Source organism: Balearica regulorum, chromosome 1 (genome assembly GCF_011004875.1).
Source record: "Balearica regulorum gibbericeps isolate bBalReg1 chromosome 1, bBalReg1.pri, whole genome shotgun sequence".
NCBI lineage: Eukaryota > Metazoa > Chordata > Aves > Gruiformes > Gruidae > Balearica > Balearica regulorum.
In genome coordinates this window covers 135,803,365-135,875,453 of record NC_046184.1, presented here as the reverse complement: position 1 = coordinate 135,875,453, position 72,089 = coordinate 135,803,365, and the positions used below count along the sequence as shown (strand labels likewise).

The 72,089-nt window shown below is 40.0% G+C and overlaps 1 protein-coding gene across 1 annotated transcript; it reads left to right on the top strand.

Moving 5' to 3' along the window:
- Nucleotides 1–22,353: 22,353 nt before the first annotated feature.
- EGFL6 (EGF like domain multiple 6) lies at nucleotides 22,354–64,846 on the top strand. The gene is made up of 12 exons (XM_075775779.1): nucleotides 22,354–22,549; nucleotides 28,683–28,792; nucleotides 30,751–30,843; nucleotides 33,714–33,833; nucleotides 36,556–36,675; nucleotides 39,358–39,492; nucleotides 41,107–41,229; nucleotides 48,837–49,166; nucleotides 59,295–59,375; nucleotides 61,248–61,334; nucleotides 62,726–62,991; nucleotides 64,193–64,846. The coding sequence occupies exons 1-12, from the start codon at nucleotides 22,482–22,484 to the stop codon at nucleotides 64,286–64,288; spliced, it is 1,629 nt and encodes a 542-aa protein (XP_075631894.1). The 5' UTR covers nucleotides 22,354–22,481; the 3' UTR covers nucleotides 64,289–64,846.
- The last annotated feature ends 7,243 nt before the right edge of the window (nucleotides 64,847–72,089 follow it).

Genomic DNA, 72,089 nt, shown 5'->3' with positions numbered 1-72,089 from the left:
ATATATCTAAAGCCAACACTTTTAAGGAAGAAAGAATAGTCTGTTAGGATCCTTTTAACAGCCTTTTGAGTATGCAAGTCCCATTAACATTTCTGGGATACCGAAACAAGGCCTGGCAACACATAGAAGGCAAATATTCAGGAACTTTGAAGAAATACTATGTTTCAGAACAATACAGAAGAAATCTAACCACTAAGGAGACAAAAAAAACCAATAGAGACAAAAGAGACAGAGAAGTGTCTCAAACCCCTTTTTACTAAGTTGGAGAGCAGATGATTGCACAGATGAGAATAGTGGTAAGAAACATGTTTTAGTTTGTTTTTTTTCCAGGAAGTGTAGTTCCACAACAGGCACAACATAGTTTATGTTTTTGTCTCAGGAGGCTGGTCATACAGCCAGGTCTGAAAAACATTGCTGCAAGGCCAAGTTCCTCCCTGAGACGCACATAGTTAGTTCCCATTGAGAAGACAAACCATAATACATCCCAGACTACGATCTGATCCTTTTCTGTTCTCTGGTCTCCTGGTAGCTATTAATGGGTGGATTAGAACCAGAACACCCTCTACTAATTGTCAAAGTTTCCTACTTACATGCCAGACTTGTGTGGAATTAATACATTTCAATGATAATGTTTCATTTCTCTTACTTTAAAATTTTGTTACAAATTAACCCCTAATTTGGTGAAGCAAGTGCCCAAAAATACAAATGTACAGACACCCTTAACCAGCATAATAATATAATATCATAAGAAATGGGCATTGCACAAAAGCATGAATGTATTTGAACTAATCTCCATTAGTTTCTATATCCCCAAGTCGACAATAGTATGAACACGCTCCTTCCTGTTCTGGTGCTTAAGAGAGAGTAAATGGTACCTTGAGACCTGTATTTTACTACAGAGACACAGAAACAGACATTTGCAATATTAAACATGTGCTCATGTGTTCATAATTACTATGAAACATGGTTTTCCTGTAGCTGAGGAAAGCAGCATCCCCCTCTGTTTAAAGACTACATTCATGAGACCCATTAAGAGCTCTGGCAAATCCTGACTGTGACACTTAGTGTGGTCCAACAGAGCAGGGAGAAGCAAGAATTAACACAGCCATATATCCACTTTAATGTATACCACCGCACACATTTTCACAGTAGCATTCTCCTCAGAAAGCTCAGCATGCGTAAAGCAATTCTGTCTACAGCTAACTGTCAGGACTTGGGACAAATTCAGCCTGAAAAGTGTCACTCAACAGTGATAACTGTGATAACACGCAGGCACTGTGGCCAAATATCCACCGGCCAGCCAAGCAGAGAGCAGGATACAGCATCCTCATTTAGCTCATCATCTGCAGTACATTTCTACTTGCTGTGGACACGCTGCCACCATGTATCCTGAAGGAAAGGTAGTAAGGGTTTCTGCTTGACTGGGGATGAAGATGACTAACAGCTTTGTAGACTTTAGAACAAACATACTCAAACACATAATTTTATTGACAAATATTTTTAAAAGATCTAGATCTACTCTCCTTGTTCAGACAGGAAAAGGAATCTAAAGCATTGTTATAATCCCAGTTTTTGAAATTTTCAGGCATGATTCACCATTTACTAACTTTAGTGTATTCTTACTATAAAATACTTTGGATGCTAAGAATGACAATGATTCTAGTAATGGAATTCTTTTTTCTTTTCTTTTTTTTTTTTTTTTTTAATTACAACTAGAGTCCCCAAGCCTGTTTTTTGTTGGAAGCCATCCTCTGAAGGCTTTTCTGGAGACACTATAAGAGCAGATATTAGAAGACACAAGTTGGTTTGAATTCAAAAAAGGCAGAGATGAGATTATTTTAGCACTGTGAAAGGAATAAAACAATGTAAACATCAGTTCATGCAGAGTTTAGACATAATGAAATAGCATTTATGCAACCATGCCATTAACAATCAGAGAATGAGCTTTTGTGACCACATAATTTTCTCATGTGGTTTACCCAGCATCATACCAAAAACAAATGGTAGAATCAGGTTCTAAACCAACAAAATTTCCAATTTTTAGTCCAAGAGCTTTAGGAAAATACTCTGCCTCTTTTTACTAAACTAGATATGGGCCTGAACATCCCTTCACTCTGAATTCAGACCAGATTCAAGGTCCATTTTTACAAGCTGCCTAGTCAGAATTTTGGAATTTTATTTCTCTTCGTAACATGATAGCATAGGCTTAGCTCTGCTGTGGCAGGCAATTGTAATATGAAGAAAAGGCTATTTTTAAGGTCTCCCCACAAGCCTGGGAGATAGCCTGCTGAGCTATAAAATTTGTTTCTACCCTTTGTTTCCTTCTTCCAGCCCTGTAGCTCTTTCTAGAAATAATCCGCACAGAGGTAAGCAACACTGTAGGAGCAGGTTTACACAAATACTGTCAAAACGTGGAGCATATATTCTATATGTAATGGCCTGATTTAATAGACAATTTGACAATTTTAATGTTATAACTTTGATGTCATGAAATGCCTCCAATTCTACAGAGGCAACATTTGCTATACAAACTCATTTTGCAAGTGATTGCTTTGTAGTTGTAATAATCCTCTTGACAGATTTAATGGTAATTTTCAAAGCTGAGGAAACAACACTGTTTATTTATTTTACCATCAATTTAAACAGAGGATTAAAAAAGAAAAAAGGTATGTGTATAGCTTAGTATCTCTCAAATTTCAAGTGTATTTCATTACAGCTGGCATCTCTAAGAAAACCCTAAAAATGCATTTTTGAGATTGATGTGGAAGAAATTAGATAATAATAATTCCCCCTTTAGCAACAAAGGGCAAGTAGTTTTCCAGCTCTTCTCAGTCTCTGTTACATCTTAGCTACTCCCCATGTCTCTCCAAAGTAAAGTTAATGAGAAAGGTGTATCTATTTAAAGTCTATCAAAACCACAAAAGTGAAGCTAGTATATTTACAAAAATAGGTCTGCATTTTGCTCACTAAGCAGGCCACAGGAAAAAAAAAAAAAAAAAAAAAAAAAAGGAAGCAGTAGTGATAATTAATGAAGGCTTTATATTTTTCTATACCATGAGATTTTTTTTCTCCCATGTTGATACTATGGAAGCAATGCAAGTGTAAAAGTGCATAGTTTTCCTTACAGTTCCGGCAGTTTTTCTTATATCATTTGGTAATGAAGCAGAGGGAGTCCCACTTCAAAATAAACAAAGCAAAACCTTGCATATAAATATCTTTGACCAAACAACTTGTTAATCTTTCTGTAACTGAGACCTGACTCTCTCTTCATATCAATATCTTATGGGAAAAAAACAGTCAGATACTTGCAAAACAACTATCACAGCACAATAGGGTGGCCCTGAAGACAAGAAGGAGCAGAAGGAGATGGAAAATGTTCAGCCCAAAACCGCTGACAGAAAAATGCATATGAAATTACTCTCCAAAAGTGCCCCAAAAGTTAGAAGCCTCCTATAAGTCTGAAGTGGTTATGGCCACGGTTTGGGCTGTTCTGACGTCCTACAGCATGAATGCAAGCAAATTGGAAAGAAAAAATGACTTGCCTCCAGTGTTTCCCTGATTTAGTGAACTAAAATCTAATTTCAAAATTCTGCTCCTTTTTGGAAGCCTTAGCTTTCTCCATCATTTAAGAAAAGCATTTGACTGACAGAATTTGGAGAGGAAGAAGTTTTGCCAGGTTTGAATACCCTAGATTTTCTTATGTTCTATGAATGAACTGTGCCTAGGTGCTCTCTTTCTCTAAAGACTACTGATATAGCACATCAAATACAAGCATGTCTGTGCTTACGTATATCTATCAATCTATTTATATCCATATATAAATATATGTAAAGAAGTGGCTCGTGTGCATGGAGGTTTGTCTTGGGACAGGTCACAAAACAGCAGAGAGAAATCACACTGAACCAACCTGATGATTGTTTTATGTGAAAATGTGACTAATCTTGACGGCTATCAAAGCACAGCCTTTACTACAGTCCCCTTATCACGAAAGTAGTGGTACCCTAGTGGTAGGGTAGAAAATTGGACGGATTGGTATCTCAAGGAGTTGTGATGAGTAGTGCAAAGTCCAGCTGGTAGCCAGTAACCAGTGGCATCCCCCCCATACTGGGGTCCATACTGCTTAACATCAATGGCAGGACAGAGTGCATTCTCAGAAAGCTTACAGATGACTCTTAACTGGGATGAATGGTCAATATGCTAGAGGGCAGGACTGGTATTCAAAGGGTCCTGAACAGGCTGGAGAAATGAGTTGAGAAGGACCTCATGAAGCTCAGTAAAAGTAAATGGAAGTTCTTGCATATGGGAATGAATACCACCATACAGCAATACAGGTAGGAGAAAACTTGGAAACAGCTTTGCAGGAGGATCTGGGTGCCTAATGGGCAACAAGCTGGCAAGAGCCAGTAATGTGCCCTGGCCACCTGCATCCTTGACTGCATTAGCCAAGAGTGTGGCCAGTAGGACAAAGGAGGTGATCATTTCTATCTGTTCAGCACTTGTGAGACCACATCTGGAGTGGTGTGTCCACTTCTACATTTCCCAGTACAAAAAAGACACTGACATACTGGAACAAATTCAGTCGAGGGCTGCCAAGATGGTCAGGAGGCTGGAGTACATGACGTACGTGAAAGGGCTGAGTGAATTGAGTTTATTCAGCCTTAACAGAAGAAGGTTAAAGGGAGACCTTATTCATCACTTACAACTACCTGACTGGAGGATATAGAGAAGATGGAGCCAGGCTTCTTCTCAGAGGTACACTGCAATAAGAGGCAATGAACACAACTCAGAACATGGGAAATTCCAATTAGATATAAGGAATACTTTTTTTTTCTTTTCAATGAGGGTGGTCAAATATTGGAACAGGTGTCCAGAGAGGCTGTGGGCTATCCATCCTTGGAGGTGTTCAAGACTTGACAAGGTACAGCTCTCAGTAATCTGATATAATCAGAGGTGCTTTGAGCAGGGGAGTGGAACAGATGACCTCCAGAGGTCCCTTCCAGCATAACTTATTTTATGGTTCAATAGGTCGATTGATCTAAATATTAATACACACACACACACACACACACACACCCTATATCCAAAGTCTGAGGATGGATGGAATGAGAAGAGGTTTCTTCCAGAATGCAAACTGGGATTATTATTAGTACTAGTAATAACAGTTATCTCTGAAGATATGCAAAAGTGATATTTAGTTGTTCCCATTTTAATTTGCCTTTTCCTTCTTTCCCTCAAAAAATGTACTGTAATTTAAAGGAATCATTTATGATTTACACAAGTCATTAGTAAGGTGTTGTTGGAGGACAGATTAGTTTTATTGCTGTGCCTCTCATAAAAGATGTTTGATACAGCTTTCTGGAAACAAGCAGTTTTCCTTTTCCATCTCTTATCAGAATGCAACATACAATCAACGGACAAAGAATCAACTCCTACTTTGGGGACTTTTTCCAGAAAAATGGTGATTATATGACTTAAAAAGTAAAATGCAGCAAGAAAAGGTAGACAGACTTGGCCTTGAAAAAGACAAGTATCTTTCAAAACGATAGACTTGGGGCAATAACCAGTTCTCCATCTGTGCTTTCCTGTAGCACAGCTTCTTACTGTAGATGACCAAGCATCATTACAAAAGCATCAAAAGCTAGCTCTAAAGACCTCGAAATGAATGAAGCCTTTGACAAGATCTCTTGCAGTTCTGCTTAGGAAAAGTAAATAAATAGATGTTTATAAAGAAGACTAAAGTACTTCTCCCGTAGTGATCCAGTTTTGGCAATTAATGTACACCACTAAGCTGCTAACAGGAGGGAGAGAATTAAGGGAGCCACTGAACAAGACACTAATGGGATTGAAGGTATAATCTATGAAATGGGGATCAGGCCTTCGTGCAGCAGTTCCCAACTGGAGACTGGGGTCGCACTGGTGAGGTGCTAATGAAGCACACTATAGATGGCACATGACAAGACGGCCAAACTAACAGATTTGCTCTCCTGTGTAGGTTCCTTAGTGCATCACAAGGTCCACAACACTCACTCCTTTCAGGTGAGGTTAAGGTGCAGAAAAGTTGGGAACCACTGTCATAAAGGACTGAATTACCTAGAAATGTCATATAAATTTCCCCTTCGCATACTCACAGACCTTTAGTAGGAAAGGAGAATTGATACTGTAAGAAGTACAGAGGAAGCTGAAGTCAATAAACATTTCCAGTCCTCAGTTTCATCTTGAAATCTTCTGAAATCTGTGCACTTCCTCTGCTTAGAAACTTTGCATTATCGGCATGAAGAAGGTGGCATTAGAAAACACTTGCTACAATGAGACTGATCCTACACTACTATTTTACCCACATGGATCTAAGATGTTTGCATACATCTGTTCGCTAAGGAACATCCCAGTGTCCAGTCCCACATAGCAGCCACTTCCAGGAGAACTGTGATTACACAGTACAGGGCAATATGACAGCCAAATGCAATTACAGAGCAGTGACAAAGAGTCTGTAAATTCCCTCCAACCAAAATTGGATTTTTCTTTTGCAGGGCAGGATTAACCGTCACTCATTCTTATAAACCATCTGAAGTTACTATGCATGGTCAAGAATGATGATACAAAAAACACATGGTGCCCAGTAACATCACACAGGGACAATTGTTGTAACTGCTGATATGAGGGCTATGAGTCTGGTTTTGTTACTAGCACTGCTGAGCTCTGTGGATTACATCATACAGATTGTTTCTATATCTGGCATCCATTCAGGCTGCATGTATACTTATCCACCTCCACCTGTCTGCTTAGACAAATCAGCAATGGAACAAAAAAAAAAAAACCAAACCCCAAGACAGCATGTAAATCCATCTGCACTGAATTACAGAAGAGTTAATATTAATTGCTGGGCAATGCAGAAGTACTTTAGGTTTCAAATTGGAACAACTCCCATCTAGAGAAGTAGGGAATCCAGTCCACGGTAGGAACAGAAAAAATGAACACTCTTACATGTTTAAGCACAGCAGATACCAGTGGGATACAACATTACAAAACAAAACCAGCAAGTTTACAGCTGTCTACTCAATCCTATCATCAGTCAGTATTGCCTCCCACTGTTAGTCTACAATGTGTATTTTCTTCAAGTCATTGTTATGAGGTCCTTCTTTCCTCAAACACAATGGCATCGAAATCCCACAGTTTATTTCAAGGGGATATAAATGAGGCCACCGAGGAAGCATCTACTCAGTTGAACAAATAAATTTTTTTCACAGAATAAGAATTCTGAAACAAGCTAGTGCTGGAAATGTTAAAAAAAAAAAAAAAAAAAAAAATCATAGAAAGATTTGGCTTGGAAGGAACATTAAAGACCATCTAGTTCCAACCCCCCTGCTGCGGGCAAGGACATCCTCCACTAGACCAGATTGCCCAAAGCCCCATCCAACCTGGCCTTGAACACTTCCAGGGAGGGGGCCTCCACAACCTCTCTGAGCAACCTGTTCCAGTGCCTCACCACCCTCACAATGAAGAATTTCTTTCTAACATCTAATCTAAATCGACCCTCCTTCAGCTTGAACCCATTACCCCTTGTCCTGTCGCTACATTCCCTGATAAACAGTCCCTCACCATCTCTCCTGTAGGCCCCTTCAGGTACTGGCAGGCCGCTCCCCAGAGCCTTCTCTTCTCCAGGCTGAACAACCCCAACTCTCTCAGCCTGTCCTCACAGCAGAGGTGCTCCAGCCCTCTGATCAGCTTCATGGCCCTCCTCTGGACTCACTCCAACAGCTCCATGTCTGTCTTTTACTGGGGCCCCCAGAGCTGGACTCAGTACTCCAGGTGGGGTTTCACCAGAGCAGAGTAGAGGGGCAGGATCACCTCTCTCAACCTGCTGGTCACACTGCTTTTGATGCAGCCCAGGACACGGTTGGCTTTCTGGGCTGCAAGCGCACATTGCCAGGTCATGATTCATTATACTCAAGGGATAATGATATAATTCTTTTCCTCCTCAAAAGAAAGATAGTCCTCAAGCTGGAGGCTAAAGGCTTTCTCAGTGGTAGCATTATCACACATGACCTGGTAGTATTTGAATGGGACAGAGAGATGACCTCTCCTTGTCAAATATTGCATTCACATCGGTACATTTTTTTTCATATGTGGCCATAAGTAGCAGTAGGTGTGGGTTTCGTTGTATTCTGCTTTCCTACAAGATTTAAAGTTATGCAGCTTTCTGAGTTGTGGCGTTTGCCATAATACGTTCTCATAATGAACCACATACAACTCTTGTCTTTTTGTGTTATGGGGAGAGCACCAGTTATTCACAATGCCTAGGTCCTGCACAGCTGTAATTCCAAGTTTTTCCTAGAACTGTAACCAGAATATAACAGAAGTATTGAGGCTGGTAAGAATTAAATATGAATGGAAGTGTGTGTGAGAGAAAGCACCAGAAGAAACAGCAGAACAAGGGTTAAAAAAATAACCTAATGAAGAAAGCAGTTCCCAGTCAATCACACTGAGGAATGTGTCAAACCCAGACAACATGCAGTGTGATAAGACCACGGCAGAAATGACTCTGAGAACAGGAGAATGGATGGCAACAAGGCTGCAGAATATCATATAAGCCATTCTCTTCTGTTATCACAACAGGAGGATAATGGCAAAACATTAGTCCTAAATGGACACGAAAGATTTGTCCAAAAACTAGTTCATCACTGTCAATCATGAAGAACACCAGAGCTGTGACAAGGACTTAGCAGACAGTGTCCCTGGTCCTTTCTATCACAGTGCCAGACTACAGTGCCAACTGGTGCTTGTGAGTTAGTGGCAGTAAGAGTGTAAATGAAGACAATCAGTAAGAGAGTGAGTGTGAGTAAAATCAATTTACTCAGAGCTTTTGCAAATAACTTTCACTTTCTCCTTCCTTTGATCTGATCTGTTTTGCTGCATCACTTACCAACAAGTTTTGCTGTATAAGCATCTACGCTAACACTGTACAGCCAGGCCACAAAGGTGACCTGTCCTATAAGGATTTTAAAGGGTTCAAAAGCCTTTAAATCAGATAATAAAGTCATCTAGAAATTAATATTCATCAATATAATGTTATTAACTTCCTTTTCCATTAAGGACTTTTTCCTATAACACACACTCCTCAACACTTGTTGGACAATGGGAAAGAGCAGAGTTTTTCCATCTTCCTGAACCCAGCCCACAAGTAACTGTAGATGAAATGAAAGAACACCTACCGAGCAGGCTGAAACACTTTTCAAGCTTTGATCGACTGGCTGGGTTAATTTAGAACCATGCTACGCATTCATGGCAATGAACTGCTTGTTAGTGGTGTGAACAAGGAGGTTCTGAAATATTGCGTAAAAGTTTTAAAAGAACAGTTATTATTTTAACAGCAATCATTTTCCAGTTACTGTGGTAAGCACATCACCCAATGTGACTGAAGTGTAAGAATGGGATATTTCAGGAGGTTGAGCTTCCAGGCAAGCAACCAAGCATCACGGAAGACCTGCTGAAAGCCTTCTTGAGAGTTTATGGTGAGAAAATAACAAAGCTCTTCAAGAAAAAAGCTGGGAGGTCCTCTTTCTCTGAAAGTTGCCATGCAAAGGTTAAATATGGAAAGTTCTTAATGAGCACTATGATTGTTTTCTGTTTGACAGAGTAATAGAAAGCAGATGTTTCTGAATAGCCACCTTTAAGGAAAGGAAAGCAGGGATGGATGAGGGAGAAAGGCAGTTGGACATAAACACTATGGTTTCAGAGTACAAATTTATTTACAGTATATACACAGCTGAGAAGCCAAAAAAAAAAAAGGGAAGCAAAAACATTTTCCAAGAGGGACCTAAGGCATACACTTAGCTTTACATTGTGCATATTAGCAACGGATAGATGTTAAACAGATGTTTGTTGCAAAAATATCCATAATAATACATCTCCACGTATAGGCTTAAGAAATAAGTGGCTCACATACGAAATTTAAAGGAGAGGAATACATATCAGAGGAAAAAGTTTCAAGTCAAAGTGGTTAAGGCCAAAGAGATGGATGTCTACTCGGCAATGCAAATGCAGCAATAACATTAAGTGCCACGCTGGAAGACAAAGTGACATTGTACAAAAGTGCTGAGTGGTGAAAGATGTCTATATTACCTAAGGAAATTAATAGTTTTGAACTCCAAAAGCCTGCAAAGATTTCTATCCCTAGGAGCAAGGCAGCAGATCAACTTCAAGAGGACAATACTGATTCTACATGAAATATGACTCAGAGATCTTATATGTAGACCTCAGACTGAGACCAAAGCCAATGTTGACAGTTTCAAAAGCACTGACACAACAAAGAATGAAATGTGTGCACTTGTAAATATGAAACTATATGAACTGAATGTTTATGTGAACAATCATTACTGAAAAACAAAGTGTTATAAAATATTGCATATTTAGACATTTTTTTATTTGACTTAATTCTGCATTGCTTCTATTTTTGTTGGATTTCTTTGGATTCTATTAAGATTTGTATAAGGACGGGAGCAGTTTTTCTCATAACATTTCTGAGAAAAGGAAGTAAAGGACACTGATCAAATGTTGAGGAAATCCAGAAAGTTCAGCTAAAAAAACCCCACAAACCCCCCCCAAAAAACAAACCAACAAAAAACCCCAAACCACAGAGGTGGAACATATCCTCCAAAACTCTCATATGACATTTCAGTATCTTACTTGACTGGACTCCAGACTCCTGAATGATTCCTGTATGGATGCTAGACAGTGGCTAGAGCATTAAAGCAATAAAATCTCTGTGAGGCTCTTCCTTTCCAAGAACGATTTTAATCAGAAAATGTTTGCATGCTTTTTGTCTTTTTCTATCTCATAATTTATAGATGGTGCATGAATATTTGGTTAGTTTATAGCCAGCTTTATAAGCATCAGAAGATGCCATGAGGAGGATTAAAAAGTATGTTGTACTAGAAAGTCACTGCATATTCAGGGGCTGAGAGACATTTTTGCAGGAGTTCCTAGGAGCCCAGAAACCTAGGAGATATCATTTATTTTGCCTCACTTTCCCCCTCTCCTTTTTCTTTTTTTTAATATTTCTTAGCCAAATCAGAAGGAGAAAACATGCCAAATATTAATCATTGGTTTCTGTTCTTCCCACAATAAATATGAATTGAGCACCCATCAGAGCAATGCATTAAACTCGTCTCACAAACAGACATTTCTTGTTCTGGCCTGATGTTTGGGATGAGACCAGTAATATCAGCAAAGAACCAGCAACAAATTACAAGAATCTGACTGCAGACGTGAAAGATTAATATCACAAGTGTAGTTTCTAGAGGTGTATCAGTGGGTTTAAAGAACAGAGGGTCAGTGGGTGAAACAGTGGTGTCAGTGGGTGACTTCAAAGCAAAGGGCTACAAACTGGGTATCCCAGGAAAAAAAAAAATAGAAAGAATGAAACATCCCGTTCTAGAGGACATTAAAGACATATAAAATTATCAGAAACATAAAAGATACACAGTTTCATTCCAAGTAGGATACACTACTGGAAATGCCAGTTTCCACTGAAAAACAGATTGATGACTAATAATAAAAGCCATTGAGATTATGTCAGCTGACAGGAGAAGCAACCAAAGCAAACAGTCATTTGTCACCCAGAGGAAGGGTGTACTCTCTCTTTTGTCGCAAAGAGTGAAAACAGACCAAAATATTCACCTAGAGGATATCTGGAAGTGAAAAACACTTTCTATAGATGTATGTGACAAGATGGTTCTTATAGGAGCAGAGATCAGGAAGGGGACTGTTTTCAGAAAAATGATATAGTGCATTTTTAAGCATTGAAAATTAAGGTCTAGGGAAGACCAAAGTGCTTATGAAAGAAGTCACATAAAGACAAGGGTAGATGCCCAGATAAAAAACCCGAGGGTTTGAAGGAGTTCCTTAGGAAAGATTTTTTTTCCAAAAAGCAAGTATTTATTTATTATAATACCAGTACTGTCCATAATGCAGCACAGATGGTGTGTCCACATCTGCATTTTAGTTCCAATTGGAATTGCACTTTTTAAGTAAATCTTGTAATTGACTCTGTTTAGCATGCTTAGGTTCACACAGACCTCATGAAATGGACTTCATGGATTTTAGCTGAAACCTTAAGATGCACTCCAAAAGCATATCTGATGCAACTGAACCAGTAATGAACGTCCATGCCAGAAAACTAGACTATAGCAAAGAAAACCTTGACAAGACATTTCCATGCGTATTTTTATCCATGATCCCCTCAGATTTTTCATTAGTGCCATATTGTCTTCCTTCCATTTAACAACCTTCGTCTTAGATGACGAAATAAACTTTGTCGGCTTTCAATGAGTTCTTCTTCACGTTCTCCTGAACAAGTCATCAAATATGTATGTATATCCTGCAGTTCAGTCACTACTGCCAAATAACTTTATAACCTCATTCGGAAATCCAGACTGTGGAATAGAAACCTAACATGTGAAACCTCTTACTTATATGTTTAGAAAAGTGAACTACTACCTGATGGTATAATTTTAACAGGCTCTTGTTAATGTTGTGTTAGGCCACCCACCATCTTCAACACATGATTTTTAATTATTTAAATATAATAAAATACAAAGCATTTCCTAAACACTAGGCTTTTGTGCTTGCCATTATTTTGGCCAGAAATAAAGATTCTCTCATAGACACCAGAATTTGGTTAGACGTACTGACCACTTCTTAGGGGTCTCTGGGACCCACAGTGATTGTGTCAATGGATTATACCCTCTGCTGCACAGAAGACAGCAAGCATTGCCCCATGAACTACAGGGTTGAGTTTAACCATGGTAGCAATCTGAAAAATGTTATCAAATATCAAAGGGATGCAAACAGCCCACCTGGTGGGGTATTTTATAATTTCAGCTAGAAAAGAAGGTTGAGGTTCCAACTAAATTTTCCTAGTGCCAGAGATTTGTTAATACTGGTGCTCTACCTTTAGCAGTCTAGTTTGCCAACTTTTCCTCATGCACATAGTCTCGGTGAAGCAGTATTGCCAGGCCTTATAAATCTCTGGATATTTGGTAGTTTTCCTAAAGCCTCAGATCATAGTTAAATAACTGCAAGAATTTCAACTTTCAACTTAATTTTGTTTCTCAAGATAGCCTGAAGAAATACTAAATGAATGACTTCTGAGACTCATCCAGCCAAAAAAAAAAAAAAAAAAAAAAAAAAAAGCAAGCACAATTCATTTTATAATCATGATCCTAACCCAATTCAGAAGTTCCACTCATGACTTTTTAGTGTTTCGAAATGGTCTGTCAAAGCTGATAGAATGATTCATGGGAACAAGAAATGAATGGTTTGCTTTTATTCCTCTGTTCTGCTGCACAAAAACTCTATAAAATGACCTGATCTGAAACTACTTGGCAATACAAATGGAAACTTCAGTTAAAAAAAAGGGACATGGTCAGGATTGCTATTATAGCAATATTTCAGCCCTCAATGCCTCAATGCTCTGAGCTATTTTTCACTCCGTCCAAAGCTTAATGTAAATGTCTTAGCTAAAGTATTTCTATTTCAACTTCATCGGTCCTTCGTGACTTCTAATTAGAGATTAGATGATTGATCTTTCCAGCATAAGAAAAATTAGATACTTAATCCAACACGTACTCCCAATAATAAGACACAGAGAGAACCTGCAACTCGCATGACAACAGAAGTGTAGTCTTTGCAGTAAGCATTGTAACTATAACAGCCTGTCAGCTGAGAGTGCAGGACCAAATGCCTTTGTGATGTGAAACCATGAACATCCTCAAAAACAACAATACACCTTTGTATGGGGAAATCAGTCTCTGGCCACTTCAAACTGGACTTTTACCCTGCTATAGAGAGAGATTTCTCTCCAGAGCTATTTAGATGGCCATACACATAGCAGATGGTCTTTATACATAACTTAATTATCTCAATGGACTAAAGAGATTTCACTGTTTTGACAGATGTAAACTTTCATTCAGTCTACAAGTAACTTCAGCTGCAACATGAGAAAATACCTGCTCTAGGAACTGAGTACTTTAATAGGCAGAGGGGGCTTGATGAATTCTGCAAAGCAGCTCTACATCCTGGCTCCCAAAAATATAACTGCTGTCAAGCTAGATACAGTGATTTAGAAAAATACAGGCAGAGAGGAGTCTTTAGACCATTGGATTCCTCCTGTAAATGCAGAGCCCAACTGCCGCATTCTTCTCACTCCTGTCATCCTGGGTGCCTCATGACCACTGATAGTTTCCCGAAAATGTCAGGTGACTATGAAGAGATGTAGCTGTAACTTTTAAATTAATTTTCCATACCTCTTATCTGAAGAGAAGGTTTCATTCTAAAAGCCCTAAGAGAAGAGAAGAATAAAAAAAAAAAAAAAAAAAAAAGATTCATTACTGATTTTTAAGTCTGTCTTGTAATTTAAATTTTTTAATTGGTATGATTAGGGTAAAGAGTACTTCCTGTGATAGAATCTGTAAAACACCTTATGGATGGCTGTGGTTTTTAAGCAGTACTGAAACTGAAATGTTAAATGATAACAACCTTTATAGTAAAAGTAAGAACAATCCTAACAGGGTTATATCACTACAGATTTCCAAGAAAATTCCTAGAATTGTTTAATTTAATTAAAATGTTTGGAGTTTTTAAAAATTAGATAAAATGTCAGACCTATGAATTTCAGATTGCTACAGTCTCCTTCCTCTATCAGTTCTATAAAGTCACAACTGTTACATGGAGCTTCCCCACAAGACTAAGATTTTTGCATTGTTACTGAGCATGCCAGTACTGAGATGCTTAAGGGGAACAAATGAGGATACATCCTGAGGATCCAAGTCAACAGAAATCCACTGCCATTCTTCATACAGTAATCTCAACAGGCAGCAGCAAATTAGCAAAAGCTGAAAAGCAGCAGCTATGGACCCATGATAAGTTCAGTCTGGCCCTATCTGGTTTAATCTGTACTTTTTCTCATTCTTTTGCCACATGCTGAACTGCTACATTTTGATGATTCAAATAAAAAGGACAAAGTGTTAAATTTTAAAACTCCAAATCAGTCAATTACAGGGCAGTTCAATTACCATTTAAGACATTAATATAACAAAAGAAAGGTATACATTACATGAGCTTTTCATTTCTTTAAATATAGTATTACTGAACTAACTTTAAAATCACTGATTCTTCTGTCACAAAAAAAAAAATAAACTCGTAAGAGAGAGGTACCATGTTACTGGGCTACCATATGGCAAGTGTTATATGGAAAAGGATCAACAGTGATTTAATTATTTTTGTTACAGGCTAATGTAGTCAAGCAGTGAAAGACTTGTGCTTTAGTATATAAGGAAATAATATGAGAAAAAAATGTCTAAATCTTTTTGGCAGGAGACCTGAAACTAAAGAAAATCATGTCAAAAGACAGGAATTTATGGTTATAAAGTTCCTCAGTAAAAACCACGCAGTGATCTCTTATTACATTCATTCATAAAGCTGTTGGAAATGGCAATCCCTGATACATACATTGATTTCATAGGTATCAATTAAAATAGGCCAGGTAGGAAACAAGGGGTCACATGAGGGGCATGGTATATTAGATACTTGGAGTTGGGTTCTTCACATGGGACTTGCAGCACTTTTCTGAGTGCAAGGCTTAATTTGAAAATATAACCTCTTCCTTTTTTTCTGAAGGGATACTTGAAGGGTGGGAAAGAAAGGAGCAAACCTAGCTCAGCTCTTCCATAGCCTCAGAGGAAGGAGTGCAGTAAAGCTGGACTTCCCACCCCACCCTTCCGTCCTGTTGAGTACAAGTGCTACTGCCTCAGAGGAAGAAGTGCAGTAAAGCTGGGTTCAGCCAGAGCCTCGTGGGTGCCTGTACTTCATGTCCCTCAGCACGCTGTGGAGACTTAATCTCTTCCCCTGCATGGGAACTCTGGGGTCCGTGAGTCTAAAGAGTGGTTCCTTAGTAACTTTCAGAGGGGAAGTAGCAAGTAGGAAAAGTGGGAAAAACTTAAGCAAACATAAATTTGGTGGATTTCCTAGCACTTTGCAAAATACGCCATGAGGAGATGGAAATGCATGAGGAGACTCAAGGTCTTAAGTGTCTGGATGTATCAAGCTGAAGTAGTAACTTTTCCACCCAGAATCTGGATTCAGAGATTATAGCGAAGGAAGCAGTCACGTGAGAGACACAAGCATTCCCATAATTACCAAAACTACCTTACAATATAGCTAGCTTTTAAATCCTGCTGAAAAGATATCAGAAATACTGACAGTCATAAAAGGTCCTCAGAAATAATTTCACTTGTTAAAAATGATCAGCTTTGGTTTTAATTTTGGTTTCCCTTTTTGTGTTTTCTTTCTGTTTGCTGTTACTACCTTTCACCTGGAGCCATGAAACACATTTAGCATGAAAGCAAAAAGGGCAACATCTGCAAAAAATTTGGTTCTTTGTCCACCAGGAACCTGAGCAGTTTCTGGCAAGAGTCATCAGCAAGGGCCTTTGCAAACCTCTGCCAAAGCAATTGAGTTGCCACTGTAAGTAGGAAACAGATACGATCTTCCCACCAGCGTTTAATAAGAGGAAAGCACGTGTGTTTCACTTGTGCCCTTAAAAATCACTTCACAAGCATTTTCAAAAAATATGGTTAAAATTTGAATGCCGGAGATATCTTTCTGTAGAGATTCTGAAAATGCTTCTCTATACCAGCTCAGTCCCAGTTTAGTAGGGGTTGTCACTGATAATGATGATGAAGATGACAGCTAATGATGATGATAAGTTATAAAAGAACACTGACTTTCTTTAGTAGCTAATCTGATCTATACATCAGGGCTCAAACACACTTAACCTTACTCGTAGGAACTGTGTGAATGACCTAAAATGGAAGCTCTCGTGTGATTACTGAAAGCAACATCTGATTCTTAAATTCATACCATAAAGGTTGTGACAATTTTACTGGAAGGCTATTTCTAATTAAAATAAAGTGGCATATGTATACTAAATGTATACTAAAATTACCTTAAAACATTTTTTAAAATTTTGAAGGCAAAATATATATAATTTAGTTTAGCATTTTTGTTGTAAATAATTGCAATCTTTATGACCTATAAACCAAATTAAAGTAAGTTTTTCCATTATGTTGTTACTGACCAGGCAATTTTAGTGGCAGTATTTTGTGTGTGACTGACAGATGCCTATTAAACATAGTGATGGTAATCATTTCATGTGACTGACAAGGGAAATATGGGGGGGATTATTTTGTGTTAGTAAGAAACCTTAGTTTCTTACTAAGATTTAACCTTAGTTTCTTACTAAGATTTGAGATTAACCTTAGTTAATCTCAAAGCCCTGTCTCCTTATGGGTCAAATCCATCTTGCAGTATTTTTTTATTATTATTTTATACATGCAATACTTGCTTTAAACACAAAAGCAATTTCATATCTGTGATAAAAACAGGATTTCATTTTATCAGGATAGAGGTAACTGAGTTGCAGGAGGTATAATTTAAGTTTTGTGTGTTCTTACCTCTTCTTGCAAAGCTTAAGCATTTAATGAAATCAACCGCAAAGTGCTGCAATGTCATAATGAAAGCAAAAACGTGCTTGCAGAATGTGTCACATTTTCAGGCTTTTCACTTCCTTAGCATAAACTCATTTTCATGCATATCCCAATGGAGGACACGATCGGACAGCTGTAGAGATACAATACTTAAGTCAAGCAGTCACAAACTTGATCAGAGGATTTAATTTGAAATGCCAACAGCTCCGCGCCAGTGGTTTGCTTACACATGCACAGTTCAGCATAAAGACCGCAGGAAGGGGCACAGGATTTAGTTTGCTGTGCGAGCTCAGGCACCAAGTTCTCCCCTGCCAGGAGAAAGAGACCTTGTTCCCCTGCTGCTCCCTCTCACCTCCAGCACGGCTGCTGGCCCTGGTGCTCACCGGAGCTGTTACTAAACCAGTTTAACTGACTAAAACTGCAGAAGATCACCTTTTTTTTTTTCCTTAGATACATTTTAGTGAGTTCCAGCATCACTTTAGCGGTCTGACACACAGCTGTGCGGCCAGTGATGTCAGTGTGTGGCTGGGAGTCGGGCAAAGGAGGAAATGAGGGGGATAAGCAGAACCCCCATACACAAATTCAGACTAGGGGCAGTGTTTCATGAAACAATAACAAGAACTGTGTTCAGTCTAGCAACAGGATTAACAATTGCCATCCCATTAATTTCCCATTTTGCATTCTAGATCTCAAGAAAATATGTTCACAACAGGGGCCATGAGCTCTGCTTTGGGATCAGGATTATATGGACTAAAAAAAGGGTTTTCCTAAAAGCTGAGGGAGATAAGACATGTTACATATGACTCCAGAAGCTGTGGGCCGCTCTTAAATCAGCCTGGTATGACACAGACCCTGTGAGAGCTCAGGGCAAGATTAGGAGGATGGTCCAAAAACTGCCCATTAGCTTTCACTAAGGAGACAGCCATGACTACAGCCTCAATAAATAGCTCCCTCATAAACCACATGGACTGGGGGAGACCCAGGGCCAGTCCCACTCCAGCAGGCACTGCTGTGAAATGCTATTTAGCAGGGACCACCGGGTCTGACAGACAATGGAGACCTCTGGGACCAGCCCAAAAAAAGCAGTGTATTCCCCTGAGCCCAGCTGCAGGATTTTGTCTCTCATTTTTACATGTGTGAATGAAGGGTTATTCCACTGAAATTTGCTACTATAAAATCAATGCAGAATGACTGGTAGAAAACTGTAGTATTGACAAAAATAAAAACATATTCTACAGATGGCTGAGGAAAGTGAATGAAGAGGAGAGGGCATCAGGTGTGAGACTGAAATTCCTCTAGTGCCCCAACAAATCTGCATCTCCTACTGGCAAATCAGCATGCTTAAACTCTAATGGAGATCACGGTTTCCACACTGTGGCTGAGGCTGTTTTCCCACAGTTTTCATTCCTATTATAACCAGGTGAGGTTATAGTTGGAGCCTTGACCTCTTCTGAGGCATGTCACTTTTTGCATTGTTAAAGCAAAACCAAATTAAAATGCTAAGTGCAAATATCTGTGTCCTGTTCCACTCTGTCCTATCTTTTCAGGGATGGAACATGACCTGAGACTTGAGAATTTCTCACCTTGGGAATCCTACAGCAAAACACTGTGTGACAGAGGATCTTGAGAAAGCTCGGTATTTTGCAGGCTAGAAGGGCTAAAGAATGCAGATAATAATATCCTACCAAATACAAATGTGCTCAATGAAATCCAATGTTCTTGTTTCTCTAATTCTTGTTCTAAATCAAGGACAGAATTTCAGGTAATCCTTTTATTACCCATCCACAAGTCACTCTTTATAAAAAAAGAAATATTTTTGTTCCAGAAAGCCAACCGTGTCCTGGGCTGCATCAAAAGAGGGGTGACCAGCAGGTCAAGGGAGGTGATCCTGCCCCTCTGCTCTGCTCTCATGAGACCCCACCTGGAGTACTGCGTCCAGCTCTGGGGGCCCCAGTATAAGAGAGACATGGAGCTGTTGGAGCGAGTCCAGAGGAGGGCCACGAAGCTGATGAGAGGGCTGGAGCACCTCTGCTGTGAGGACAGGCTGAGAGAGTTGGGGTTGTTCAGCCTGGAGAAGAGAAGGCTCCAGGGAGATCTAATTGCGGCCTGCCAGTACCTGAAGGGGCCTACAGGAAAGCTGGGGAGGGACTGTTTATCAGGGAGTGTAGTGACAGGACAAGGAGTAAGGGGTTTAAGCTGAAGGAGGGTCAATTTAGATTAGATGTTAGAAAGAAATTCTTTACTGTTAGAGTGGTGAGGCACTGGAACAGGTTGCCCAGAGAGGTTGTGGAGGCCCCATCCCTGGAAGCAATCAAGGCCAGGTTGGACCCAAACCATTCTATGATTCTATGATTCTATAGCTCAAAACAGACTACATGCACTGCAATTCAGAATTGAACTAACCAAAAAAATTTGTCTCAAATACCGATCAATATTTTAATGGCAAGCCCAGCATCAAATGATACATTCGTATCTATTTGTTGGAATAACTGAAAACTGTGCATCTTTGAATACAGACTTAAGTAATTGGAATGCTTTCTGCACAGCTCTGCTTTAACTAAAATCGAAAGAGTACTCCTTCCATACAGGAAGACAAGTCTAATGAAGAGAGTTGGAGAGTCTCAAGGTACTACTGCATTTCAGAAAGACAGCAGAACAGCTGCAAGCCAGCAATGGCTTTTGTGTCCAGCAGCCAGGGAAAAATAGGGAAAAAAAGTGTCTTTAGCACCGTGTGTAGCACATAATCAGCATTGCACATGTTTGTTTGTTTGTTTGTTTTAAATTAGATGTCATTTGAATCCTGGGACTAAATTTGCCATCTTTTGATAGCTCTAACTTTGTACTTCTCCACTCTCCAAGGTGACTTAAACCTATTTTGGGGGGATATCTGTAGTTTCAGGAGTGAAGAAAGCAGCAGCGGATGACAGCCTGGCACAGGCTCAAAACCAAGAGTATATGGGCAACAGAGGAGAACATCTGATTGTTTTAGGACCATTGGAAAAGTTATCTTACTCAAAATGTTTTGAAACAAGCATTGTGGAAACTCCTTGAAAACTTTTTTGCAGAGATTTTAGACAAACGCTCTCCCGCAGCATTCCTGGCTATCCCTGGGGATTTGTTGACACTCGCTGAACTGAGTGGGGTGACCCACGGCAAGTGACCTTGTGAGAAGATCTGTTTTCTTTTCCTGCCTTTACCAGAGACTTCCTGGGTGATCCCAGATAAGTCACTTATTCCTCAGCTTTCCCTTCTGTCAAAAAAAAGAAAACTAGTTCCTTTAAACTGCCAGCGATGTTCCAGGACTGACCACAAAGGCTCACAAAGGTCTATGAGATGACCGAGTGGGTAGTGTGATTCAAATGCAGTCAAGAGCAATAAAAGCTTTCCCTATTTCATTTTGTGTTAGATACCTTATCACTGCAATCACAGCTATTGTAGGCATTTCATAAAAAATTTACCCAGGAAACAATAATGTTTGGTAGTAGTGGTGTGTGCTTTTTCTCCAGAATTATCATTGTAGGTCAGAATTCTCTCAACTTAAACATTCAAATTTGCTTCAACTACTTTTATAAATATTTCTGCTTTCTGAATCAACTCATTGATTGTGAATATTACACTGCATATGTATTGTCAGCACTTGTGATTTTTAAGCCTAATTCTGGATGTGCCCAACTACAAATGGGCTCAGAATCCAGTAGCCAGATACTTTTGATAAGAACACTAAATCTGACTGAATAGCCCCTGCTTTGTAGAGGTGTCATGCCACCTCTGCCGACCCTGGCTGCCCTCTCGGTATGCTGATACAGCAGAGTTGCTTTCAACAGGATCAACTCTCCAGAGCTGGGGATTGGGAAAGTTGTTCATAGTAGGATCTGGAAATTTGGAACAGAATGAATGCTTTTTGACACAATATCCTTTATTGCCACAAAGTGTTTAGCAAGTAGGCTAGTGTGAGCATTGGCATAAAAAAAAATTAAAAAAAAAAAAAGACATATCCTTCTCCTGCTGGATGCTTTTATAGTATGAGGAAGGCGTCAAGAGATACAACACAGGCAGAATGTGGCTTACCAGGATTGCACTGAAAAACGTTTAATTTGCTGGCAAACATAAGTCACATCTAAACCAAGTTTCTCCATCACTGCAAAAAGATAGAGTTCTTAATTAATCTTGAAAAAACCCCAAACCCTAATACCAAACCCGAAATGCAAGCACTGTCCTAGGAGGATATACAAGGGGGTGCAGCAGTTCACATACCGTATCAGCAGCACCAAAGCCGAAGGACTAGCTAGCAAGAAATAACGTAACCAATTAGCATAGCATTTAAATGAAAACTTAGCCCAGGGACAGTTGCCTTAGCGGCTTAAACAAAGTTTGGCCACGGAAAGTCCTGCAACTGAAAGGCAAAACCTGCAAATCTTTCAGTGCAAATGTTGTTTCCCTGTGGTGGAAAACCATCGCAGAGGTGTCACGGCGGACGGTGGGTGCCCGCGGAGGCAGACCCCGCGGGACAAGCCGGTTATTGCACGGAATAAGCCTGCGGGGCTGGCGGGAGCGTACCGCCCGCCGGGCTGACATGGCGGGGGGGACACCGCCGTGGCTCCATGCCCGTACCCGCGGGGCAGCGTCTCCCGAGCTGCAGCCTGCTCTCCTCCCGCTGAGGCGACCCGACGGCACGGGGCCCCCTTTCCCGCCCGCCAGCCCGTCCCGTTCGCCCGACGGAGCCGCTTTGCCCCGCCGGGGGTGGCTGCCCGCCCCGTCCCGGGGCGTGTGGGACGCGTGAGGCGAGCGCGGCCGGAGGCGGGCCCGCCCCGCCCCGCCAGGTTAAACAGCCCTGTCCCGCCGGCCGCCCGTTCTCCGATCCTCCCGCCTCGTCGCCGAGGGCCAGCCAGCCGCCGCCTCACCGCCGCGGGGCCGGGGCCGCCTCCCCGCCGCCGGGCGATGGTGCCGGCGCCCGGGGGAGCCCTGCTCGCCGCCCTCCTCGCCGCCGGGCTGGCCGCCGCGGGCAGGTGAGCGGGGACGGCGGGGAAGGGAGGTGGCGGTGGTCAGGAGGCAGCCCCGAGCTCAATGCCCCGCTACTGCGTGGGAGCGCCCCGTGGGGTCCGGGCGGGCCGGGGCTGGGTCCGGGTCCCCGGCAAGCGGCTCCGGGGGTGGCCGGGCCGGGCGGCGGCGTGCGCTCCCTGCCGTGCCGGGGGCTGCTCTGTTTGCCCGTGGTGCGGGTGTAAGCGAGTCCCTCCTCCACCCGTGTCCGTGGGGCTCGCCCCGGCGGCGGCAGGTCCCTGTGGGGGGGCGCGGCACAGCCCGGGCCGCTCCCTGCAGGGCCGTGTAAGAGCGGTGCTGAGCCGAACGCCGCTGGCAAAGTGGTTACGGCTTTTTGAATGAGGTGTGTGCCGCTTCCCTTGGAGTAACCACAGCAAAGCTGCGGGGCTTCTTTGCTCTGGGTGAAACGGTAGCTTCAGCGCACTCTTGGAGGTACAGCCGGTGAGAACAGCTACACCAAGTATGGAAAGGAGTGAGCTGCTCTAGTCTTTGGTTTGCCTGTATAAACAGACGCTTCAAAATCAGCCCACCCGGACAGTTGTTCCATCCTACAGAGACAGGTACGTTCCAGAAACAGAGTGACATTGTGAGAGAGGATGAATAAAACTGTTTAATCCGGATTAAGCCATTCCGGTGTTCCCCCCTCTCAGTTCTCCAGAGGCAAATAAAAAGCCACAGGTGCTGCAGCAAGGGAGTAGCTACTAAACGGAGAATTCACAGCAACTGGAGATGAAGCCTTCAATATGGTGTGTGGTTTATTTGTTTAGTATTGGATTTGTGAGCAGGAATGTTTATGATCAAGTGGCAGTGTGCTGCTCCAGCACATGCAGGGCTATGAAGTGGTCAGCTCCTCTGGAACTGAAAGTTTATGAACTCCAGACCTGCTCTTGCAGAAAACACATTTGCTGTCAAAGCAGAGCTCCATTTAAATGCTCGTGTTAGTTATTTCTTGATGTTGTGTATTTACATTTCAAACGCTTTGAAAGGTGTAAAACTGCAAAATAAGAGCATTATCTCCTTCCAGAAGGAATTATGGCCTGGAGTTAGCTGAAGCAGAGGGACATGTTTGGTAAAAATTGTTATGTGACAGTAAGTCATGAATCCTATGGGAAACCTACAACCTACCTAAGACTGATTGCTCTGCAGCCTGTCTTGTCCAAGCTGATGTTGGATGATGGTGGTGGCACCTCTCTTTTCTACCAAGATTGTTGTTCTGCCTTTTCCATTGGGAGGAAGGGGAGAAAAGAGATTTTAAAACATCTTGATCCCATGTCTTGGATGACAAGGGATTCTAGTTTAAGAGGACAAAGGAATTCTATTGGCTCTGAATAGCTAGGAAGAAGGAACAGGAAGTGGTGAAAAAATGAATTAATTATGATGCTTTTGTCTTGAGAAGCGTGGCTTTTCTGTCTGGACTTTTCTGCTCTGAGTACTTCCTTTAAGGAGTTTGGTGGGCACACGAAGCTTTAAAGGAACTTCTGCAAGCCCAAGGTAAACTTGATTTGGTGTTTTGGGAGGGACTTGCAGTGAAGCAGGACTGTTGTCATGCTGAGTGCCTGAAAATGGATGAAGGGATATCTAAGACACAGTTAGTAGAAGATAATAGCTGACACTTTTTTGGTTTTATTTAATATGACTATAGGTGAACTTTTTTCCTAAAAGGAAGTCACCATTCAAATAAACTTGTGTAAAAACAAGCAAAACAAAAAAAAAACCCCAACCAGCCACCACGACAAAATAACCTTATGCCTTTATTTGGCAAACTTCAGATTTATCTCCACATGACATACGCTCATGATAGACTTTTTAGGAATATTGTTCAAATTGCTGTAGTTGTGAGATACCATCTTTTTGTCCTTCTGAATATACCAGTTGATCAAATTTTTAAGTTTGGTGCTAGTTGGGTTTCGCTAGCAACAATGTCCAGAATTTTTTTGTAGAGGAAAATTAAAGAAAGGGGTAATATCCTGTCTTTGAAGTTAACTGGAAGTTGCTAATAATATAATTGAGGCCTTCCCCCCTGCCCACCCCCCAGCAGCAGGCAGCTATTGTACGGGCAACAGCTGAACAAAAGCATCCTGTAGAGTTCTTATGGAAACAGTGCACTAAATCTATTCAGCAGCTGTGTTTTGAAGAAAAAAAAAAAGTAAAAGCTCCTAACTGTTCCTTTCCAGAGAAAACTTTAGTAAAAGACAGAATATTAATAGGACCTGAAAACAAACAACTGTATTAACTCAAACCATACCTGACTTTGTTATCTGCCTACCTGGTTAAATCTGACTTTTGAAGACTCCTCTGCAGCTGTTACTGACACATAACTCAGTTCAGGCTGGGCTTACACCACTCATGATCACTGGTCAGGAAAACCCACCAAGTAATTTTAACTGTTGGGATTTTTACCTGTGTTTACTTTAGCCATTACTGGTAAAAGGGCTGCTAATGAGGATTACAGTCCAGCACAGCTATCAGCCCAGTTATTATATCTGAAATTTTTGACTGCCCATTGGTATGCAGACATTTTTAGTAGTTTGGAGTTGGCCTAGGTCATAACTAATTTTGAGAAACGGATGCTATGTAAAACTGTTTTCTCATTTTATAGAATGAAACAACAAAAAAGGGTAGGGGATGATAGGGGGAGTCTGTTGGATAAGCAAGTGCCAACATTCAGGCATGCTTTATTCCCCTTCTTTCACCAGTTATTGTAATATTTTCCTTTGCAGTTTGTGTATTTAAGCTATTTGGGATATGAGTCCTACCCTATCAATAAACCTAGCTGTGCTAGAAGACCTACCTAGCCACTTCATCAGTGGAGCAGATGAACTTTCTCAATGTGTTTTATTGTAAATACATAAGTTTTATTTTTTTATATCAAATTAAGTAAATCACTGCAAGAAGTAAAAGGCACTGTGTATTAGTTTAAGGTCTGTCCTCACATCACACATCCAATTTATTTTGTCCACTGCTCACGTTGCTGTAGGTACAGAGTTACATACTTACCTGGTCTTGGCCAGTATCTGAATGCTTTTCTCTGAATTGATCCAACTTCTTTTGGGACAGAATTCATAATATTCATATTACTACAGAGAGGAACAATTTTTTCAGCAGCAGCTGAGTAAATGGGACGTCACTTCATTCATGCCTATGTTTGTATCATTATGGGTAACATTAGGTTTTTTTAGTTTGTGGAAGAGACTGTGTATCTTAAAATTAGGTGGGAGTTGTTCTGGCTCTTCAGTGCTCTTCAGGAGTCTCACCCTTCTCCTGGCTGTGTTCGTACTCTTATCCCCCTCGGAGTATTAATGGACAGTAGCACAAGAGCAAATGGATATAAATTGGCCTTTCTCTTAAAAAACTTTTCTCTCTCGTTTGGAGCTGCCTGACATGTAGTAGGAAGCATTCAGATCCCCTCTCAGCTTTTGGTTTGTTCAGCTGAAGCCAAGTTCTTCTCGTCCTCTCTAAAATGAGTTTCTCATTCTTCATGGCTTTTATCATCATATATACCATACATACTTCATTTTTTTTAACATGGATGTTAAGAACTGTACATAATACAACCTTATATGGCAGCAGTAAAACTTTCCTGGAATTTTGACTGAAACACCTGAGGGTCCTGCCTATTTTATAATGGTGCTAGTGGCTCTCAGTGATCTTGTGATAGCAAATATGGCCAGCTCGTTCTTTCTGTGACCTCAACTAAGGAGGCTCTGGCTTATTGTAGAAGTTCTTGTTATTCATCTTCAATGTTGCTGGCTAAATGCCATGCTACTGGTGTCAGCAATGTCATAGCCACATAAAACCGGTTACTTCTCTGCTGCCTGGGCACCCCAGATGGCTCAGTCTGCCGTTAGTTACCTTTAGCACAAGGTACAGCAATCTCACTCAGGCCCCTTGGTACTCCCTGTAAAATCCTGTAAGAATATCATATAGGGAGGGATCAGAAGCATGCCGTGCCTCCAGTCTGCATTATTTCTTCCCCAACATCCAAGAGGGTCCACGTGACATTCTCCAGGAAAGGATCTGCCTGCCTGAAAGGATCTCTGCTTTCTAAATTTCTTTCTTTTGCACAAAATACTGAACTCCTGACAGCAATAGCTGAGCTGATGTCCGGTGGCTCTTCATGAGTCAGAGGGACTAACCTGGCAAAACTTAATTTCCTCCCAGATTTTGGGATCAGGATGGGCTCTTGACAATCTAATTGACCTTTCCTACTGCCAAAGGTAGACTTTAACTTGGGGCTTGTTGTGGAAGTAAGAACAAGTGAAACACCTTGTCCAGGGTAGTATGTATAAAGTTTAGCTTTGATCATTTTATTTGCAGTTTTATGGAACATTTCCCAGTTTTAAGACAAGTTTGTACTGAAATCTTCTGAGATATTGTATACTTTGTAAAGATGCTGTCATTATTTGATTTTGAAGTGAAATATTAAATAAAATGTTACTGAATGAGTTTGTCTTCCTGTGAAAATGAGCACCTTTTGGAAAGTAATGAGATCCTGCTTCCTCCAAGCTTTAGGCATTTTGACCTTCCAGGGGAGTCTTAGCACATTCCAGCTGCATTCAAGGGGATTTTCTGGGATGTAAGCAGAATATACATTTACTATCCAGGTGGATTCAGGGGCACTTTCTAATGTGCAAGGAGAACATATGTTCTTCAATTTGTATACTTGCAAGTGATGTAAGCCAGCAGCATTTTGATGAACAAAATGGAAAAAGCTTATTTTATTGTCTATAAATCCAGAGGCAGGGTGCTGATTTCTGATAGACACACATAGAGGAGTCACAGCTATTCAATACACTTTTTCTCCTGTCTGAAGATGGGGTATATGTACTCCTGTAAACTGCATCACTGGGTTGATGGCAAAGGCTGGGTGACATCAGAGCAACTTATTCCAACATTGCAGTCTTTTTAATTGCCAGGTGACATGAGGACTGTCTCTTCATTCAGGGTATCTCAGATACGTAAGCTTATGCATTTCCTCTGAACTCCCTTCTCTTTTCAATGCTTCTGCTACTAAAGAAAACTCTGAAGTAATGTCTTCTATCATTGAAGCACATGCATATATTTATTTTACTAGTTTGCCTTAGTGATGTTTGCAGTAACTATTTCAATATGAGTGCAACCCTTCCAGATAAGCACAGGAAGATAGGTGCAAAGCGCTGCTGTAAGGTGATAAAGAAAAGCCTTTACTGTGCATCGCACACAAAAAATGCAGAAGTTCCTGGCCTGCTGACTTTTTTTCCATGGGGATGTTTGTTGCTGTGTATTGCCCCTCTCAATGCTTTCTGTGTCAGAAACATCACCTTGGACTCTTGAGGAAAGTGTATTTTAAACTATAGCCTGGAAAAAGCAGTGGAGACAGAAGATTTTGGATAAAGAGGAGAATTTCATAAAGGGGACAGGCATGTGGTAATGGAGAACTTGACTAACGACAAACAGGGAGAAGAGAACCCAAGTCACAGCAAAATAGAGTAGATCTAGAAGACTTACACAGTTGTGGATTTCCATCAGATTTATAATTTTGGCAACTAACATGGAAGGTTTTCCAACTCTTGCAGCTGTTGATCTGCACAGTGACTTTGAACCCCCTGGGCTTATTGGCAAATTAAACTAACATTAATTTGTATGGTCAGGGAGTCTCATGCAACCAGCTTTTGTGGGGCTGACTGATGTTCAGAAAGCCGATTTTCTTTAGAATCAGTATTTCATCATCCAAAGCAATAATGCTGTCAGGTATGACATCATATATTTGATGCAGATTCTTCATGTGATGCAAGCTGGAGCAGCCCCATTGTCTTGACTGATATTAAAAATGACTCATTCTAGCAGGGGACCTGGCTGTATTTTTTTGCCTTTGCCATGTTTCTCATTAGAAGGGATTTATGTTGCACAGTTAATTTATTGCAGGTGAAACGTTCCCATCTCCCCTGTTTCTCCAACCAAATGCAACTTTGCATTCCTGTCTAGAAACACTCCCTTAGGTTCGGTGAAATTAAAATGCCTGATGGTGGATAAAACGTAAGGGAAATGTACAAAGGAGTATATGGAGCAATGGATTAAAGTGTGTTTTCCTGCTGGAGCTAGTGTTTATCCTTTCTTACACAGCTCGAGAGCTCGTGGGCAGCTGGTGGCTGTGAGCCAGCCTGGGGTGTGTCGCTATGGCACTAGGTTGGATTGCTGTTATGGCTGGAAAAAGAACAAGGGCCGCTGCGAAGGTAACATTAACACTTTATTTTTGTTTCCTCTCCATGGCTGTGTACTTGGTACTAATATAGGGATTTCATATATGTCAGCCAGAAGTTTCAGAAAGAAACCTTCTGAGGATTGAAATCTCTTAACTCTGTGAGAGAGTGAATAAAACATGTTTGAGAGACCGTCTCCTCAAAAAAGCAGAGCTTTGGGTAAATAACACCAAACCATAAAATATGTATTAAAAAATTCCTAGGTCCAGAAGGGACCATCTGTTGTAACCTCCTGCACAGCCCTGGTCAGTGCCTATACTGTTACAGCTGTCAAGTAAGTGCCAAAAATGCGGTGTTTTCTAATGCTACATATGGACCCCTGAAATGGTTTTCTGTCAGTTGATATCCTTTGTCTTCAGTACACAGCCTCTGAGAACCTGGAAGTTTTAACTTTCTAAAAATATAAATAAAGCCCAACCAGTAAGTGCACTTGACTTGAGCTTGGGTAGGTGGCCAGTATTCTGCTCTGTGGATTGTTGGCTTAATGAGGAGTCAATGACTCTTAAGACATTTCTAATTTGTAAAAGGTCTACAGATCCCAAGGAGAAGGTGATGTGGAATCTTTTTCTATCTGTACTTGGGCAAAACACAATAAAAATCATAAAATACATGCCTTAGGAATCTTTTTCAGATGTTGCATCTGTTGTCCCAGAGAATTTGGCATTCTATATCTGGTGAATTTGAATAGAGGCTTAGGGTTATTCATTGCTGAAAATCAGCTTACTGGTATCTAAAAGGGAAAGGTGCCAAAATGTCTCAGCTCTCTATATATAGCATGTCAGTTTTAAAAAGGAAAAAGTGATTAATACCTTTGTTAATATTTCTGCATTGCTTAATAGCACCTTAGTTTTGATGCAAATGAATACCTGAAGGGAAAACTGGCAAATGTAACTTTGATCAGCTGGTGGAGTAGATTGTCTTGTTTTATAGCAGTAGGTTGTTTTCGTACTAAAATACAGTTTTCATAAATTTTTAAGATTCTTCTTTGGTAGATTACTTTAAGCCAACTATAATGTAATTCTGCAGTGTAACTCCAGATACAGTGGTGTTCTCTGCTTCAGTGCTAATTCTCACTTGGTCTTGCAGTATGCCACATTGCATTCAGGGATGGAGATAGTGTTCAAAAGTGCCTTAATCTGCTGTTTTTCCAGAGCTAGTTCTGATTTAAATGCATGTTTGGTTTGCTTTTCCTGAATAACGCTCATGCTGACAATCACATTGACTTCAGGAGCCTTAAACCTTATAAAAGTCAGCATTTAATTTCTAACTAATGATCCAGAGGGCTGAGAGTTAGAAAATTTTTACTTTTTAATGCATCCAGGCTAAGCATAGTCTTCTCAAATCATTTTAAACCTGATGCAATTATACTTATTGGGATGTGTTGTAAGGACAGTTGCCTGATCGTTTGACAGGTGCGCTCTGGATATCCCACCATGGGATGGACATGTTCCTCAGCTGTAACTGAAGAGATCTAAGACTGGAAAACTGCTGTAGGGTAATGTGTCTTCTTTGACTGCAGGAGAGTGCTGTTGCCTCTTTCCTACTCCAGATGCCAACCGTAGCAAGTCAAGCTGATGGCTAGCTGCTTCTCGCATAGGCTGCTTAAAAATAGGAAAAAGGCAAGAGTACAAAACGGAATGTAAATAGTAAGCATGGCAGAAAAAGCACGAGGGAGAGAGCTAAAAGGAGTCCCTTCTTTTCCAGGTCTTTAGAAACCTGGAAAAGCACACACTTCTGTAATCTGTGCTAGTGTCACTTAAGCAGAATAAAGTGCTGATCAGTAGCTACCATGCCCAAACTAGAGGGAGAAGTATGGAGGATATTGAACTTGTGCAACAAGTTTTTAGGCAGCTAAACAGGGCAAAAGTTCTCAAATAGAGTATTTCTAACTTTTTCTTTTTCTCTCTCCTTTCTCTGCCTGACTCCGCCAGCTATCTGTGGACATGGCTGCAAGTATGGCGAGTGCATGGGACCAAACAAATGCAAATGTTTCCCTGGATTTACAGGGAAAAGCTGTAATCAAGGTTTGTGCACATGGGGATATTACTCCAAAAAGCAGATTGTTGATGTTCTGTCTCCTTATCTTGCACTATGGATTGTGCCATCTTCCAAAACAGTAAACTAAGATGTTTTCTTGTTTACATAGGAGAGTTTAGGGCTTAAGGCACTTGCAAGCTCTAAGCCTCCTTCAGCACAGGGAAGTTTGAACCTGTATCATGTATCTCCTGCGGGCTGATGACAAGGGAAACTGTCATATTTACAGTCAGAGGATTAAGGCGTGGAGAGATTATTGAAGAAATTATTAGAAGAGGTGGAAGTCAAATCCAGAACCCATGTTATTTTCTTAACTAGCAACCCATGTTGCTAGTTAGTAGGTTCTTAACTAACCTTCTCATCAGAAAGACATGCAATTATATGCTAGACATGTAATTTCTCAAGCTGCCTGGGCCAATACCATCTGTTTGCATATGCTAATTGGTGTTTCTGAGAACCAGAATTGAGAATCTTTAGAATTGCATACTCAGAAACTTTGATTGCACCACTTTCCCTCCCTAAACTTGCAATTAGACATGGAAATATTTCAGCTAACACATTGGTGAGAGCTCAGCTTTTTTTTTTTTCCTGTTCCAGTATATGAGACCCCTGTGTTGGATCAGATGAAAGGAGCAGGTCACTGTGCATGGAGAGAGCCCATCCTACTGCAGTGTAGATGAGTGAACTGCAGGTGCTGTGAGGGAAGCATGACATAAAGCTACACGTATGGATGGGTCTATCCTTGCTGCCTTCCTAAGCACCTGCAGCCTTTGCTTGAAAACGTTGCATTGACATACCGAACACACTGACATTTTTCAGAGTCAAAACAACCCATTTATTACACAATATCTGTCAAACGATATACTATACTGTTAAAGTATTTTGGAAAACTCCATCTTTTGCACTCTTAATGTTGCTCAGGGAAAGAAGTCAGTTCCTCAGCACCACTAGAGAGGAGAGTGAAACAGCAGCCGTGGTTGTGTGTAGTAGATATGTAGGTATCACTTACAACTTCAGCCTCTAAACCCAGAAGTTTAACCTCAAAAATTATTTGGCAGCTTAAATGTTACCAAAAGGCAACCGAGAAATTCCCAGCTTTTAGGTGTTCTGTGCAGTAACTCCAGCTGCATTTGATATGCCCTCCGAAGGCGAGCAGGTCAGCTCTGCGCATTTGCAGTAGATTCAGGGTCTGCGGCTTGGTGGAAGCACTGCACAGACCTACATGTGCAAATTGCCTGTTAACTCCCAGGGCTGTTCTACCTTCTGAAGCATGGCCAGGAATTTTTTAGTAAAGTGGTGGCTGGCAGAGGCCAGAAATGTCCCAGAGCTATTTCAATAGTATAGCCATATAGGTGGTCATGTTGCAGCAGCCAGGCATGCTCAGAGCCACTTTTAATTTACTGGCAGATATAGCCATAGTCTGTCTTTACAGCAGAATGCCCTGCTGAGCAAGCTCAACATGAGCTAACTAAAATAACAGAGATAAGGGGACTGTATTAGTCTGCCACCAAGTCTGAGCTAAATTAGCCTTATCTCCGTAGGTTCTCTTTTAGAGCTGTGTATGCTATCTGTGCATTACTGTGCATTGTGCAAGATAGGGGCAGCTAAGCACTTTTGAAAATGTATGGTCTAAGTGGAATAACTTTTGTTCCCTAGTTTGCTCTCTAGTTTCTTTGTTAAGAGACTCTTGGTTATTTAGTGGAGCCACAGTAGCACAAAAATGTGATTTGCAAGCTTATAGGTTGTCCTTTTTCAATCGGAGCTTACGTTTAAATAATAGAATGCAACCCTCTTTTTTTTCTCCCTGGACTGAGCTGTAACAAACACTTCTGCACATCTATAACCCCCACAAAGTTTATGCTCTGAACGGTCTGGAGTTTTTTCTGTGGTCTGCAGGGTGCATAGACATGAGAACAGATGCTTCTCCCATTAGAAGTGGAGCTGCACAAGCTCAGTGCTTGTTTGGAGAGTTGCATCTTTATTGTAATTATATTATTGGTCGTATGTGCCATTAAACACATGTTGAACAAGCTGCGTACGCTGGTGCATTCTGTTAATGAGTTCTGTTTGTTTACTAATCAGGTTTCAAAATACAAGAGGTAGAGGTGTCAGTTCAAAGAAGTCACAAGCACAGATGTTGTCCCCTTGTCATAGGACCAATACCATTGTCAGCACTGCTCTGCCTTTACTACACAAACTTTTCAAGATTGTCGTTTTCTTCCTGTGAAGGGTAGCTATTGGGAATTTGAAATAAATTTAGTTTCTGCAAAGCCTTTTAAATCCTGGATTTTGAGAAGGATTTAGGATGCTTTTATTCTCAGTATTTTGAGATTTGTCCTTTTATTCTTAAAGTCACATAATTCTTATCATGTATTGTATTTCATTTCTGCTACTGATAACCTTGGTGCCAATGTGTAGTTAAAAAAAAAAAAAAGTCTTTGTTTCACTTATCTCACGCTGATTTACTGTTCTATCTCATGTTTTTGCCTTTCTAGTAGAGAGGTCAACTGGAGAGCTAAAAATCTCCACCTAGAATCAGAGAAATCCAGAAGAATAACTCCCAGAAAAGAGATTAACTGCAATTCTCTCCCCACCCCTCCACCTCTTCCTAACAAGCTGTCAGTTATGGCCAGAGTTTGCATTAGTTTTTCAGGTGTAGAAGTCTGTATATATTGGTTTTGCTAGCAGTCTTTCAGCCAGATGGTCTGCTAAACTCTCATCTTGCAAGGGGCTGGCTCACTTTCAATCCAGGCAATTTTACTGTGGGGGATTCAAGGCATTAGACAATATTATCCAGCTACATGTTTGAATATGTATATACACAAACCCAGCACTCACTTCATTCCAATGACTTCTGCAGATCTGAATGAATGTGGACTGAAACCACGTCCCTGTGAACACAGATGTATGAATACACATGGCAGCTACAAGTGCTATTGTCTCAACGGGTACATGCTTATGCCAGATGGCACATGTGCAAGTAAGTAATAGAGCTGATAGGACAGGCATACCAAAATCATCTAATCACATTTGATCCCAGCAGATTTTCTTCCTGTGATGAATAGATTTAGCTTATTCAGGATTGGGTCTTTGCCTCAGCTCTTGGTACTGTCAGCTGAAAGAGTCTTTCTGTTTGGCAATACCTGGATAAAGTAAACTAGGTCATACTCGTATTTTGGTGTTCAGAGGAATTTTTGTCCTGCTAGATGTAAAAATCTTTGATAGCATTACTTCAGATGAAGAACAGCTAGTGTAATCTTGATGCATAGTCCTGCCAGTTCATCTGTTGAATAAGGATGAATTAATCTAAGCAAAGCACCAATATAGGCTACTTTTTACTATGCTGCATTTCATGCCATTATTCCTTGCTTTATCTTTCTGTGCTCCCTCACTAATTTATTTTATCTCTGTGTTGATATGCTTCGCACAGTTGCCACCAGCTTCTTGCAAACATTTGTTCATTGAGCTAAGGCTTATCTAAACTGTATTTCTACCTATTTTCTTTGTCTTTAAGCCAGCATGTAATGGAAAGCATTCTGCTTGCTTAGCCAACCTGATTTTTCAGACCTGAGGAAGCTTCTTTTTCAACAACACTGTTTTGTTAGTAGAAAATACTTTTTTTTCTTCACCTGAGCTGTTCTATACAGGTATTTTGGCTTTGAGTTTAACTGAACCCTAGGTAACATGGTGGCAGCCCTTTATGGAGTCCACTGGACTGGGGAAGATGCATCAGATGGACAAGGAAGCTAGTTGGTCTCAGCAATCTGCTTGAGAGGTCTGCCCTAAACCAATGGACCTAGCTGTATGGGGTGCAGCATAATCTTTCTCATGGATATGACAGAAAACCATAAACTCTGAAAGGCTTTGATCTCCAGACCTTGCAGAGAACCATTCACCAGCCAGGGTGTCCATCTGGTAAGTTTGCTGTCAGTCTTGGGATAATTGGAAAAATACCCAGCCTTGGCAAACACTCGCAGGAACGCAGGGCCTGCAGCTCTGGGGCAGGTAGGAAAGCCAGAGCTCGCTCTTTTTCTCTCTTATGGCAGGGAGACTGAAATTGCCACGAGAGGTACCTGGGGCCAGAGCCTTTGGAGGATTTCCCTTCCCTGCATCACAGCTCAGGGTTGTGCCTCTGCATTACTAAGCATGGTGTGTATCACTGGCAGACAACAGCTGTGAGGGCCTGAGATCCCTGAGAAATGGACATATATTCCTTCCGTTTCATCCCAGATAATTTGTGTATCTGCTGACATCATACGCCAAGCAGTTTTCAGTAAGGCCACTGTCTTATGGACAGCTGAAGCTGGTAGAAGCCAGAACTACAGTCAAACTATCCTTTGAGTCCAACAACGACTTTGTCCCATCCATCTGTCACTCCTGCTCCTCTGAGTACAAACACTTGCTGCAGCCATGCTTCTGAACCAAATCAGAAAACTAAATCCTAGCCAGTCTTAGTTCAGGACTCATTTTCTAATTCAAGAAACTTTGCATTTGTACCAAACGTGCAGTTGGAGCATCCCTTGCTTAACCCAGCACAAAACGCTGGCTCTCTCAGGGGCAGTGGTGGTCAGTGTCAAGTATATATGAAAAAATTGCCTGAGCAGCTGTGAGCCCTGAAGCTTGCGTTTCACTTTGGCACACGGAAACACTGTTTCTCAGTGGAACCCCAACAAACACTGACACAGAATGAAACTAAATTTCAGGGGGAAAACCAGGTTTCCCGTAGAAGGGAAGTCTTCATTCTTCACAGCTCTGGTTAAGGAAGCAAAAGATGTTAATCCAGCTTGTGCTTCATTAACCCAACCCATCTTGCCACCTTCCATTTTCAAAGAGCCTTTATTTTCTTAAGCCGAAACTATGATTATGAAATGAAGTAGTAAATTATTTGCTCAAGTAGAAGTTATTCTTGGTTAATTTTAGTAGCCTCCCATTTCACTTGATGCTAACTTAAGCTTGTGCTCAGTTGAAATGCTAGGTTATTTAACCAACTGTGTAATTGTCATCATTTTATTCAGGCAAACATTTTGACCATATTGTTGCTCCTTTTCAATTAAATTCACTGTGATATAAATCTCCTTAGCAAGATGAAGGCCACCTTGTCTGAGCAATCAGATTTATTGGCAGCCACACAAGGACTGTGGAGCAGGAAGAAGGGTATCAGAAGAACGTGGCTTGGGCCACAGAGAACCATTGCTTGAAATAGTAGGTTAGTACCTAACACAAAATCACCCAAATTCTGCAGGAATTACTATACTAGATCTGATTAGCAGTTCATCTAAGCCAATATTATGTCTAACCAAAGCCAGGAATAGCAGGTTCAAACAAAAGAGAAAACAGACAATTACCAATTAGAGAAGAATAATCTTTAGTAAGTTTCTTTATTGCCACTTAGGAAGTAGATAATGTGCCAAAGTATTATGATTTACAGTAAAAAGGCAGTAGTAAGAAGTCACAGAACTGAGATCAGAGAAAAAGGAGGAATAAGGGCAGATAAGGAGAGAACAACGTGAAGGGGAGCATAAGATCTATCTCATAGACTCTTGAATTGTTAATGTGTTAATGTATAAACAGCTTGATTTATGATGAATGGAATTTTGTCATTCTGATTAATTTTCTGCATTCATCTAGATCTAACTTAATTTTAAGTGTGTGATCCTGGCCTACAATTTTGCTCTTTTTGTTATTTTAAATACTGTTTTCAGGTTCTAGGACATGTGCCATGGTGAATTGCCAATATGGATGTGAAGAAGTCAAAGGGGAGGTGCAGTGTCTTTGTCCATCAGGTGGCCTTCAGTTGGGACCAAATGGAAGGACATGCATTGGTATGGTTAGAGAGCTTACTCTCAGCTTCTTTTCTATAGGATCCCAAAACCCTAAAGATTCTGGGGAAAGGTTAAGAAGCAGTTAGCCCTCCTCAATGGCTTGAATAATGCTTCTTGTTACTCACAGTGTGATGTAAAGCTTGCACTCTTTTTTAAATAACTGTTCTTGTAATATGGGCCGTGTAATTCTTTGGGCAAGTCCCATCCCCAGTAAATAATTTAATGTTTTGACATGATTTGGGGTCATTAACAGATTCAGTTTCTGCCTATTGCTATGAGGCCATTAAATACAATGCTCTCCCTTCAGGAAGCTGTCCTACTGACATAAGGAGTTACAGGATTTGGGCATTGTGTTTGGATGGGGTTTTCTTTTATTGTGATGACCAGATGACCTCCAGAGGTCCCTTCCAACCTCAACCATTCTGTGAAAAAAAATTTTGCAACAAGTGCTATTTTCTAAAATGTCCTTAGCAACATACCTAATATGTGAAATCATCAATATTATTTTACATTCCTTCTGTCACAATGGTGCAAGTGCTTCAGATCATGAAGGGCAGCTTGGACATGATACGTTACAGGCAAAGAAGAGTAACAGTAGCTAATCCATTTCAGATGCTGCTTACCAATACACACTGGTTGAATGATTTCTACAGCTTAAAGAATGTTTCAGATGTTGAGAGGTTTAACATTCAAAAATAAAAAAAAAATAATTTTAGCTCCAATGGCCAAAACAGTATTATATTTAACATTTCAAACAAAAGATTGAATAAATCCATCGACCAAGAGACACTGCTCTGTAGAAGGACAGTTACTATATGAATTGTTCTCTTTAAGGCACAACGAATACCGAGTCACATATGAAGATTGTATGGCCTGAGACTACTTTATCACTTTTAGGAGCTATCAAATAAACCCATATGGAAACTTGGCTCAACTTCCAAACTATGAAGACTCTAACATGAGAATGATATTTCTTTCTTTCAAATGAAATGAGTTTGTAATTGGAACTGTCCTGCTCTGAGTAATCAGCAAGGCTCTCGGACTACCACCAGTCACAGTTAACATTTGTTTGAATTATTTGAGAGCTATGTGAAGACAAACATTGTAGACATTTGTATTTAAATGTAATAGACAATGTAAGTGGTTCTCTTAAATCTCTTACTGAATTATTCAGCCAATTATTTTTATTCTTTTGTGTTGAGTTTATTTTTATTCACCTTGCCTCCTCAAATGGATTTGGAGGAATGCTGATACATATGATAGAAGGTAAAATAGACAAAAAGGTATGTCAGTGGTTGGAAATAGCAGATCCCTTCTTTCTACATGACTTGTGGTATGTCATCAGTTCTCCATCTCTAAAATGAGATAGCATCTTCCTGCTGCATAGCATAATAGATGTATAATATATTATAAGATACTCTAATAGTCTGGTATTACTCACAGAAACACTATAAACAGATCCGCATTTGAAGATCCCTGGCTATTAGTGTTAGCTTAATCCTCCTAAGAAGCTGCATTATTCCTGGATCGGCAGGGCAGCACATTGATCTGCTTCACTCTTCCTCTTCTACATGTGTGTGGGTGAAGGAAAAAAATAACAATTACAGGTCAAAATTTTAAATTAAACCTAAACCTGTTGTTTCTATGAGTACAGTGAGTCTTCAGAGTTCACTGCAGACATAAGCTTCATGCTAGGGTTGGGTGCAGCAGGCTTGTCCTTTGGCTTGTGGCAGACCCTGGTCCTGGCAGAGGCATGGAGAAATGAGAACCTGGAGAGATCTGGGAATGCCCTGGAGGCTAGGGAACAGAGGCCCCCATCAGAAATGTGTAGCATGGCCAGAAGGAGGGATTTTTGACTACAGGTTTGTTTAAATATTTTTCTGTTCTTGTCCCCTTCAGTCACCTAAGCACTGTGAAAGAATGGTAGAAGTGGTAAAAAGACCAACTGTGGTGTCCAGCAGCACTTCACAGCCGTTCTAAGCTGTAAAGGGCAAAGTCACTGCTATGTATTAAAATGGGTTAGGGAAGTACAAGTGCTAAATATCATAATCCACACTATTTTTAATCTGACATTACAACAAAGCAAATCAAATTAGTAACATTTAATTAAAATGGTTGTTGAATAATGTTCTTAGGCTTCTCCCATACCAAGCTGCCTCCTTCTCTCTCCAGAATATCTGTCCCTGTCATCTAGCTTGCTGGGCAGACCACTCCAGTCTAGAAATTCTCTCCTCGCTATGTCTTGACTTAGCCCAGCAAGGGGAGGTGCAGAGGTTCAGTAGAAGAGCTGCTGTTGCTCTCTGTTTCCTCTTTCTGGGACTTTCTCTTAAACTGTTCTCTGACATGTCCTTTCTTGGGAAAATAAAGGAATTTGTGGAGTTTCTCCTGACCCGGGTCCTGACCTTAGGGCAAATCTTTGTCTGCAGTGAGGAGAATCCCCACTGCCAGTTACCCTAGCTTTTACCATGCCATGTCTGAAAATCTTCCATAAAGTTACTTCACATTTTGCTGCTTCATTCATATGAGCACATGCAAAAGCCATCCCCAAGTGTGAAATTATAGGACTTATTAAACAACTTGTGATAGCCAAGACCAAACCATTCTCGTGCAAATCCCAGCTAGTTCTTGCTTTCCCATTTTACCTTCTCATGGATCTGACCAGCATCCCTTCTCTTACTCTAGACATAGATGAATGCTCCACTGGCAAAGCTGTCTGCTCTTACAACCGCAGGTGTGTCAACACATTTGGAAGCTACTACTGCAAGTGCCAGCTTGGTTATGAACTGAAATACATCAGTGGCCGTTACGACTGTGTAGGTAAGACTTGGCCCATGAGTTTTCCTTCTTCATTCTTTCTCATTTCCACACTGTGTATTTTTCCTGTCATTGCCTGAAGCATGTTGGCCTAGTCTGGGAATGCTGCCTCATAAATGGACAAAAGATGTCACACTAAGAATATTCTTGATGGTACTTTGAATTTTTCTCTGGGTTTTCTCTGTGGCCTGATGAAAAACCTAATCACTGGCACTTGCACTTTAAATTGCCCCATTGTACCAAGTCAAGATGTGCAAGGGCTTGTAGTAAGTTAGCAACAGTTGACTACAAAGAAGTGCTACTTCTAGTACAAGTTTAGTTAAAGAGCCATTTTTTGCGCTCTTGGCTTTCAACCTGTGATGAACAAGCAGTGCCGCAATCTTTTTTTTTTTTTTTTTTTTTTGTGTTGGTAATGAGGAATGTCAATCAAGTGCCTTCATGACTGTAAAAACAGTTGTTTGGATGGACAATACAGAATTTTTTTTTTTAAAAAAAGAAAATAGTAGGTTTTAATTACTTTTCAGGTCTGTCTTGCATGCCTAAGTTTCTCCCAAACAAAAATGAATACAGGCAAAAAGTTATCTTGACATGCTCAGGTGTTAAAACAGATGTCAAAACACCTTTACTCCTGTTTCAATCTATTAGCTGAATGGTGGAAGAACAGCCAAATATGTTACTGCAGCAGCCACTGCAGCAGTATTGTTCAAGCAGTTGACTACATGAGGGCCTAGAAGAGTTGGAACTACTATAAGAAGTGCATACAAAAGAGGGAATTCATTTGTTTTGTTTATATTTACTTGATATTGGGAGTTAGGCGTGGGAGGGAGATCATCAGGCAGGTTTTGGAGACTCAAGTTTGCATTTCCTGTTGTATGCAGACCCTGAGAGTCTTAAAGTGGAAAAAATACTTTTTCAGACAATATGTGTGCATAGGGGAAAAACTGTAGATGTCTCAGTAGTCAGAATTTTATCTGCAAACCTGAATCTTGCTCTCAGACATACCATATTTTTGAGTCAGTCTTCCTGCTACTTGTCTCCTAGCTGACTTACATTATGAGAAGACCTGTCAGCTGCTAAAAATGAAGCAATCTGGATAAAACGCAAACTTAATTTTTCCTAATTATATTTTTTTTCATACAGCATCATATGTGTGCTGGAATGTTAGAGGTAGATAGAAGATCTCACAACCTTGGCATGCTCAGGGTTACTTTCCATTGCATTTCTTCTAGAGTGAATGAAAGAATGAGGAAGATTTGGTGAATTGTTTTTTAACTGATGTCACATATTCTCTTGGTGCCTTTTGCATTTTGTTGATAGAAGAGTGTGTACAACCTATAGTTTGATTCCTGTTCTCAGTCAGAAAATCACTGCATTCATTTTGTCTTTACTGGGATGCTTTACATTTCCCATGGATGCATATGCCAGTAGTTGTGCAGTTGGAGCTGACGTTAAGCATTCTCTCCTAGTGTGAATTCTTCTACCTCCAATGGTCTCTGGACCATCTTGGTCTAACACTAGTGCTTACAATACCTGGAAACAGATGTCCGGCACAGACAGGCTGTCGTGAAGCTTGAGTTTCAACACAGTTTTCACTGAAGCATTTGTATCTTTCCCTAGATGTAAATGAATGTGTGACAAATGCACACAGGTGTAACCTCCATGCAGACTGCCTCAACACCGAAGGATCCTTCAAGTGCAAATGTAAACAGGGCTACCGAGGAAGTGGATTCGATTGTGCTGGTGAGTACCATTGGATGACAGTGCTATATTGTTTTTATCCAATAATTGATGGCTATAAGGCATTTTCTAGGAAATGTCATGCTGAACAGTGCTGCAACCAACCAAGCAAGACCTCTCCACAAAATAATACGTTGATTGTACAAGTCATTGCATAGTTAATACAAGTATGATTTGTTCAAATTCATTTTGCCTATGAGTCCCCAAGTCTCATAGTATCGCTAGGAATTGCCGGTAGAACAGAGAAGAGGATTTGTCCTGCAGAAACAGAGAAAATAATAGCTTTAAAAAGTCTACATGTATTTTCCTTGAACTCCCACAGCTAGCCCCTCGGAGGGCTGTGCAATCCTTTCCAGAAGAGTTTCAAGCTAGCTTATCAAAAAGTGAGAGAAAGGAGGAAAGCCGTGACTTCTGTGCTAAACTGTTTTCACTTATAGTTTGCCTTTGTTTGTCTACTGAATTTTGAAGACCTCCTATAAAGATGTGATTGCCCGGTTCTAACTGAATATGACCCTCCATAAAGAAAGAAATAAAGGCTGTTCTTGTCTTTATATTTAAAACAAACCTCTTTATTTAATACCTTTATTAAACCTGGCAGAGATTTCTCCTGCAACATCATTAGAGATGTTTTCCTCAGGAGGACATCTGAGTCCCGCTCAAATATTTTGAATACAAGACATGTGAAAACATTGTTAAAAAGTTCTTGTTTATAGCAGATGAAGTCTACATAATACAGAAACCTTTTTTCCTGGGTCTTTTTGAAGTAATCCTTGATCAGGTATGTATTATGATTATACTTCATGGTCACAGATGTTCTATGAGTCTATTATTCATGTTCCTACTCCCATTAAAATAGCAGTTGAAACCTCCAATATTGCATCAATAAGTTATTTTCATTAAGTTTCTACTTTCAGTAAAAAAATTTTGACTTTTAATGAGAAAAACTAAACACACAAAAACCTGACTGATGCTGAAAGGTTTCATTTGGACACAGATTGCCACAGCAGAGCTCTTTAGAAGGTTCTTCATGCACAAACTCAATGTTACGAGCCAGTTTCCTCGCTAGACCACATCCCTGTGATATGTCACCGCAGCTTACTGCAGCGGAAGGATGCAGTGGGGCTTGAGGTCAAAGCTATCAAAGCGAACTGACATGACACATCTTGATATAGTTCTGTTAATACAAAATGTACCACAGATGAAATGTTAAGCAAATACGTCTCTGAGCAAAAAGTCTGGGTGGTTTGTTGGGTTTTTTTAAATGAGAAGCTGAAAATGTCAAAAGAAAATTTCCTTTTGACCAAGTCTACATGTAAAATATTCTTTCCTCAAGCAGAAACAATTCAACAGGAATGCATGCTTAAATATGAACAAAGGAAATATTTTAGCTTGTGGAGAGGCTATCACACATTTTTTAATGTTTAGCCCTGTAAAAAAATCAGTGCTGAGGACAGATGATTTCTGTCTTCTCACTCGTGTTTCTATTAAATTGTTTACTCTCTCTATGCATACTTTCTCATGTCTTATTTCCAATTACTGAAGTCCACTAGCTGTGTAGAAGAGGAAGGAGCCATGTATTCATAAACTTAGTAGAACACACTAAACAGAAAAGAGATTTAATACAAGAGGCGATAGAGGAATAACACACAATAATGAGAGAAATCAGAGCCATAGGCAGGTCAAAAGGCAAGGGTCTAGCTAGAAAGATGTATACAACAGTAGAGGGCGAAAAAAATACAGAGAATGGGAGGTAAAATCTGAAAAGCAGTGGTGCTAAAAAGAGACTGGTTTCTCTGGTGGTATTTCCCACCTTTTTTTTAAAGGTAAGAGGAGGAGGTTCTTTTAACCTGGAATGTTTCAATAGCTGATTTTTACTGCAATCCTCAAAAAAGTCTGATCAGTGTAACTGATGGGGGCAGGACATGCATTTTGCTGTCGGGAAAAATGTTTTTTTCAGTGACACAAACACCAATTAGATGTGTCAGCCTACACTGAAACACTAAGCGTTCTCCGTGTCATATGGCAATTGTCGAAAACTTCGGCTTTACTGAAGCCACAGGAAGTTTTGCTATTGGGTTTGATAGGATGAGAACACCATCCTGGCAATTTGCGAGCTGGAGGCTGTGGCTTCACATTTCTTTTGATGGCAGTGGCTGCAGCTCGTGCAGCCCATCCCAGCTCCCAACAGATGGGCCTGGGGTTGTGCTACAGCTAGATGAAAGGCTTCTTAAATATGTCCTCAGTACTCCACATAATTATTCCCATAGTGTGGGAATCCCATTTTCACAGGGAAGCATTAATTCTTTATAGCAATTGTCTCTAGTATATAACAAAATGGCTATCATGGCAGCAATATTAGCTTTTTATAACAAACAAAAAACATTCTAATATAAAGCTTAAGTTTCAGAGTATGAAATAAGAGTAACTAAGCACATTGTTTACAATGAAATTTCTATGGCTACATCGCCTCATGCTACCAAATAACCTCATAAGTGAAGTAATGTAAAATTCACCTTTGCACAGAAGTTGGAGGAAATTCTTTCATTTAATTTGTATGTCAATATACTAACTTAGGAAAAAGCTACTGAAATACCAGGCTGCAAACAGTGCTGCTTGTATGGGTATGACCTGTGATTGTTCAGACACCCTTTTGCCATTCAACACTCCTATATGCATGAAGTGTTGGAGGCTGTTTCTACCACACATTTCATTTGAGAATCCATAGAGATGTAACCTTTCAAATGCTCCCTAAAAGGGTCCTAGCCATTTCCACATCTGGCCTCTATCTTGCTGCAATCTGTTGCTGTTCTCAGGTTCGTGTGTTTCCTGATTTCCTATTGTGCACTGAAAAAAACACATTTCCCTCACCACATGCTTCTATGTGTATTTCAGCTTCAATTTAAGAATAGAGTGTCACAAGGTTCCATAAGCAATTAAGATTCCTGGGGGGAAAATGAACCTATTTTTGACTCAGTTTTTTGGTAGGATACTACAAAATAACAGGAAAAAGCAGTACTAACTTAAAGCCTACAACCTTCAGGCATCACTCTAAGGAGCTCGAGGATGTCACTCTTGTTACTGCCCAGCTGGAGGCAGAGGTTACTATTCTGCATTATGCTTTGCTGGATATCTAAAGGGAAATGCAAAGTCATGCCAACTCTCTCTGTGCCTCTCGTATTACTGATGTTCCTTTTTTGCTCATAGGGTAACCCCTAAACCCTGTATATGATTTTGCTTTCTTATTAACTTGCCAGTCCTGAGAAAAGTTGGGTTTAACATAATAAAATTTCAAAGCTTAAAAAGCGATTCTGATCGTACCACTGGTGAGATGCTTACAGTTCAATTGAGTATGGAGCCAAATACTGCTGTCATCCTTCAATGAATAACACTTAGGCTTTTGACATCCCACATTTCCTACTGGAAGCATGGCTGGCTGGTGTACTCATGTATTAAGCATAGTCCGACATGATGAACTTGCCCTGATTTCTCAAAGCATCCTTCCCTAAATAAGATGGTAAGAATTTTAGAAATGAAACAGGATAGGAATATATATTGGTAGATGATATTCCATGGTGCTTAAAAGAGAGTAATAGTCTAGAATCTGTGTTTTAACCTATCTATGAAAGCTTTCAGACTCCCTTAAGATGATCTAAAAGAGGTTGAGAACTTTTAGAATGATTTCTGAAACTATGTCCTGCTAATCTAATCTTTACTCGCATCTATAGCCTCCCCCTTAAGGTAGTAAATGGTTGTCTGTATGCCTCATCCCCTCTCCAACTTTTATATACAGAAGCTACAAAGGGAGCTACAAAAGGATTTGTAAGCCAATCTCCTAGGCTTGTCTCTCACCAGGTTTTTAACAATATTGCTAGGTGCGAAGGTGGATGCAGTGCGGTGCCTGCTGGAGTGCGGAGCAAGCCGTCTCTTCTTGCAGCCCCCTTACGTTCAGAGCCCCAGCCAGCACCAGCTACAGTCACAGGGTGTGTGGGAGGAAAACGGATCACTGTCTGTCCCTCTCCTGTATCATCCCCCGAGTATTTCCCTTTACACAATGCAGCACAGAGACAAGGGGATGACATCTGCTCTCTCTATATTTTTTACAACTCAACATTCACAACTTGGTCATTAGACATCCTACACCAAGCCGTTTCTGTGGTCTTATAATCTTGTACAGCAACTGATGCCAGAAAAGATTTACTTTTAGCCCTCAGTCACCATTTGCCTTTGTTTTTCCACCTCTTGCTTTAATTCTCTCTAATGCAAAGAAAGAAAGCTGAGATATTTTCATACTAGGGCAACAAAAACAAACTGTGTAAGAGCAGGAGGCATTAATCTACATGCTTCCTGATGGAAGGTACATAAAGAAGAACTGGGATGAAATGCACTACATTTCATTTCACTTTCCAAAATTCTCTATGCAATCACATGGACTGATAAATGCACAAATGTTTGTGAGCAACACCTGTGCGTTTATTTATGAGTCTTGGGGCGAAGCGTACTGAAAAATCACTGCCTCAGCTGTAGCACCCCAGATTCTCAGAGGTGGTGAGCTGTTCATTCAGGCATATCCACAGGCAGTGGATTCAACAGAACAGACTGACTTTAAGGTGGTGTATCCTTACACTGGATTATTCCTCCTGCAATTTAAGGGTAGACATAAAAAGCCTTAAATCCACACCTCCGGCTACTCTAAAGCTGAATGCGGATTAGAAGGATACTAGTGATACATCCTAAAATATGCTTGGTGTCTAGTCCCTCTTTGTGCCCATGGGCATGCAGATTTTCATATGGCAGCAGCAAACTGGAGTCTCCAAGCGTGTGGGGATTTATACACTTTCATCGCCCTATTTTTGTCACTCCTGGCAGTTGATTTTCCGCACTGCTTAGTTTTGCACATACAAGGAGATTGGTTTTCTGACACCACAGAGGTTATTATGTTGAGCTGTAAGAATTTTTCATTTCACTAGGAAGACTTCAAAGCAGAAACTAAAAGCAGATGTTCAGGTTTGCTGAGCAGTCAGTCCTGGCTTGAAAATCTCCATAGCCTCTTTATTAACAGCCTGAAGTTTCTTGTTACTGATTGTCAAGAGGAAATTTGTTTGCAATGAAGCTTTCCTGTTAATTTTTATTGCTGCATTGAGTTTAGACCCAGAGAACCTTACATCCTTCATGACATCATCCTTCAGAGGAAAGGCTCACTTAGTGGAGTATTAGTAAAGAGTTTACTTGCAAGTATCTCACAAGCAAGGATACAAGTTTTATCCAAATGGAAAGAATAACAAAATCCTCCATTTTTATTTTTTTTTTTATTGGCATCCATTTACTTTATACCTCCAACTGCAGTCTCAAAAATCCTGAATGCTCCAGTACACCAAGAGAGTCTGATTCTGTTCCTGGGATACTAAATAGCACGTAGTTGCATTTACCATAAATGAAATGTGACAAATTCACAGTGATAGGATTGTGTTTTCAGGGAGTGAATATAAAATCAGGGAACTGTCCTCTTTTCCTACTAGACTGTGGTTCTATTTTATTAGCTGGTGTTTTTTCTTCTGCTGTGCTTCTATGAAAAGAAACACACACAAAAAAAGTACTACCCAAGGTTACAAGTCCAGTCCATCTGTCCGAAAATAGTACTATGAAGTTTTTATTATTACAAAGTGAGGAGCAAAATAGGAACATATTCTTGCCCTGATAATGCAATCACTAGACAGCAAAAGCAGAGGGAAATAAAAATAGCTGATTTCTTCTACCATTTGCAATCCAAAAAGACTGTAGGAACTGCAGCATCAATACTGATCAAGAATCAATGATGGGAAGCAGTATATAAGGCTATTCATTGGTGGAGATAGTCTCCATCAATGGAAGAGCTTTTGTACAGCACTCTGGAACTGCTCGGCTCTCATTATTTCCTAGGTACTTCACGTAAAGGACTCAAACTGCAGAAGGCTGTCAGTAGCTTTTGACGTGGTCGTGCTATCCTGCTTACCAGTCCTTCTTCCTCACCCACACAGATTCAGGCTGTGGCCAGCACTAAAGGGCTGGTATATAATTGCATACTGACTGGTCATGTCATAGCAATCACGAAATCCTGAGTTGATTCAAAAGCCTCATTTTCTCAAGCCTCGAAGTCCATTGCCTGGACATTAAACCCCAAGGACACTCTCTTCCTCCTTTTGCTCTGAGGCAGATCATATCCAGCATATTAATGACAGATAGTAGCCTAACAATTTTTTAAAACTTCTAGTGACACAGTTCAAATAATCTAAGTGGCTTGCTCCTGTGTTTTACTGTCCAAGGATAGTAAGCAAGTTTTTCATAATATGTAACTAAAATCTCTCCTCATTTCATGTGAACTGATAATTTTCCTATCTTAAGAGAACATGGAGAACAGCTGGCCAATATACTGTCTCAAAAGAGCCCTGTGTGCTGCTACTGCGTCCCACCACTGGTGGAAAATTAATCCTGCCTCCCCACATCCCTAGAAATGCAACCTCAAATGAGTTCCTATGAAACATGTCCCTCATTCAAGCATCCAAACATAGTTTGATGATCGTAGAAAGAGAAAAATAGAATTTTAAAAGACATAAAATACTTGTGTCTTGAAACTCAATACATTGACAAGGAAGGCATGATTTGAAAATCGGGACTGCCATGTAAATGTAAAAATGTCCTTTTACCAATTAAAAAAAATTGTAAACTGTTTTGAAGCTTTTGCCTGGATATAGAGGATATTTGACTTCATTATAATAGGGAAAACCCCATATGCAGATTTTTTCCTTTTGTTTTACAGATTTGAACAATCTTGACTGACTTTTATCCCCCTCTTTTCACTTCTGGCAGCCTTTGTATTTCTAAGCAGAATCCAAAGTTGCAAGATACTACAAAGTTGGTTATCCTTTTAGTATTTTGTAGCCAAGAGGAATCATAAAATAGTAAAAATCTCAGGAAATTTTACATTTATGTTCTAGTCCACCTTGGAATTGCAAGAAGATAATAATTAGGCATTCTTGAATGCCTCTTTGAATTTTTGGGGTTTAGTCCTTAGAACTAAATATCCCTTAGGGCTAAATGAAATGTGACGGAAAAGCTTGAAGTATCTCCTCTCAAAATACGTTCCATTTCAGTGGCTTTTAGCCTGTCATGCAAGGAAAGTTAGGTCAGAGAAGTTCACAAAAGATAGCTAAGAAAAATACTCATTGCTAGTAGGCTGACATTTGTTATGCAGGGAATCACACCTTCATGGACAATTTTTAGTAGTCCACAAATAGAAGAAGGAAATTTTTTTTTTTTTTTTTTTACAGAAGCTCCAGTGCAAAAATAATTATTGTAAGGGGCTCTATGGCCTGTGTTACACAGGAGTCCAAATGAGGTTACCACAGAGGTTTTGCTTTGGTCTTTTCATTGCAACTCAGAGGGTTGCCTGTACAACAGAGCTAAACATTCATGCGTATTCAGTTCTCTGCAGAGCCTAACTTATATCTCATAGTAGGGAATTTGGCTGTATGGCTCTCCGGACATTGTAAAGGACACAATGGTGCCATTTATAAATGTTGTCATTGCTGAATGATTCCTTAGAGGAATATTTAATATTTTCTTCTTGGTTCTAGTTATCCCTGACAAGTTAGTGAAGGAAATGGCAAGAATCCCTGGAACAGCTAAGGACACAATTAAGAAACTTCTTGCACATAAAAACAGTGTGAAAAAGCATGAAACACTCAAGAATGTGATCCCAGAACCAGCCGTGACACCGTCTTCTAAGACCCACTTGCAGTTACTGGACTATGAAGGTGGTATTGATCTTGGTGGGAGCTACAGTGAGGAAGAGAAAGAAACTGAAGCTACTCCAGAAGAGAAGGCAGAAGAGTCAGATGAAGAGGATAAGGAAGATTTTGAGAATCAAATTGACTATGAGCAAAGCCTTAGAGGAGATGTCTTTTGTAAGTTTCTTCATTTTTAAAAAAATCTAATTTAAATGTAAAAATATATATAAACACTAACAAAATCATCACAAAACATTACAGCCATTTTATCAGAATTTACTTGTAGAAAATGAAAAGCCAGCATACCTACTGGTGAGACTAAAGGTATCAGAATCTTCCTTTTAGGGGAATCTGCAGTCAATGTGAGCACAGAGGGAGTGCACCATCCTGACCGGCGCTCCACAGGCTGTGCTTTCAGAGCAGCTTAGACATAGCACATAGCTTCTCCCCATTTTCTTCGCAGAAGCCCCAGCAAAACAAGATAGCGTGCTGCTTCATTACGAATAAGACAATAATTAGCTTTGATTCATGATAGGCATACTCATCATCCTAAGTAGTTTGCTTTGTTCAGAGGAAAAACAGACTTTGGTGTCCTTGTGTTTCAAATAATACAGACCATATAATAGGCATGACTGTTGTTCATGTCATTCCCAACAGAAAAATAACTATGTGAATCACAGAGATCCCTTTTGTTTAAATGTGGGAGTTTATCTGAATGGACACTCTCCAATTTAAAGCATTTGATGGTATTTGAGCAGGAGTCTTGCTTAATTTCTGACATTAGTCATTTATCAGGAAGATTGACATAGGTTTCCTCAGTCTGCTTTCAGGTGTTTCCTTCCAACTATCATCTGGTATGCTACGCAATTTCTTTCCATGTTCTTTAAGGTTTTCAAGTGCATTTTATTTGGCTTTTAGTACATCTGTCTCAGTCAAACATTCTTCAAGGTAGTGGCAAAAACATGTAATATGAAAAATACACCCTACTAACAGTTTATTCATGATACTTTCTCTTTTCCAAAGTATAGAAAAATAATAAATACTATCCCACAGTAATTAAAATTATGCACCATATTTCATAGTGATAAAATGAACACAAATGAAGTTTAAGTTAGCATTCAAATTGTTGTTATTTGATTTAAAAAGACACATAAGTATAATTTTTTTTAAAGGAAAGATCATTTTAAAATCCTCTGGAAAAATGGTCTGTAATAGTGCTACTATAAGAAAGCCAAGAAAAAAATGTCATTATTCACCTAAATACATTTGAGAGTACTCAAAGGCATACTTCTAAAACTGCTTTTTTTTCAGTTTTCAGTGGTAATTGGCCTATTTCAGTTCAGGCTAAGGATTAGACTAATATTGCTTCCCCAAATTATGCTAGCAAGCTGATAAACTGAGTGAAGTCAGGTCTTTGTTCACCAGCCTCCTCCCTTCCTGCAAATATTAACAGTGAGTGCTTATGGCATATTTCAAGTTCACTGACAATACCAAACTGGGGAGGGTGACCCATACGCTTAAGTGCAGCGCTGCTATTAAGGGGGACCTAGCCAGGCTGTGGAAATGGGCTGACAGGAACATTATGAAGTTCAACAAAAGCAAATGCAAAGGGAGAGAAAAGCCTCGTGTGACATTACAGACATGGGATGACTGGTTAGGAAGAAGCTTTGCAGAAAAAGGGAGGTGATTCCTCCCCTCTATTTGGCACTTGTGAGAGCACATCTGAGGTGCTGTGTCCAGTTTTGGGCTCTCCATTGCAAGACAGATGAGGACATACTGGCATGAGTTTAGCAGTGCTCCACCAAGATCAGGGGCCTGAAGAACATGGTACATGAGGAGAGGCTGAGAGTAACTCTTTTTTCAGCCTTAAGAGGAGAAGGCTAAGGGGAGATCTTGTAGCTGTCTTCAGCTGTCTAATGGAAGGTTATATAGGGAAGGCACAGCCAGACTCTTCCTGAAAATATACAGCCTCTCTTCTCTGACTAGAAGCAATAAACCCCAGGTCTTCTGATGGCCAATCTCATACTTTTACACTTAGAGAATTCTGTTTCACACACATGTCCACTGAAATACTATCCTAAAGAAGGACTCTTCCCAATCATGCTAATTAATCCAAAGCTGGCCATAATTTTGCAGAAAGTATGGAGAAAGTGAGCAGAAGACAGTTGCGATATATATGGTGACTTTCATTAAGAGTAGGTTCTCAGATGGTCAAGCTTCTTCTCGAAGGTAAGTCAATGGGAAGCTTGCATGTGCCAAAAGACTAGTGTGAATTGACCAGCACTAGTAATACCAGATACGTACAGCTAAATGTGGTTAGACTGGGCAGGACTCAAAAAGATTGACTCATTAACTGCAAAATGCTAGTGGAACCTGAAAGGGTATTTACCCTCAGCAAGAGTGTGCTTCCTCGTAGTTGTGATTTCTGTTGGGACAAAAGCTTTTCTTTCCAAACAGAACTGCAGGGGCATAGTACTAATAGGTTCTGTTAACAGTTATCTTAAATAATAAATTAAATATTTATAAGTAATACTGTTATTAGTTATAGATACATTTATTCAAAATTCTGTGCCATTCCGCTTCCTCAATTGTGAGGCAAGGCAGCCTGTTAGAAAAAAAATCAAAAAATAAAATCATGCAAGTCAGTCCTCCTATCCCTTTCTGCCTTTCTGCGATGGATGGATTGAGGGAGGTAGCTCAGACATATCAACAGGTTTCTTCTGTAACCTGCTTGGACAGGTCGGGAAGGGTTGCCAGAAATAGTGCCCTTATGGTAGGGTCACCATCTTTTTTGGAAAAAAAGGCCGTAGGGCTCTGGTCTCTATGCCTGGTGATACAAGGGGAACATGCTCTCCTGTACTGGGCTACGTGACCTGATGCAACTGCTGTTGAGTACTCAGTGTTAGACTATTTGGAATGCATTCATTTCCCAGATTTCAGTTTGAGTGAGGGCACACAGGGAAAATCCTTTGTCCATAGGAAAAGTCAAATAATCTACAAGAGATTTTTGTCATGATGTTTGGTGAGATTCTTTTTCAAGGACTTTCTCAACCAAATGAGGACATTTAAACACCATATACCCGGGCTAGGCAGAGACTACTTGTTTCTACAAAATTGCCACTACAACTGACAGCAGTCACAATGAGTAGTATTGCTTGAAAATATTAAAGCACTGTGTTTTATCTGTAATTTTGTCTATACTGTCTTTGTTCCAGTCACATTTGGCTGGAACTTTTCATTATTATTATAAGGGATTTTTATGCTGAACATGCTAGAGAGATTTTATTTTGCCAGGGGATACTGACAGAAGGTTGGTGTGCATCTTGCTACAGGGATACTAGTATGCCCAAGATGTAGTTTCATTAACTATGTGAACTCTGCATTATTTATGGCTTTCTTGTTTGATACCAACTGTGTACAGGACTTAAGGTATTGTGCCATTTGCATTTTTCTTTCAGGATGGGTTGCATATGTTAACTGTGTTTCCTTTCCTTTTAAATTTACATATGCTATGCTTGATCCTTGTTACTATAAAAATTCAGTCATGATTTAGGCACTTAATTGCTTGAACATTTGCCTTTAAAAACACTTTCATTTTTAACGATTTTGAATGATCCTTTGGAGTACATGATTAGCTCAAATTTACAGCTCGTAAACTTACTCATCTTCCCCCCCTCCCCCCCGCTGATATCTATTCAGCAGTGATTCCTTTACTACCACATTAAGTTCCTCCATATAATCCCCTCAGGTATTCACATAGCATCTGCCTTTTGTATTATTAATAACGGTATTGGTTATCTTCCAGGAAGAGTAGTTAATCAGGAAAAATGGGCAGGTAACACTTTTCAGAGATCCTAATTATTATTTTTACATTTATGTATTATTTTATCATAGTAGTTTTACTACATAATAAATATATAGTGAGACATGGAAAAATACTGTAGGGAAAAAAGGAATTATTATATGGAGATTGAAATTATTAAAATAGACCAACTATCAAAATACACGACCTTCATGAAAACTACTACCCACAGGTATTTTTGAAAGCACAGTAGTTAGTTAAAGATAGCAAAGAGAAGCCCCAACATTCAAGAAATGTCAAAATTAAGGTCATCTGTGAAAACTTAAATTTTTCTTCTTATATTTTAATACCTTATGATACAGTCTGCAATGACTTTAAATGAGTATTTTCCATAGGATCCTTACCTTGTTCAGTGTGAAGGAAGAACCTGTCCTGCTGTAAGAGGTGCAGTTTAATAAACAGGACTCCGACCTACAGATTGCAAAAAATTGCAGATGTATAAAAAATGAGAATAAACCAAAGTATTGGAAAGCTCCTCACTGTATGAGAAATGTCCTTTCTGCACATGGAAGAAGACACAGAGAGGTGGACCAAAGTGCTTCTTTATATAAGAAATGACTGTACAGATGCTACACTCAAACTAGAGGTGAACTTACAGTGCACAACCTTAATTCTGTCATTTTCTAACATTTTGGTGCTTTTTGTGTCCCATTCATAATCCAGAATGGTATTGCCAACTGCAACTAAATTCTATATTCTGTACTTCATCAGTTTATGAAACTCATATCATGCTTAAACCATTCCCGTAGCTATGTTAATTCCAGAGCCCCTTCCTTTGATAGCACCAAGAACGATAAAGAGGTTTTGGTTTTCTGGTTTCTTTGGCAATACTAAAAGTGGACTGTTTCTCTTAACGGGTTCTAGACTCTTAATTCTGAACAAGAGCAGTCTCTTAGTCAGGATGTTTGATCTTAATCTTATTCTTTTCCGATTAGACCACTGTGTGAGTGAATAATGCTCAGACCACAGCTCAGTCCACAGCTATAGATAAAAGGCTCAAAAGATGTCAGACATCTGGCAAAAGTAATTCTTTCAGAGGAGGATGTGGTAGCAGAGATGTGGCATACTCCTTTGAGTCTGACATAGAGATATACCGTATATATAGGAAGCTGGTCTTCATTTTACTGCCTCTTACACTCTGCTTGTTTTTTTTAGAGTGCCCACTCTGGTTTTCTGGGAAGGGTTTATGGGCTTTGAACATCAGAGAGCAGTGTTAGAAAGACAGTGAGTACCATTTTTGTGAGAGTTCCCACATCCTGCAGTTTCAGGCACTTTAGAATTCTACGTATTAGAATTACCAACAGTGAGTTACTTTTCCGAAATTTTGTGTGTTATTTTTACATTTAGACTAACTACACTACCTAGGCAAAACCAGGCATAGGCATTTTACAGGGGAGAGAAAAATCAGCCAGCCATAACAAGAAATAAAAATATACCACATTGCCCACAACTAGCACGCTTAAATACATGGGTGCTTATATTCCGCTATATATCTGTTCTTCCAGTATAGCTGCCTCAGCAAGAGCTCAGTGTGATGCCAGAGATGATTAATAAGAAATACAGTCCCACTAACAGGAAAAAAAAGGAATTAAAGCTTTAAGGATAGCACATGCATTACTGCAGACAAATAGAAAATTACTTCCAAGCTATAAACCAAGCCATAATTTTTCAGACAAAAAAGTCATTTCCAAATGCACTATAAGTAATTTTTTTATACAGCACTTGGCAAAGCAGAGAGGTGAAACCAAGTGCACATAAAGGAAAATCTATGTGTTTTCCATAAGCTCCTCTAGCACCACAGAATCACTTACCAGTTGCTTATGAGTGCTTTTGTACTGTTTCTGAAAGGTGCCCATAAAACAGTGCTCCACAGACCTATTCTACTGAGCTTGTTGGGAGTTTGGCTTCTTTTTTTTTTTTTTTACTTTTTTTTTCCTTTGAACCTTTTAATATTGCAGTTTAGACGAAGCAGTGCTTTTCCAGATGTGCTCCTGAACCTTCCTATTGCTTTCATGATCTCATTGGCCCTTATTTGACTTGTAGACTGACTTGAGGGTCTATCTACATGGTATTACGTGTCCTGGAAACATTCAAGGTCCAGTTGGATGGGGGTCTGAGCAACTTGATCTACTTGAAGATGCCCCTGCTCATTGCAGGGGGGTTGGACTAGGTGATCTTTGAAGGTCTCTTCAAACCCAACCCATTCCATGATTCTATGATTCTACTTCCCAGGCGGAGCTGAGCTCACTCCAGTTGTGCTCCAAGCCAGCCAGGTGCAAGCCAGCTCCAAGCAAGAAGTCAGTCAGAGCTGGCACAACTGGCAGACAAGTGCTAACAAACCTGTCTGACAGGCGGAGTGAACTGGTGCCTGCCTACACTTCTAGGAGGACACTGCTGTGCTCTGTATGAAAGGATATGCTTGAACCTAATTAGCTCTTTTGCTCTTTTAGTGGCAGTTATCTTTGTTTACTGAGCGATCTAAAGGTCCCCTGACAGGGGAGATGGCTAGGAGGTGGCTTTCAAAACTCATCTATTTGATTATGTGCACTGCTTCTGGAAGCCTGGTGTTTTTTAAAGTGTAATTCTAGTTTCATGTATAAATTTGTTTTTAAATTCCCTTCATGGCAGTCTATTTAGGCACGTGTGTACTAGATCAATGTCTCGATGCTTCTTTTCAAGACTGCTTTCTCATTTTCTGAGGTTATTGCTAAGGAGTGTTTCCATGATTGCGGACATCCTCAGTAGTTTCAGAATTGGTTTATGTGAGTCCTGTTATTTTTTATGGAAGTAGTTTTAGCTAGATAGAGCTGGCTGAGACTGTTCTATTTTGCAGAAAGTCTCTTTCCTTGCTGCAGTTTCTGATATGTAATACAATTGACAAACTGCAGCTAACATGGCTCAAAGAGATTCCTCCTCCTGAGAACCAGGGCAATACTCAGATATATGTTGCAGATTGCAACACTGAATTTCTTGCAAATGCAAGAACCTGTGTCAGCAACAAGGTGGCTGTTCTCAGAACCAGAACATCACCAATTTACTTACGCTCAGCTCTTTACAGACATCCATAGACACAGCTCCTATGGAATTGGTGGTAGGTAGTTACACAGGTACTTCTGAAGACCTGGGCATTAGTTCTCTCTGCCACTAGTTCCTGCTCATAAGATCAACCCATCTTACCTCATAAGAGTATTATGATGACATCTTGTGTGGCACCATGATACAAAGGGTTTTATATGTGGAGATTATGTAGTAGCTGTAGATAAGTAGATGGACTCTGCTGTGCCTGAAGTGGGATGTATGTGAGCTTTTGTTGGTGAAAGTACGTTCTTAGGGAAGCACCACTTGACAGCAGAAGAGCTGAGAAGAGCCATGCTGAGTCCTGCCTAGTACTTAGGAGGGGTAAACTTTGCATCCTGGCTATGTCCAATAATGGTCTGATGTAAAATGTAGGCACATTCCAAGAAGTAAGGTTTCTTGGAAACCTTTCTGTAAGCTGAAACTTACAGTTTCTCATAATAAACAGGTGATATCTTCCAGTAAGTAGAGAACCTGAGTGTAATGCCAGACACTGAAAACAAAAATAGATTTGGATACAAAATTTGGCTCTTTTTATGTGCATGACAGTTCTTCACTTGAAGCGTCTGTAGCACACAGCTACACCTGCATGTATATCCCTCAAGTGAATTCAAGTGTAATTCAATAACTCAATGAATAAATCATTCTGGCAGCTGTTGTCTTCTGTTAAATCACTCCACTCTTTCCAGAACTGATCATATTTTAATAGCTGTCTTCATTTTGGCAAGGGTTTTCACAGCCTGAGCCTCTTTCACTAGGTATGAGGCCAAGTTTATGGCATGACAGTAAACTTAACACTTAATCTCTATGTGCCTGTTCCTAAATGTGTATATGTAGACATATATTACTTTGGAGAAAGATATATTAATCCTTGCCTTAAGTAAGAATATTATCCAGGTGATTTAAGCAATGGTCCGGGTGAGGGGAAGGCTGCAAGGGCAACAAGAGAGGACACGCTCCTGGCAGTTCATCAGAAAGCTCGTAAGATTGCATGAGTCTCCTTTCTCGGCTCAATTCAGCACCTCTGGAAGTGCCTCCAGGGCCTCTTCGTTAGCGTGTGTTTTCTCTGGTGTACATGCAGAGCAATTTTTGACAGTTTTGAAGGAGAAGAAAGGTTAAGTAGATGGCATAGTCTTTATGGTGCTAGGAGGCTCTGGATTGCAGTGGGTTGTAAGTATACACTTAAAATTGAGTATGTGCTTACAACTGTATGTTAAAGTATTTCAGTGGAAAGCCCTAGCTCGCTGGAACTCATGGGAACAAACTGCGCTCTGAACAAATGTGCATGCATGTGAAAGTAATGACTTTTAAAATATTTGGCATTTGCGACTTTCTAACAGCATGTATGATACAATGCAGAGTAAGGAAAAGTATGCGGAGTAGGGAAAAGTAACTGCCATTTCCATAGCCCCTATCATCTGGCACTGTCCAGGAAGTCTGAGCTGTTCTTAGCACTGCTGCCCATGTGGTGTGGCTGAAAAGTGAACTTCAGTCTGTCAGACTTTTCACTAACACCTTCTGTAAGCAATAATCCAAAGGAGCCTCCCTCCCTCCTCTTCTAAAATGGCACATTTAAGCTCCTCCTGTTTTCATAGGTGTATATGTATATGTCATAGATATCATCTGCCTATGTGTTTGCAAAGGATAGAATCCTCTGCCAGTGTAAGCAGATCTTCCCTTGTTTCCTGTATGATTAGTTACTTACACAGGCTCTGCACAAAGAAGTTGAGACTATAATTTTTTTTAATGAGTGCACTTCTCTATTAATCACTGAAAATAGTACAAAAGAAACTAATCACAGAACTTTAAAAATAGAGTATTTTAGAGTATTACTTCAAATAAATAAGAGTTTTCAACAAGCTTCTATGGCTTGGTAGTTCATCAGACAGGAGAGGTTTTGCTTTGGTCTCTGAGGCTGCTGCTGAAAAATAGTGCTTCTTGAGTAACTACCTCCTTTAGGCTAGTATCAGGTGGCCAAGAAGGCCAGCAGCATCCTGGCTTGCATCAGGAATAGCGTGGCCAGCAGGACTAGGAAAGTGATTGTGCCTCTTTACTCAGCTCTTGTGAGGACACACCTCGAGTCCTGTGTTCAGTTTTGGGCCCCTCAATACAAGAAGGACATTGAGGTGCTGGAGCATGTCCAGAGAAGGGCAACAGAGCTGGTGAAGGGTCTGGAGCACAGGTCTGATGAGGAGCGGCTGAGGGAACTGGGGTTGTTCAGTCTAGAGAAAAGGAGGCTGAGGGGAGACCTTATTGCTCTCTACAACTCCCTGAAAGGAGGTTGTAGTGAGGTGGGTGTTGGTCTCTTCTCTCAAGTAACAAGCAATAGGACAAGAAGAAATGGCCTCAAGTTGTGCCAGGGGAGGTTTAGATTGGATATTAGGAAAAATTTCTTCACTGAAAGAGTGGTCAGGCATTGGAACAGGCTGTCCAGAGAGGTGGTGGAGTCACCATCCCTGGAGGTGTTCAAAAAACGTGTAGACGTGGCACTTCGGGACCTAGTTTAGTAGGCATGGTGGTGTTGGGCTGACAGTTGAACTTGATGATCCTAGAGGTCTTTTCCAACCTTAATGATTCTATGATTCTATTCTACGATTTCTGTCTTCTAGAGGGCACCTAACATTCATTGACTGTGCTGCTGTACCCACTCTTCCAGTTTGGTACAAGACATGTCAACCAGTTTTTACAAAAGAACTTGTTTGGGGGTTTCCACCAGGTTTCCACAGCATCAGGCTGTGTTTGTCAGTTGTTGCAGGGCGGATGAGGAAGAGGTAGGGCAGTTGCTGCACCTTTCCTTCCCAACAGACAGCAGAGCTGATCAGGTTTGCAGGAGAACACGTACCCCAGCAGGGAGTACAGCTTCAGAAAAATAATTTCCTGGGGCACAGCAGTACCAGCTATCACTTACCTGAAGCTGTGGGCCTTTGATCCCCCAATGTTTATGGCTTTCACAAAGTCTCTGACATTACCCATTTTTTGAGGCTGCTGTTGGCAAAGTGCTGCCAAGCTGTTGAGTCGTTGTCATTGTTGCCTGGTAGAGTTCAGGTACTTCAATCATTAGTTGAAGTTTTGTAGCAAGAAAGCAGATCACTGTGCGAAAGAAAGATCATGTTCAATGTTTTATGACCCTGTGAATCTTGTTGCTCCGTTGCCCACAGCTTAGAAGGCACAGTACTGTGGAAAACAGCAAGTTAAATTTTAAAATTCAGAGTTAGCAGCTAACTGGGGTTAGGAATGTGAGTTTGGTGGTGGAGTGGAAAACACATACATTGAGTTATTTAAAGAAATGATGGCAACTGGTATAAAAGAATAAAGTTCCATTTTCTGTTCCCGTGATGATTCAGCACTTGACAAGTTGTTTTCCCTAGTTCCCAAGGTGAAAGAAGCAGCTGCCTTCGGCCCTGTCCTGGCACAGAGGAAAGTTCCAGTGTTGAGACCAGAGCAAGGAGGTAGATTATTTTTATTCTACAGTATTTATTTTCCTATATCTATTGCATGTTTTCATGACAACCTATATTAGCCAAGCCAGAACCAGTTTAAAAGCCTTTAACATAAAACAAAGGTTTGGTGAGTGCCATACGTACAGTATCTGGCCAAACCATTCTGCCAGTTCCAATGTGAGAAGCTGGTTTTTTGTCCTATTAACTGTTTATAAGCCATGTATAGAAAGTTCCCCTCCATTGAAACTTGACTTGCAATTGAATTTCACTTGATTTATTTCATAGTCATGAAAAAATAGTCATTTCTATCATCTACAAAATGAAATCATGTTAGAAGAGTGTTGCATAGCACGCAACAATATGCCAATGTCGTTCAGCCATATTCTCTTGGTTTTTCTCCTGGTCCTCTGTCTGAAGTCAATAGGAGTTTCCCCTGAACAAGACTGAATAAATATTTACCCTGAATCTTAAATAGCCTGGCTATGAATTTATGATAGTTCTCAGTTTATCAGTAAGTCCTATGGATATCAGAGTAAGATGTTACTACCTATTCTTTCTCACATTAAGAAATTGTTGTAAAATCATTCAGGGGAGCATACAAGGTCCAAGACCTGTCAATTTATGTACACAACTTCTGCCATGCCTTACGAAACTGCTTCATGCACCTTCAAACCGAAAACTGTAGCTCTGGTCAAAGCAGAGCATAAAGGCAGATCAAAGGGCACTCTTGCCCTCTCTCCTGGTGAGAAGCAGTTTCCCTGTGATGGACAGAATCATGAAGGTGACTATAAGGACTTGCTTATGAGAGTCATGGAAAAAGCAGAATCCAAAAGGAGGGGACTGAGAGATCGTATTGAGCTGACGCATTTACAGGGCAGCAGCGTCCTCCTGGGCAGTTACCAGCCAAGTGGGCAGGGGCTGAAATGTTGGGATTGGCTGTACCTGAGATTATTCGTAGGACAAGGTGGGTTTCACCCAAAACCAATCCACAAATACTTCCAAACCTTAAACAAAACAAAACAAAACAAAACTGACAGATGTACTTGCTGACACTAAGGATAAGATACTGGGGGTTTTCCAATTCAGCAAGCACTAATCTCAGAAACAATGGATTTCTACAGTAAAGCTCTCTAAATGCCATGTAGTACACTTCTCTTTCTCACGATAAGAAATATGATACATGAAAAGAACAAAAAAGGATGCTTCTTTCTGAGGAAATTCAGATGGCTGCGTATTAATCTGATCTGTCATGCTTGCATTGCAGTGCTTCTTTGTGTATGTAATGCTTTTCATCTGCAGTCGCGAAGGCTGTGGTGCGCTCTGGGTGACACCCTTTTTCAGTATGCTCTAAAGGTCAACTGATTTGGGCTGTTCCCAGCTCCATGTAGTATGAGTATCAGGATTCCTCTCATGGGAGGCCAGCTTCTCTCTTTCGATGGCTAGAACTGGAGCTTGAGCATCTGAGCTGATTACAACTACAGCAGTGTAACAAATGGAGAGAGGAAAGCTCTAAAGTTGGCAGATCCCAAACCAATTATGATGCTAGAGTTCAAAACTAACACCTCCAACTATACCTGGTGATCAGCAGGCACTCAATACAGAGGTCACAGCATATAAACTGATGTGCAGGTGGAAGATTGGCAGTAAAAAGACACAATAGATTCTCCTGTGAGTTAAAAGAAAGAATTGCTCCATAAATTCTAATGTTTTGCTTTTTTGCAATTTAATCTAGGTCAACACTATCTGAACTGAGATTGTAGATAATTTTTGAATGACATATACATTCCTAACTGATTGAATAAAGAACAAGTTTTTTTTATCAGTACTTAAGCGATAGTGCTCCTGTTATCTCTGAGTCTCCATTGCCAATTTTTTTTCCAGTTGATTGCAGCTTCAGTCGAGGGGTCTGCGACTGGAAACAAGATGCTGATGATGACTTTGACTGGAATCCTGCTGATCGAGATAGAGGTATTTAAATATCTGTCCTCTAGCTATGCTTTGATTTGATGGCTTACCCCTTACAAAAAAAGGGGGATGGAGGGGAAACCAGAATGGGTAATTAGCTTTCCTATTAGTGGGTTATCTTTATAAAAGAAAAAAGGAGTGAGGGAATCCTGGGAGCGGAAATTGTTTCTTTGAAATATCCAGTGGCAACTGGTAATCAGCAACATATTTCAACATAAATGAATCAAAAGATGAGAAAAATTATTAGAATGTAGCTGTTCAGAATTGCAAGGTAGAAGGCAATGGGAACATTATTAGTTATGCATTCTGTCTCTCCAAGACTGGTAGGGCATTTAACCACACATCTGCCATTTAGCTGGATGTGGCAATGTAGTCACTCACAGGGCTTAGACAGCACTGTGGTAACTGCTCAGAAATCTTCAACTCTGCAAGACCAACTAGTGATGGCACTCCTCAGAATGAGCCAAGAGCAGGGGGCTATTCAAGAACAACCGATACCTGACCTGGTACCGACAGCAGGTCTGCTAAAACCTGAGAAAGAGCTCCATGAGTGCAATGTGCGACTGCTGTGCGGCTGAATATAAAAAAGTGTGGCTGAAGAAACTTGTTTGAAAGGATGTCTTTTCCCTTGCAACACGAAATGTTGCAGAAGCTGCTGCAGTAGGGACTGGTGGATCCTGCAAATCCTGCTGGCCACTTGCTCCAGTTCCTACACACATTCTCTCCCTTTTCCCTCAGTCTTTCCATCCCAGTCTTAATTAATCCTTCCTCTCCTGCTCCATGTATTTTCTTTTCCCCAATTCTGTTCTCTGTCCTGTCACTTCCAGGAAGACCTTACCCTGACCTTACCCCATCTCTCCAAACTTAGATCTGCTGATTGTGACTTTATTTATGAGCCCAGATGTTTTACCACTTTATCACTTTGTGTGTGTCTCTCATTTCATTGGTCATCCAGGATTTGGGGAATAAGCTATCAGTTCCTTTTTGAATTTGTTATCACTGCAGAGGACAGTGGAGAGAGTACTGAGCTACCTCAGGTACTGGAAATGGTCTGACCACAGAGGCAGAGCAGCATGTTTAAGGCTGTTACATTAGAAAAACTGAGATGGTTTTGCCTTTAAAAGATAGTGCAAGGAAGAATGTCTGTAATTGCCAATGAAATATGAACTGATCTCCTCTGTAAACTGATCTGACTGCCAACAGTGCAAGCTTATTCCTTGTAAAGTACACTCCCTGCTGCTTTTCTCCAGTCTGATTTTAAATTAATCAAGTAACACAGCTTCCATGTATTTTCTTAGCAAATAGGTATTGAATTTGCTAATAAATAACACAAGTCCATTGAAGATGTGTTTTCCTTTTTTTTTTCTTTTTTTTTTTTTTTTTTGTGTCAAAAGGCGATGGGTACTACATGGCAGTTCCAGCTTTTGTGGGGCACAAGAAGGATATGGGGCGTCTAACACTTCTCCTCACCAGCCTCAAACCAAAGAGCAGCTACTGCTTGATTTTCAGTTACCGGCTTGCTGGTGAGAGAGTGGGGAAACTCCGAGTATTCCTGGCAAACAAAAAAACTGCTCCTGTCTGGGAGCAGAACAAAGGAAAAGATGAAAGGTGGAGAACTGGAAAAATAGAGATATTTCAGGGGGCTGAAACAACCAGCAGTGTAAGTATACTACAATTTATAAGCCAACTACTATAACTGACACAACAGCTTAATTTCTTAATCCTCAAGTGTTCCGCCAACTGTTTTATAGGTATCACTTCCTGGCAGTTGAAAGGCTTATCTGAAATGGGAAACAGGAGCACACATTTTAGGAGACAGAAAAGTTGTTATCTGGTTGTAAATTCAGAACTGAATTACTCCAGTTGGTTAGGACACTGATGCCAGTAATTCTGTCATTTTGTAAAAAAGCTGCATGAGATCGTAAATTAACACAAGCAATCAAAATCTCTCCTTAATATCTCATGCAACAGAAGCATACATACGTGCCTGTAAAAATGAAAATTTTCCTTTTCATAGAGGAGGATGCTCTCAAACCACACTGAACCAGACCATTAGAGCAAAAGGAGACATTGTGTATAATCAAGGGTGGGCAGTCACCTTAGGAGCAGGACACACTGCCCAACAGGGACACGCTGCCCAACAGGGAGCACTGAAAACTGCCTCAATCAGGACTTCAGTGAGTTTCTCACTGAAATTTTAGGGTCTAGTTTTCGTTTATGTGACTGAAAATTTTCAGTGCTGTGTAAAGGCTTCTGCTGTATAATTGAATACTGTGAGTATAAATGAAATGCAAGCATTTTGCAAGGTTCTTTGCACTGCTGGAATGATGTAGGAAAGCCCTTACATAAATGAGAATCAGACTACAAAATAAAACCCCAGGCATCCTATTCATAAAAATGAACCAACTCTGTATAGTATACATACTATACTCTGTATATACACACACATACTATATAGAGAGAGTAAATGTATATGTAGTATATACACCCAAAACCTAAGGATCCAAATAGATTGAAAATGAACAGTTGTAATGTCTTCAAGAAATGAAGTGCACTAACATCACATACTGTGATAAAACTACATTATTATAATAGGATTTCACTTGATTTGCATTTTCTTTGTACAATGAAAATAAGTAATCTTATTAAAGGAATACATTTCATATTGTAAATCTGCACAGAGGATTATAAGTCTAGTTCAAATAATACACGGAAACTCTAAAAACTGCAATGATTTAAGTCATTAAGTCCTGTATTGTGATAAAACATTCCTCAGATATAGCATAATAACTAATTAAGAGTTACTAAATGGTTGGATAAATGACATTTTCACTGTTAATACATCTCTTTTCTTCTGGCAGGTCACTTTTGAATCAGAACGTGGCAAGGGCAAAACTGGAGAAATTGGAGTGGACAATGTTATACTAATTTCTGGTCTATGCCCAGAAGATACCTGATAATGGCTATTTGAGTATACCAGATTTAATCCTATTTTTAATATTTGCCTTACTAGTAGTGTATTTTTGTATCATTTCCTTTGTAACAAACCCCAAAACCATAAAAGCTGTGCCTTGAACTTAATGCAGAAATGCAAACAGAAAAACTGACATGTGCAAGATGCAGAGTACACTTTTTTATTGAGTTATTCTAATACATGCTTTGAGTGTCGCACTACTGTATTTTATAATTCAAGGTCAGGGTTTCTAAAGTATTATTTGTCTAGCTTTTTTACAAATTCTACATGCTTTTATTCCTTAAAGTTCTTTTCAAGGCTATTCTTAAGTCTTGTGTTTCTTTTCTTCTACTCCACAAGAACATAAAGCAGTATTTAAGAGGATGTCACTACTTCTGGTGACATAATTTTAACTTCTTACTTCATGTGTAGATGTTCAATCTATTCAACAAGTAAGAAGAAAGAGAGGAGCTTTATCTCCTCCTTGATGGAGCTAAGCAAGCTGTAAGTGGAGTTACGTCTTTGAGGAATATTTTCATTACTAATAAAGTATGTAAAATACCTTGTTTGTCATCAGTGTCTTTGTGTCACACAAATCACTCTTTAGAAATCATCCCTTTATTGTTTTGTAAGCATTTAATGTTCATTAGTAACAGATGATGTTACCACCTGGCACTGAAAAAAAGAACAAAAAGAATGACCCATTATTAGCACTTAAGAAACTTCACATTATGTACCGACCTTCAGGAACAAATTGGTTCCTGCTGGATTGCAGGCCTACTTTACCCCACAGTGGTGTGAAAGAATGGTTTTCTTCTTCCAGTAGACACTATAGCCTAGTGGCCACACAATAAGGCTCCTTCTTACACGACTGGAAAAAAAATACCTTTGTTGCAATTTCTCTCACATCCCTTCAAACCTCAGCAAAATGGATGGAGACTATCTGCCATCCCCAGGAGCTGGGAGGGGAGCAGAACTTTCTCCCACAAACTAGGAGCTGCCAGCCCCCACCACACTCACCCCTGCACACACATTTGTATGCGTACATGTACACGTACACATACATGTACAGGTTTGAGGAGGGCCTAGAATCCAGGTTCCACCTTTTCTGAAAAGAAGTTGAATGACAATGCTGTGGAGAACAAGACCATCTTCTTCCATCTTGTGATCTCTTCTGAAAGTACCTAATGATCTGAATCCCAAGAGGACAGAGCTGCCCATGGAGAAGCCCTGGTTCAGGCAATGCTCAGTTAAACATGGGTGTGTACATTTTCCTCTTGGTTAGCAATGTTTATCCCCTTCTAGGTTGACTGCTCATCGATTATTATTAGTGACTCTCTTTATTTCTTATATGAAGAAGGAGACATCCAAAACCACTGAATAGAATTTTATAGAGCAACACTAAAGAACCTTGAAGAATTCAACCTATGTGAACCTGAGCTTTTTAACAAAATACAACTACAAAAGTTCAAATACCTTGAATTGCACCTATGAAGCAAGTCAGGGATGCTTGAGACATTTCTTGTTGAAACACAGTATTTTTGTACTTTGCACACAGTTGAGGAAAGGGTGAGCAAGATGGGGAATGTCTGGGAAGTTTACAATAGCTATGTAACCAGGGAATGCTTGTTCTTTGTTAGAACTGCTTCGTGTTCCAAAACAGGTGCTCTGAGAACTGTACACGGACTTCAGCTTTGACACATGAATTTCCTTCCTGGTGTCTTTAGAGTGCTGAGGAAATGACAGAGTAAGGGCTTGAGAAAACCAAACTCTCTTTAATCCTGGGGCAAAGACTCTGGGAGTTTCAAAGCGAGGGGAAAGTTCCCTCAGTGGCGGATAGGATGCTGACTGTGATCTCAAGATGCCTGAAGAACCTGGTCACAATGAGGCAGAAAAGTGAAACAAGTATTTTTCTAGACTCACTCCTCCTCGTCTGACTCTCTGAAGTTGAACTACCCTTACTGAAGACTGAGAAAATGAAAGATCAATTTTATTGAAATAAAATTCTGTGTCTAGCTTCAAACAGCAATAATTTACATGTACACAGTGCCCATGAAGCCTAAGAAACCTAAAAATCGTTACGGTCTCGACCATTACATTACAAATGATATATGTGAAATATATATACAGAGTAAACCGAGTATACCTAAAAAAGTGCAGTGAGGCAGTTCTTGCATGTGCAGTTATTTGACACGGAAGAATAAATACTGCCTGTGGAAGGCATAATATCTGAAGACTATTTGCTCAATACACAAACAATAGAGAGTAAACATAATGAAAGTGGTCTGATACGGTGCCAGATATGCTGATACTTACTTGTTGTTGGTTGAATCATAGCCTGTCATGAATCATGACTGTGACAATTACTTTAGCAGTAGCATTCCATCCAAAAGACAAGATAAAAATATTTTGCATTTCATGGAACGTGTAAGAAAATTATTTGCACAGATCAGTACAGATTGCAATAGTTGCCATGAGGCTTTCTGTAGTAGATGCAGAGGTTGTTTCTCATTTCTTTGCAATGGATTGTCAGATACAAGCTAACTTGCATCACAGCAGATCATAAAAATAATTCTAGCTTAATGAGATCTGAAGAGCAAAACTGAAACCTTTTTTGTTGTGAATAAATTCAAAGATAAATTCATTATGGATAGACATTGGTATAAACCACATCAGCGCATCAACAGATTAACTGGTACTGTTTGCAACATTCATTCAAAAGATGCAACTGCTCAGGGCAAAAGCTGCATGTTTCTCCTTCAGATGAAGACAGTTAAAGGGCGTATTATGCCCACAGTCATTAATGCCTCAAAATCTTCTTGACAGATTTCCATTAGTGTGAAATGTGAAATCCATTATCTGCTTGATTATTTTAGACAGCAAGGAAACTGCACTAGGAGTGTACAAGTATGCTATAATTGAGTGGCTTGAACTTTGATAACATCATTTGCAACTCTTAAGTCTGATAATAAACTTTGGAGATGGTACTCTGCTTACAAGTTAATGGAAAAAAAGAGCTTCTAGCTAATTACCAAAATCTATACTACATCCTTCAAAAACTACTCAACACTTAAACTTGGATAACAAAAGGTTTCGATCACTTCTCTTCAACTGCCAAAAGAATTAAAGGAGACATTTCATTTTGTCAGCTGTGAATACATGGAAATGCTGAGACTTGTTCCCACAAGATGATTATCATGTAACCTGCAACTGAAAGGAACTTAAAACATTTTCCACCTATTAGAAGTTACTTTTATACATTAAATAAGGATTCCCCACTGCAATTTTTAAGGATCATAAAGATTAAGATAATGAAGAGATGCTTTCAATGACTGATTGCCACTCATAATTACTTCATAATTCCTGTATTTTTTAGGACACAGTCATACATCTGGAGGTACTGGAGGTATTGGAAATAATGAGAACATATTAATGAAAAGCCAAATAACAAGAACATGTGGATAATAATTTATATGGTCATATGTGTACTGTTGCATAAAAGCTCATCACAGAAAAAGATCTTTGATGGAAAAGAATTTCTAATGTTGATAGTTATTAACCTCTCAAATACCTGACTTTAAAGTTTGATTTCAACAAAGTTTGGCATTCAGTTTCTCTGACCTTCCCCCTTCCAAACCCCAGCTCATCAGGAAGTACACATTATAGAACTGTTGAGAGAACACTGACTGATAATTTTTTATTTGGGGAATATTTAGTCTTCAGTGATTCAGTAAAGCATGAAAGCATGACTGAATGTTTTAGAAGATTCTTTCCTTTTCTTTCTTTCTTTTTTTTTTTTAAGGAAATAGCCTAATACTCTGTCTGAAAATCTCACAATTTCTTAATATTTCTGTAATGCATTATACCAATTTCTATTTCAAATACACCCCTGACAATAATATTCTCCTTAGATAGACTTGAGAAATAGTGATTTTTATGTCTGCAGATTGAATATAACTTTAAACCCACAAGTGTTTCATTAATTGATTTTAAAATGAAATAAAAAATATTTCAAAGCTAAATATTATATAGAATAATACAATTTATGATAAACAATTCGTGTATTTGATATCGATAGAAATAAGGTCTGAGTTAAAGGAAACAGCATTTCCCTAGCCTTGCCTTAAAATAGCATTTCTTTCTTTTTTCTTCATAGACTTCTTTTTACTTCCAGGCAAAGATGGCATGCAGGAGCACTGAATAGCTCCACAGTCAGGGCCCAACTCCAAGCACTCCCTCAAATGATTCCCAGGCAGAGCTTGGGAGTCAAAATCCTCCAGGAACCAACCACTCCCAGGAGACAGTTTGCATACAGCAGCCCCATTTTTTTGTGGCATACAGGAGGAGGCGGCATGTTTAATTTCCTGCCGTTTGTTCTGTACGCAGATAATAGCAAAGTTAGCAGCTCATTCAGGTGCTTTAAATCTTCCAGAGCTGACTGCCCTGCTCCATTGCTCGTTGCTTTCTGTGGGCTGTACAGGGAACATCAGTACTTAACTGATGCCCAAAATCTGTTTGCTGACCTGGACACCTCTGGGGTACAGTCAGTAAATCTGAGTCAGGTGGGTAAAGCAGGCAATCAGAATTTGGCCCTTGATTTCAGGCCGACAGCAGTTTAACATTAAATCTCTGTGTTTTGATTCACTGCAGTTTATTACAATTATAATAATATCTGTGTTTTGACTCACTGCAGTATTATAGTTTTCTTGCTATAGTTGATAGCTTAATAAGTGATATTTTTGTGCACTGCATCAGGAGTTGTCTTCTCACCTGAAAACATGAATCAATTTACAATTATATAATAGCATTAAAACACCAGAAGTCATAAACATGATAAAATTATAGAAAATAATGATAAAAAACTTTGAGTAATACATGCCATAATACAATCAGAAACAATATATTTCAAAATCTCCAGAGGTCTCTTCCAACCCCTGCCATTCTGTGATTCTGTGATTCTGTGAAACACCTCAAAAAGTTATTTTTCCCTCAAGAACTGATTTTATTCTAAGCTAAGTAATGTTCACAGCAGATTTTAAAAGTGCTAGAGTAGATCCTGTACTCAAGAAAGCCATGTATTCACTTACAGTGAATTACTCATTAACATTACCAGGATGTAAACATAGGCAGTCCTAATTTTCTTTGCCTTCTTTGAAACTGCCAGAATGTTAAAATAGTCACCTTTTAAAGAGGCAAGGGGGCACTTGTAGAATGGCCCAACTATGTGCGCTATTGAAAATGCGAGTGAAAGTGTGAATAGCAAGGTGACAAAGTTTGCCTTCACGGTTCAAGACAGTCAAACCAAAAGCTGACTGCAAAGAATCTTGCGATACTGGGTGACCGTGTAAGAAAACGGGACGGGAAAATTAATGGTGGGTGACTGCAAAGTAATGGACTAGGAATAAGTAATCTTCTTTATATAGTCAGTGGCTCCAAATCAGCTACTGCCTCTAAGGAACAGGATCTGAGAATAACTGCATTTTCCTTTGAAATGCTCACTTGCACTGAAAAAGACAAAGCCAAGCACTTCAAGCATGTAAATGCCCTATGTCCATACTCAGTTGCCATATATTTTTCCCATATTTCCTGCACTGACATTGCTGTCCACCCTGTCCTGCAGTGGTGGAACACAAAACCACTTAGTAGTTGATTTACTTGCTGGTTCCTTAAGAAGGAGAGTCAATGGACTTACTGGTGGTCATCACAGTTTGGGAGCTCTCTTCTGTACCATCTAGTTACTATTGCAAGAAGACTATGTGTATGTCAACAACCCCAGGGCTCGCACAACAAATTCATATTTGACTAACCAACATCAGACTGGTCAGCTGTGGATGTACAGCAGAAAAAGAGAGGCAGAGAGAGAGAAATGTTTATCTCAATTTCTCTCAAGTTAATTACTGCATGCGGAAGAGATGACTACTACGACTACAGCCATCTGCATCCAGTGTGCCAAGACACAGGATAGGAGAGAGGCTTTGGTTTTGCAATGCACGAAGACATGAAGGCATTACCCTTGCTGTGACAGACTAGCTGGTGGGTCACAGTCATATGAGCATCCCACCTGGTGCCCAGGAACAAGCTGGAGTGGGTTTAACCTACAGTGGCTGGGGCACATGGAAATAAAGAGCACGAGCAACCATAAATAGGAGAGGTGAGCAGTGTTACTGACAAACTCATCCACCACCTGTTCTGAAGGTTTTATCTGATCACACATATGTTCAAAGCCGGCCTAAGGAAATTGTGGGCCTGATTCATCTCCCTCTCAAAACTGGATCAGAGCCAAAAAATGTGAAAATGAACCTTGAAAGAAAGAGCCCCTCAAGACTACTTTGTGTGAATGAATACACTTCAAATGCTGTGAGGGGAGGTACTCTCACAAAATGAAATCTGTCAAGAGTACCAAAGTATGGACCAATTCTTGGATCTCCACAGTCTATGGGCATGAAATTTCTGTAGAATTTGTGTATATTCTGTTCCACATATCACTAAGGATGGAGGAAGACGTGACTGTTTAAAACACTTTGGTCTCCATTTCATTTCATTATAATGATTCACTTAATAGTGCTTGCATTATGTCATTTTTTTCCTTACTTGCTAGCAGAATAGTAGGGAGCCTTTTCATGAACTGAATCATATGTCTAGATAATAGACAGATTTTGGCTTTTTTTCTGGGAACTCTAAAAGCAATATAAATTCAAGACTTACTGACAAAATAACCTTCAAACTGAAGAAATCTTAAACTGAAGAAAGCTCTCCAGAAAGAACTATAGCACTGGACCACAAAATGAATGCCATAGGGAGGGCCTCTTTCTGTGGGCCCTTTTTTATTTCTTTCAAAATTTGCTAGATCTGAGCACCTCTCTTAAGAGATCACAAATCTTGTTATGTATCCAGCCACTGAAGCAAATTGGCCACTACATAACTAAACACTGGAGGAAGTCGACATTAGGCAACCCAAAACCAGGAAAGGGAACTCAGGATGAGGCTCACTAATTGGAACATGGGAGAAATATGAAAGCCAACCTGTAATGCAGGAATACAGGGAGGGATATTTTCATGTTTCCTCTTACTACAAGATTTGGTACCTCAATCAATCATTTCAATTATTAAATAAACAAACCAAACTGTGGATGCCCCATCCCTGGAAGTGTTCAAGGCCAGGTTGGATGGGGCTTTGGGCAATGTGGTCTAGTGGAGGGTGTCCCTGCCCATGGCAGGGGGGTTGGAACTAGATGGTCTTTGAGGTACCTTCCAACCCAAACCATTCTATCATTCTAGGAATTTGAAAGCATTGTGTACTTCTGCTTTTCCTGCTATCCCAGCTGCCCTCCCACACAAAATGGAAATGATTTTGAGAGTTTTATGCTAGAATAGATGTAACTGTATACTTCCACTTAAACCGCATGCAAAGTCTTCTTTTGATGTACATTCCCCTGTCAGGAGACAGATGCCTCATCTAGCTAGTGTCTGTTGGATTTGAGAGACAGATACAATTGCAAAGACATGAAATCTCCTGCCAGTGACAGATTGAGGCATGAACATATTGGCCACTCAGGTTTCCCACAGGAATTCAAGCAGTTGGAAAGAAGTCTTCAAAATCACTGCCGGATATTTTTGTAGTAGCCTTCCACATCTCCAACTTCACTAGTCTGCTATTTGCAGTACCTGTCTCTCTGCTTGTTGCTGCAGCTCTGCTACTCCGGGAACATCCTTTCCTGAACACTAGGCCATCTGGGGGTACTTCTCCTCAGTTGTTCAGTGATTAATCATTCTTGGCTTTCTAGATTTTCAAGGACAATTCTTCC

Bases quoted from the DNA above. Each gene is read 5' to 3' on its own strand.
- EGFL6 (XM_075775779.1), top strand. From the start codon at position 22,482: ATGGTGCCGGCGCCCGGGGGAGCCCTGCTCGCCGCCCTCCTCGCCGCC. The intron at 22,550-28,682 runs GTGAGCGGGGAC...TTTCTTACACAG, and splicing joins GGGCTGGCCGCCGCGGGCAG to CTCGAGAGCTCGTGGGCAGC. The intron at 41,230-48,836 runs GTGAGTACCATT...TCTTGGTTCTAG, and splicing joins AAGTGGATTCGATTGTGCTG to TTATCCCTGACAAGTTAGTG.